This window comes from Zingiber officinale, chromosome 7A (genome assembly GCF_018446385.1).
Source record: "Zingiber officinale cultivar Zhangliang chromosome 7A, Zo_v1.1, whole genome shotgun sequence".
NCBI lineage: Eukaryota > Viridiplantae > Streptophyta > Magnoliopsida > Zingiberales > Zingiberaceae > Zingiber > Zingiber officinale.
The window spans coordinates 111,579,566-111,651,654 of NC_055998.1; the positions used below are offsets into that span (position 1 = coordinate 111,579,566).

The following is a 72,089-nucleotide window of genomic DNA, read 5'->3' on the forward strand; positions in this document are numbered from 1 at the left end:
TAGATGGAATAGATTATGTTAGCTTAGGATGTTTTCTTTAATTCTGTTGCAATGGCAGTTTAGGTTAGATTAGGGTTTCATTCACTTGCATTGTCTTTCGTTTCTAGATTTAACAGTCAACCCAAACCTCCCATTTTCATATAGAAAAATCAAAAGCATAAACATTCCATCCTAAGTTTATCATCTTACTGCTACATTTGTTGGGAGATAATCAAAGTCATCTCTATACTACATTAGTGTAAAGTGGATTCAGTTAGTTAATTTTTTTGATATTCATTTCAAGACAAAATTGAGTTTATCAAGAGTTTTTTCCTGTTCAGGTTGATTTTTTCATTGACCAAGGATTTCAAAATAGCATCCATTATACAAAATAAAAGAATACCTTAGTTAACAATAACGAAAGGATTAAATCGTCAAAACTTACCAAAAGAACTGGATAATTTCTTTTGAATGAGGCTTAAATCAAACAAGTATAAGAAGCCTTCATGTAGCCATTTATGAATTCTAAAATATTGATGGTTTAATTTAGGAAGGTAAGAAACATACATAGAATTTTGCTTAAAGTTTCCAAGCTTGGGAAGAGGAGGAAAAGAGGATTGCATTCGGTAGACCAAGTCACAGGATCAGGTATTTCCATGAAGAAAAAAAAAAGAGATTTTCAACCTTTGTTCAAGGATGACATGTCCTCAAAGAAGATCGCCTTTGGCCAAGACTGGAAAAGAAAAGCCCCAGGTTCTGATATCTTGGGATAAGAAAACAGATAAAGATTGCGGGGAATGGGAGGGATATCAAACAGACAAAATAACATGAACATCCTGCACATAAATAGGAAGGCATTCGGTGCAAATTATTGTAAGGGGGTATGGAAGTATTGACTTACTTCCGATAAAAAGGAATGAACGGGAAAACGAAGCTCAACTGCTAACTGGTCAAAAAAGAAAGTGATGTGGTTAGGAGGAGGAGGATGAGGACGAGCGTCTAGAGAAGGAAGGACGATGTGATAGTTATTAGGGATGACATATCTAGAATAAAGGAAACTTCTGTCAGAGTCATCAAACTTTGAACCGGTGAAGGTATACAAAGGAGCGAAGGATTCTTGAGCCATAACAAAGTGTAAGAATAAGTGTAGAAGGAAGGACTTACTGAATCGCTTAGGTCATGAGAGTAGAACAAATGGGGGAAGAAAGTTCGCCAGAAAAGAAACCAAAGAAGATGAAGTACAAAGTGTGGAGAGTGTCGACTTTTAGGCGTTTTTTAAAGGGCAGTTCAATTGTGGTTGTTTGATCAAAACGACATGCGTTGGGAGGACCGTTGATTTGCAAGGAATGTGTGTCATTGAGTCACATGAAATAGTGTGCGCCATAGGCAATTTTGAGAATGAGGAGTGGTGTCATGTGGCATCCGCCCATAAATAAGCATTTATGATTGACAGGGCAATCAAATCATTTTGCTACCAAAATACCTCCCCACATACCCTTGGTATTTTCCCCTTTTGAATGGGCAATTACCAACATGTAGTTTTGAAAAAATTGGTAAGTGTTGGGAGGCACGAACAAGAGCATGAATAGTTGGATAAACCTAATATAAAGGGTGAGCAGGTGAAAACAGGACTTAGGTTTAGTTAGTTGGCTATGCTTCCTTCCACTAGACTTGAAAGGGAGGCTAGTGATACAAGTTATAATAAGTGAATTCAGGAAGTGATTTGGTGGTCGAGGTTAAGGTGACCTGACAGTCAAAATTAAGGTAATGTGATAATTAAAGTCAACATAGGAGTGTATTTCTTATCTAGTTTTGTAGCCCACTTAGTATCGGGGTTTTTGGATCTAGCTTGAGTGATCTACGCTCGGCCGTATGAAATATTGATCGAACCTAATGCACTTAGCTTCATAAATCTATATGCGCCCGCCCGGATGAAATACTGGCTAGACCCAATGTATGTAGCTTCATAAATCTACATGCGCCGGGCCAGATGAATGACCGGCTGGACCTAATGCACTTAGCTTCATAAATCTACATGCGCTAAGCTGGATGAAAGACCGGTCGAACCTAATGCACTTAGTTTCATAAATCTACATGCACTCGGTTGGATGAAAGATCGGTCGGACCTAATGCACTTAGCTTCATAAATCTGCATGCGCCCGACGGGATGAAAGGCTGGTTGGACCTAATGCACTTAGCTTCATAAATCTACATGTGTCGGGCCAGATGAAAGACCGGCCGGAACTAAAACACTTAGCTTCATAAATCTACATGCCCTCGGCCGGATGAAAGACCGGCTAGACCTAAAGCACTTAGTCTCATAAATTTATATGCGCCCGGCCAAATGAAAGACCGACCGGGCTTAAGTCAGTTAACTTCGTAAAGGCCTTCACGTATGGCCAGTCATAAAGTCGGTTGGGGTTAAGAGACATAGTTGCATATCTACTTCCAAATGAATCTTTAGTGCACATAGTTTTATTGAAGGGTTACTTAAACGGATTTCTAACATGTTTAATGTGTCATACGAATTTTTGACTGAACTTATGACAACATTCAATGCATGATAAAGCAGCTTAATACAAGAGCAGGTATAAAGGCAGTCAGCTTTGTTAACCGACCTAGATATATTTAGTAGATAAGCACCCGACAATATTTTAACAACCTGTCAGGATTATCGGAGAATATTCCATTGGGAACTTCTTCAGAGGTTATCCTGTTTCCCATTAGGTGACTATTTATGACAGTATATCCCTATAATGACTCTGTCAAAGGCCTAAGTCATAAATGACAAAAGAAGTACATCTGTGGGTAAATAAAAGATTCCTCATATACTTAATAGACAACAAACTAACAAACTCCGATGCACAATGCTACCTCATACTTACGAAAGTTATGATAGGTGGTATATAAAGAGAGGTTCCTCTCCGTGGGCAAGGTATGCAATTTTACATCATTTGAACCCTATTCTCGTGCAACTACTTTCTCTTCATTTAGGACCGTACTAACTTGAGCGTTGAAGGATCTTGCTAGGGATCCTCTTCCCTGGTTTTTTGTCGCTAACCCTCTATCGGATCTCGACGTGTGTGCAAGATTGCAAGAAGGTCTCTCCAAGAAGGGAAAAGTCTTACTCCTGTAAACCATTCGACCATTGTCACCAGCACGCTATCTCTCTAGCTTTCAGACAGGATCATGATAGATCTTGCTTGGTTCACTTACTCTCGACAGCCATCTCAAAACTGACGAGCGTTGCTAACGCGTGCAACATTCACTTGCGGAATTGGAAGCGAGGAAAAGGAATCAACAAAGAAGATTAGAGTAAGAAAAAAATGGTTGAACCTGAGATGACTGGTCCGGTTTCACGAAAATTTTTCATCGATAACTAGGATAAATCGGAAGGTTAAAATAAGGTGGTATGTATATATGGCTACTAATAGCCAATTAAGTGTCACAAGGTAATGTGATTGCCTATATGTCAGGCCTTGATCAAGAGTGTAAGTTTGAAATGGTGAGAGCATGGAATTGATTGGGAGCGGTTCAATCAAGTAGTGGAGAATTGAGCAAGTTGATAGAGTTACAACAGAGTGATGAGGAGGTGTACAGTGAAAGGGGGTGACCACGGCTAGGGAAAGATCGTCTATGATTTTTCCTATAGGGAAATTGAGTGATTGAAGAGTGTTGCCATGGAGGCTTCTGGAGGGAGAGGAGAAGCCAAATTGGTGGTAAAGAGAGTGGTCAACGACTCAAGCGTTTAACAAAATGGGATGGATGTGGGAAGAGAATTAAATTTTAAATTCTAAATTTAAAAATCTTAAATAATTAATTATAATATTTATTAAATTAAACAAAATAATTAATTTTAATATTTATTACATTAAACAAAATAGTATACCATAATCTATCCGCTTAATTTATATAATTGCCAAGTATACCTTAAAAAATAGCTTTTATAAAAATCTTAAAAATAAACGACTTATAACATTCTTGTTTGTTTATTTAATAACCATCTTGTATACAAAAAAAAAATTTTTTTATGCACGCAAGAGGCTTAGGGGGTGTATTCAATGTTAGACTTTTAATTACTTTGAATGACTTTTGTGTATTTTAAAAGTTCAGGTGTATTCAATCTAGATTTTTAAAAATTTTATAGAAATCTAGTGGTATATAAATTAGATTTTTATAGAGTTTTAAAAAGTACTCATGTGATATTCAAACTTGATTTTTTAAAACTCTATGAAAATCTTTTGGTATCCAAAGTTTCAATAGATTTTCATGGATTATTTAAGAATTCCTTAGATATAAATTTTAACCAATAAGAGTTCTCCAAACACTTGGTACAACTTTAAAAATAAAACAAAAAGTCTTCTCCTCACCCTTAAGATTTCTATAAACTTCAAAACTTCTTAATTTTTTACGAATAAATCATTTATCTTCCCGCTTCTCGATTTTGATTATTTCATTGATCTTAAAGACCGATTTAATCATCCGTTCTCCATCAACCCACAACCTGTACCAACCAACTTGATAATTCATAAGCTTAAATATTTCGTTTTGCGTTTCTCTTTTTTTTTTTTTCTGTTTACGCGCGTGTTTCTTTCTGGGTTAATATATTAATTTGAATTAACTCTTTGAATTCATTTATTCTTTTTTATCTTTTCCCCTCGTACTCTCTTCTCTCGCAAACCCTTTATCCTATGTTGTTTGATATTTTTCCATACCTTTATAGTTGATTCATGATATATTAAAAACTATAATATATTCTATTTTTTCTCAAATTACTACTAAAGAACACTTCTTTCTACTAGTAAAATACAAGAGTACATAAAAGAACTTCTACCATGTCAATCGCAGCGTCATCAGGAATAACATGACATCTGCATCCATATGTGAGAGCAATTGTGGCGAGGCTAATTACAGTCAACTCCGGTCCTTCGACTCAGAAGCCCCTAGGAGAAATAATAAAGTGAGATCCCAAATAAATTTATAATAATATATAATTTATCTACAATGACTTCTTCTAGCATTTCTATTTGTAAAATCTTCTATAATATTATCAGTTTCAAGATTTTCCAAGGTGTCTTTCTCAATACATAAAATTGTCAATACATTTAATCTTTCTTAGACATTGACGATCTCATATATGTTTTTAATAATTTTAATTTTGAAAAATTCTTTTCAGTTGATGTTACCGTAACAGGCATAATCAACAAAATTCTATAAGCAATTGCAACATTTGGATAATAATCTATACTTTGAACAAATTCAAGAATATTAATTGCAGACATTATCATGTAAAGTCATCTGTAATATTTTTAATTCAATAAATAAATCATCTAACTCAACATCTGATGAGTTGTCATGAATTAGAGTAGATTTTAAATTGACACAATATTTTCTCAATTCATTATCATCCAAAGTTCTTAATGTTTTTAAATCATATAAAAAAATCAAATATGTTTTCAAAGATTTTCATTTGCTCGAATCTAGATTTTAAGGAAGCAATTGTCATGTCCACAATAATAATAAAATAATCAATTCTAAAAGATTCTTTTAGTGATAGTGAAATTTCATCATCTTCTCTTTCATTAAATTGTCTTTTCCTAAAAATACGACACTTTGTTACAAATATTGGCACTATATTCATATATAATGCAAGACTCTTAGCAATAGTCAAATTTGCAGCAAAATCATCATTCTTATACTTTTTAAAAAAAATGAGATTACACATTCTAATTGTTTCATGGCACAGTCAATGCACATAGATTTTGATTGTAATTTCTTACTCACCATGTTTATAGAAAATAAAATATCATACTAAATGACTATACCAAGTAAAAATTCAAAATTTTCGATTGAATTAGCTAAACTTTCAGCTTCACTTATTGGCTTTGCATCATTACAAATATTATTTAATTCAAGTAAACTACTCTCACTTTCACAATTTGAAATCTAATAGCTTGAACACTTTTAATACAACTTTCCCAATGAGTATTCGACAAAGATTTGACGGTTAATCCCTTCACATTATAAGTAAAAATTTTCTTCTCTTAGGAGAACTTGAAAATAATGTATATATATGTTGCACTACTTCAAAAAAAAAACAGCTTTAACACAAGAATGTGTCATATCACTAAGAGTTAGATTAAGACTATGACAAGCACATGATATATACAACGCTCTTAGATTTATTTCAAGTAACCTCTTTTGAACTCCTTGGTGTTTTCCTTTTATATTGAACCATTATCATAACCTTGACGTCTATTATTTTCAATACTAAGATCAAGTGATTTTAACACATTTTGTAATGATCCGGATATAGGGAATGGCATGGGATTAATTAAGGAGAAGGAAGAGGGCTTTTTTGTCATTTTGGCCTTTAGGTTTTGTGGGCTTAAAAGAGCACGAACCGTGCTCTTGAGAAGGGATTTTTGTTCGAGAGGGAGGGGGAAGGATCCGCCGCCAGAGAGAGAGAGGAGGAGCGTTCCTCTATCGCCGCCACCCGCAGTCAGCACTGCCTTCGGCCTCCTCGCCGGCTGACGCTGCCAAGGGACTGGACTTCCGCCTCTCCTTCTCCTCCCTCTCCCGCGGCCACAGCCGCCGCCGGCAGCCACCGCTGCCCTCTCCCGCGGCCACAGCCGCCGCCGGCAGCCACCGCTGCCCTCTCCCGCGGCCACAGCCGCCGCCGGCAGCCACCGCTGCCCTCTCCCGCGGCCATAGCCGCAATAGCCCCCTCATGCGTCTACTGCCGTTGTCTTTAGTAGATATCGTCACCTTCCAGGTAGCCATAGCTTGGTACTATTTGGGTAATTCCGACCATCGCGCCGAGGTATTTTACTTTTTGTATCATTATCATCATTGTGGGTTATTGGGCTTATCCGGCCTGCATGCTGAGCTCCGGCCTGCGAGTTGTTGTGGTATTCCGGCCTACGTGCCATCTTTTGGATCCATGCCGCACTGGATTCCGAGTTATCGCCTGCGGATTCGGCTGCCCGACCGACTTGCATTCATCCACCTCACCAGAACCAGCTCACCGCTCCATCCGAGGGCGCCCCCCCGGGCCAGGGTACGTTCTCGTACCTTTTCTGCGTTCAGTTAATTATGCTGTCATTAGTATTCGGTTGCTCATATGTCTGTGGAATTCGCCTCGAGCACCGAGGTACCAGAGACCGGGGGAACTCGGTCGCTGGATACAGGTACAGTTGACCGGAGGAGGACTTCAGACGACTTGGTCAACGCAGCAGACAGATCATCAACCGAGTCATGGGGATGCGGTCAACCTTCCAGACACGTCACACCGGCAGGTTCGTTTTCTCAGCTTCCAGACAGGAACATGTAATTTGTTAAAAAGTCTTAAACCATATGTATCATCTACTTTAGAAACTCTAAAAAGTACTCCTCTATATTCACTTTATTACCTAACATATTAACACATCATACTATAAAAGTCATTTGTTCTTGATGACTTATATCTGGAATACAATCAAGAATTATTGAAAAATATTTTACTTCTTTAATTTTATTAATGATAACAATTTTAACATTATTAGCTAAAATAGAAATCAACTCATTCTGAATTTTATGACCCAGGTAATGATAATAAATTTCATTACTTTAAATACGTCTAATATGATCTTGCATCATATAATCAAATTCAGCAATCATTTCAATCAACCCCAAAAACTTTCTATTATTGTCTTGATAAAGTTTTTCATTAGATTCTTGAAAGTCAAACAACGTTTAGAAAGACATTTTATAGTTACTAATATTCTTGTTATAACTTGTCTCCAACGCTCTTTTTCTTTGGAAATTTCTCGTTGTAGGTCTTTATCAATTGTTAGATTTTTATCTAATCACATTTTTAATTCATTCCAAGTGTTCATATTAGTTATATGTTCAATACTATTTTCATGTTCTTTAAGTCATTCACTAAGATGTTTCCAATCTCTAAATCTATCATTTGCTAATGAACTTCTATTGTTTTCAGATTTAAACAACTTGCAACAAAAGTGTAGCGCTCAGAAATTTTACCACTAACTCATATGTGGTTAGTAGTGGTATTATGAATTTTATTCCATTATCATATTATTGATTTATTTAAATTGTTTAAGGACGAGTTCTTTTACAATTTTATTTTTTTATGATACGAGGCCCGAAAGGAGAGCATGTGAACACCAAGGTAAACCTTAGGAAAATTTTAAATGTAGTGGGGGTAAAATAAAAAAAAAATTAAAATTTATTTCACAAATTAACACTTGCAAGGGGGATTAGGAAAATTTGTAAAATTTAATAGCACTTTTAATGATAACGTAACAACTTAGTTTTCTGCTTTATAAATCTAACCAATTGGCTAATTCACTGATGGACACAAAAGGGGAATAAGAAGCCAACCCTAGAACCCTTGGCCCCCCCCCCCCCCCCCAAGTTTGTTTTCCCCATTCAATTTCAAACTGCTAGTTCAGAGATTCAATGGTGTTTGTGTGTTCCCCAGTCTCTTTTGCCGCCTCGTGACGTCGTGGTTGTAAGTTATCCAAATAAAGGCAAGTACAAAGTTGCCTCTATGTACCATTCATCCATAGGTATTGCATGTTATGATTTACTCGTTTTCCCTTCATTTCAAACATAATAGAATGTTAAAGTTGATGTTTCATGATATTCTTTTCATGTTAAGGCAACCTAGGGTCCCTCAAATACGGTGGATTGCTGGTTTGCTGCCTGTGTATGACCAGTGAGTTTGTTTGAGTTGTACCTACTACTTTCTTGGGTCTGCATGGTTAGGATCAAGTCTAGGTGATAGACATTCGAGTTAGGATCATGTGGGTTCAAACGGGGAGTGATTTGGCTTAGAAATGAATAAGTTATGAATTTTATGGTGAGTGTGCACGGGTTTGCTGCCTACGTACGACCAGTGAATTTGTTTGAGTCGTACCTACTACTTTCTTGGGTCTGCATGGTTAGGATGAAGTCCAGATGATAGCCCTTCGAGTTAGGATCATGTGGGTTCAAACGGGGTGCAATTGGTCTTAGAGATGAATAAGATAGGAATTTTATAGTGAGCGTGCACGGGTTTGCGGCCTGTGTACAACCAATGAGTTTGTTTGAGTCGTACCTATTACTTTATTGGGTCTACACGGTTAGGATCAAGTCCAGGTGATAGTCCTTCGATTTAGGATCGTGTGGGTTCAAATGAGGAGCGATTTGGCTTAGAAATGAATAAGTTATGAACTTTACGGTGAGACCGCTAAAATTACGTCTTGTCAGGCCAGAATTGGGCAAGTTGAGTTTTTGGGTTCCCAGGCGCAGCCGATTGACTTGGAATGATTGTTTTGATTTTAAGCATATTTATGATGTTCCAGTAGTTACTTTGAAAATTTAGTTTGAGGCAAGAAAAGAGTTTTGAGATTTGAGGCGAGGAAAAATATTTTTGATAAGGAGACTTGAATGTAGTGTTCTTTGATGAATATGGGGCCGAGAGTTGTCTCGTTTGTCCATATCAAACGGACGCGTAGTGGACCTCAAATAAGCGTCGAGATGCCCTACACTTGATAGGTATGGATTCCAGATGAGTACTGGGATGTCATATCAGCATGGTACTATGGTTTGACAGAGCTTGATTAAGCGACATGAGGTTGAGTATTAAAAAAATAAAAAAAATCTGGAAGTTGATTTAGTTGAGAAAGTTTATTTATGCCTTTTGGTTTATTAACATTTACTTGAGTTCGTTTAGTTTAAATTACATGTGTTTGTACATTTAGTACTAGATATTTACAAAATTTTGTACTTATTGGGTCTTTAGACTCACTACAGTTGATTGCTGTAGGAGAGCACGAGCTAGAGGCGGAGGGGTAGGATTCCTGAGCGGACTGTATTACAGTAAGGCACTCGACCTATTGCCCCTTATGTTTTCGCATGATTTTCTTTTGGAGTGTTGAGGGAGGTTAAAATAAAAATAAATGTTTTCTTTTCTGGCATATGGTTATCGCATTAATTTGAGTTTTGACTGTTTCTTCATTAGGTTCCGATATTTATAAACTAAATAAATTATTTTATAAAATGTTTCCGGGTTCCGACATTTATTTATGATGTGATGAAAATTAATATTTTATTTTCGTCCAAATCACTGTTCACGCAAACAGTGATGTGAACATTAACGACTTTAAAAAAACCCATCTATTCATTTAAAACTTTAGGGTTTTACAAAAAGCAATAAACTTTCTCCACATATTTATTGTAAACCAACCACTTTTGGTCCTTTATTTCTCCATTACTTAAATGTCTAGACTAATGAGCATAAGAAAAATACTAGAAGTGTCGTCCAAAAGATATACAATATTCATTTCTCTTATAGGCCATTTTTTAACTAAAATATCACGTGTACTGTTACCAAGATTATCCAAATTTCTTGGATCATATATATCAAGTGAAGAAATAAATTGTTCATCAATGACAATATTCTCATTATCTATCCTATTTAAAATATTTTCATGCTTACTCAAATTTTCCCTTTCTTCATTAACATCGTGAATCTCATTACACTCATCTACATCATTCACAATCATAGTTGAATTTTGTGCATTTTTATGAGAACTTTTAATAAAGAATTTATTAATATATAACATCTCTTTGTAATTGAGTCAATTGTTCTAGTTATTTGCTTTTTTTTTTCTTTTTCTCACATCTAGAAAGATGTTTTTTAGGCAACATATTGTAATGTACAAAACCACAACAATTACGAAAGCAAATAGATAATTCAAATTATTTCACTAGTAAAGGAATAATAACACCTGGAATATGATAGTTTTTAATATTAAGTTAAGCACCTTATCAAATAACACCTATTAAAAGAAAATTAAATCATTATCAAATTAAAACTAATTAGTAAAATTATTGTACTTAAAAAAACAACAATACTAATTATAATAATACAAGTTCAAGCGCATAAGTTCATGCAAAAATAATGACTAGTGACTCGTCAATTGTCTGATCCTTGTAAAGTCTAACTCATGCTTATATTATATACAACAAAATCATGGCTAATATAACAAGCTATAATCCTATATCCAAACAAATGCAATTGGTTGAAGCACAATGGATACTTCCTAAATTCTCATTTTTTTTCTCCTTTTTTCTTTTGCACCATATCTATGATGAAAAGAACAATTTGTATGACTAAAAAATGATCTTGTAAACCTAAACTTATTATCATTGAATCTACATAGAAACTACAAGTCTACAATAGCAGCTATCGCAGAAGGAAGTGGACAGAAAATGAATTTGAGGTGCTCACTCGGTTTTAAATTAGAGACATCAACAAGAGAGATTAATAATTGGTCATAGGCCAAGGAGAAATAGCACACACATCCTATAGAAATTTGTAATTTGATAAGCAAGTACCCATTTATTAAGAAATAACAATTCTTCAAGTGAGTAAAGAAAAATAGCACCTTAGCTTAGCTAGCAAGAAACCACTGAGGCTCACACTGCCACACACCAGTCACCAGACACCATTGAACGAATAAAATTCTCCTCTAAAAAATCAAATCTAATAAAAATTTGAGAGTAATTTTTCACAACGATAATAGACAACCAAAGCTCATAATTCACAATAAAAATTTTAATATAATGACTCAATGGACTATATTTATCATCTCTGTGGATAAAAAAGTTATATCTTGGTTCTTGGAAATTCCACAGAACACAAATAACGGTAAAAAAATTTTGAGAAGGGACAGAGATGCAAATAAAGAAGAAGAGATGCGACCGAAATAGCCGTTGAAAAGTAATGAAGACTTAGGTGAGCCATGAGCAAAAGCAGAAGAAGAGATGCGACAGGGACAGAAAATTTCAAATAGAAAAGGAGGAGAAGACATATCGCATATTTTTGAGTCATTCTCTTTCTCGTAGGCGCAGGTGCAGGCGGCGTCGTGGCGGCCACCGCAGCGAGTTTTTCATCGAGAGCCCCAAGGCCATTGCCCTCCTCCAGGCCCGGGCTTGATTGCAGTACTACCAGCTCTTCCTTCTGTCACAACACCACCTTGCATAAGTTCCTTGGATTCTAGTGCCTGCCTGAGATCTACTCCACGAGGTGTGTGAATTGTAGAGCATGTAGTTTGCCAAAAATGTAAGTATACGGTCCAGAGTATAGACTTATGCAATGCGGTTGATTAATGGAGTGGAATGGAACAAACAAAAAATATCCCTTAATTTGGTTCATAGAATAGAAGAAACTTGGAATAATTATTCATACGTTTAGTTTGTATATAGGCAATACACTAGCAATAGCTCCAACAGACTAAAATATGTCGTATAGTTTGTTTTAGTTAGTCTGCTTCATTCCATTTAGACTCTCTGGCTCACCGATTTGATTGTCTGGTCCGAACAACTTGCCATCCCTTCTAGCCGTTTGGAAGGATCAGGTTACCTGGCTCTTCCAACCTATCTATCTGTCTAGTATGCTTGGCATTATCAATCCATAGAGCTTACTAGACCCACTAAAGTTGCTCGGCCTAGTTCATCCTACTAGATCTAATTTGCTTAACTCATCCAATCCAACCTAATTATACAACCTGTCTGATCCTACTACGACCTATCTCACACATCGAATATGTATTTTTTTTTAGTATTTAATGCAGTAAATATAGAAGAGGAAAAAAATTCCTTACAATAAAATAAGGAATATAAGAATTTGATATTCCAAGTTCATGCTCATAATCGAAGATTGAGCTCCTCCTATAGTCCTATTCAATAAGAATTCATAAGGACTAGAAAAACTATTCTAACAAATCAAATACACATTGTAATAAGATAAATCTGAATCAATTCCTACCAGTAAAATACATGCTCAGAAAATAATAAATATGTTCAATAATAAGAAAAAAAATAAGTTTGAATGTGAGTAATGTTTATCATATTGATAATAATAAAATTTATTTATTTTTCTGTAAATTCATAAATTTTCTATAAAAATCTTATAAAAAAATATGAATTTTTTTCATAATTAAGTAAGATTCTAAAAAAATTAATAAAAATTTATTAATTCTATAAAAAAAATCTATCATAAAAAAAAAACCAATCTTTCTCTTAATTGAATACACCCATCTAATTCCGTCCTTTGAAAATTCAACGCAACATCTGGAATATTACAATTAGACATTCCGATCACGAAAGCTCTCTTCTCCCTCCGATCGTCGTTTGATTTACACCGATCCAAACCATCTTCTTCTTCCTCCTCTTGATCTCTTCTGATTTGGAGTAATGCACATCAGTGGTCGCCCCTCTCGCGAGTTCTTCCGTCTTCTCCCTGCCGTCTCTCCATCGAAGCAGACCTAGGGTTTGGAGCAGTGGCACGTGTCGTGCCGAGTTATTGAAACGACGGTAAACATCTTGTTTCTGACTCTCCTTCCTTTTTTTGTAGCTTCAAATTATTTGGATCCCTCAACATCTTCGCTGTTGCAATTTTGTGTGTTGAAGGAGATGTTTGGATTCCTCAATCTCTTCTTTTTATTTCTGTTTTTGGTCGTGTTTGATGTGTGGTATTGCCTGGTTTAGGGTTTGGAAGTTGAGCGGGGATTGTTTGACATAGACTAGTTAAGATCTGACTTGTAAGCGGGAAGACCAAGACTTCTGGAGTAATTTTGACTTAGATTTATTTTTGAGGGAGACTTTTCTCCATTTGTTTCTATGAATCATGGTATTATATGCCCGTACATTTCTGCTTGGGCTGAAATTTGGTTGTGTTTCATCCCTGATTTTATAACAGGGGTTTCAAGTCAATAAATACTATAATCGCTGAGATTCTATATTTGATATGAGCATTTGGTTGCTTGTGGCTCTACATCTGTCAAACTTAATTTATTAGTGTTGGTTTATAGATACATGAGCTGTTAGTAGTTTGACTTTCAAGGAGTTGTTGCTGGTTGCAAGATAGGTTCTTATCGTTATGTCTTTCAAATCATGATCTTTTTGTGTGTCGTAATCTATTGCCAACTTGCACGATAATGTTAGATTTCTTGGTGTTGCTTCCTCTACTGGTTGTTATATTCATTTAGATGATTTTGAAAAGTGTTTATGTTATCATCATTATGAAACCGTGTTTCCCCAACAATTCAACACTTTATACAAGGTTATATATATCACTAGAATTTTAGAAAATCTTTACATCCTCCATAAATTAAAAGTGCTTAATATGTTAAAATTTGGTCGTCATTTTATTAGAGAGAAGTGCAATATAATGAGACCATACCTCTCTTGTTAGTTCTAATAGTTATAACATTTGCTATCAAAATTGTTAAGAGGACTTAGAATTTTTACAATATATTCAAGTCAATTTGAGGCCAAGTCTTAATTTTGCTCACTTGTAAATGTGTAAGGAGACTACCTAGAGCTTCAAGTGGAAAATAATTCTCTCATAATTTTGACAATTTTATAACAAAATTAGGTGTCAAAAAAATTGGTATACTTATTTCTTTTTCATTTATCTAACCACCTTTTGTCCTACCAACATTTGTTTTCTTGTCATCACAATGCCTCTTAGCCGTTCTTTATGACTAGGTTTTTCAAAAAATAAATTCATTAATATTTTTAGATGTTCTAATCAAGAACATGCTTTTCTTGTTTAAGATCAAAGAACCTAAGATTAATTATGTAAAATATTCAAGGGTCTGATCATGATGTTTTAAATTTGAATAACTCTCTTAAAATTTTGACAATTTTATAACAAAATTAGGTGCCAAAAAAACTTGGTATACTTATTTCATTTTCATTTATCTAACCACCGTTTGTCCTACCAACATTTGTTTACTTGTCATCACAATGCCTCTTAGCTGTTCTTTATGACTAGGTTTTTCAAAAAATAAATTCTTTAATATTTTTAGATGTTCTAATCAAGAACATGCTTTTCTTGTTTAAGATCAAAGGACCTAAGATTAGTTATGTAAAATATTCAAGGGTTTGATCATGATGCTTTAAATTTGATGGTATATATTACATAAGTATAGGAGACTTTCATAGGTAGAATATTCTCTTTTCATTCGATGTGGTATTAGAGCCCTAAAGAGAAATTGTAACTCTATCTTTCTTCATTAGGGTTTACTGCTGTCTTGGAACTCCACAAAGACCTCTTGGAGTCTATAATAGACATTTGCCTTGAGGTGGAAGCATTCCAATACAATCTTGCCATTGATCTCATCTATTTCTTTTTCTCAATTTAAGGTGGTGGAGAAGAAGCTTGCTTAGTTCTAGTTCTCCATCAACTTCCTATCAGCACTGTCCAAACATGATTGGTTCTCAATAGAACTGAAGTATCTCAAGAACCATAGTCATAATTTTATTATTAGGAGATACGATTTTAAACCATCAACTTCCTATCAGCATTGTCCAAACATGATCGGTTCTCAATAGAACTGAAGTATCTCAATTACCATAGTCATAATTTTTTTATTAGGAGATATGATTTTAAAGGCATTTCTTACTACCAGGTAGTATGGCTTTTGCAGTAAGTTAAGTTATGCAAAGCTTAAATATAGTAGAAAACAATGTTAATAACCTTGTAATCTATTAAAAGATTTGAAGGAAAACATCATCTTCATTAGAAACATAGGCATCTATAGGGCAATGACAAACAATTTATGAGATGAGATGGATCAGGTATTACTAGTAATCAACCAATAAATATTCATTATGACAAAGGTGTCTTTTCAGATTGCGACTGATCCTGTGTTCCATGAACAAATTGAGGTTGACAGTAAGTTAAACACATTGGTGGGATGAATTGGCTGAAAATCAATGGGAATAAAGTAGAGAGAAATTTATTTTATATGAGATTACAAAAGTATTCAAAAATTTAAGAAGGATGCATAAAGTATCATCAAGAACCAAATTATTAATAATAGATAAATAATAAATGATAGAATCGATAATATTAAATCAAGAGCACACATTTTAATAATATCATAACTTAGTTATTTGTATTAGTATACATTTACTGAATAATATTGTAATAGTAGTATTTTTTTTAATAAAATCAAATAATTGATTAATATTCAGTTCTAGGGTTCAATTGAATTATGAATTACAACTGAATCAAACTTTATTCGAAACAAAGAAACATGATAAGCTATTTTGGATCTAGAGAGGTTATATTGTTCTCTCTTGACCCGTAATTAGTTTTGATCGATGAGCAATAGATGGGAGTGACAATTGACAGTTAATGAATTATAGCAAAATTGAACGACTGATATTCTTTTCGTGGTAAATCTCTAAAGTGACAAGGCTAAAAGATTTAAGATGGGATTCAAGTGAGCAACAGGGACTCATTCTTTGCCTCCTAAGCAAATTCACAAGGATTCAAGCAAGGATTGACAAGAAGTAGACTACATCTACTAATGCTTCCAAAATAATCCAATTGTGGACAATTTTAGCCAATTCAATCTATTTACACTCTTGATTTGATCAATTTTCAATTTATTTCATTCATTTTATTGTCTAACTCATTTCAAGCCAATTTGTTGAATCTCTATTTTTTAAATCTTGTTTGTCATTCTTTTTGAGACATCTGATAATCTCAAAAAGGAGCATTGACATTCCGATATGGTCGGTTTATGACAACCATGGAGTATAAGGACACTCTTTGTCATTCTGATAACCTAAGCATGGAAGCAAACATGATTACAACTAATAAAATTATCATTCTGATATCCTAACTACTATGAATTGAACTACTATTGCTCACAGCATCATAATATAGAGTTCTAGGCTCATCTGAAAATTTTCCAATTAAAAGGTAATTGCAGCGCCAAATAAATAGAGCTTCTGCCTTGTTGCAATTGCAAATAGCTGAGTTTGAGTTTATAATATCAAATAATTTTCATTTATGTCTTCTTCTAGTTCTGAATAGTTAATTTTAGACCTTAGATCTTAAACTTTAGACCATAGCTTGAACATTAGACTTTAGTTTGAACATTATACGTTAGCTTTAGAGTACTTTGGGGGAAATTAGTAAGATACATGAGAAAAGATATACTTTTTTCTTAATTAATAATGAATTAATTGAAGTTGAAGGATAGATTTCAGATTGCTAATTTTTGTTCACAACCAGCTGCAGAAAATTCTCATATCAATATAAATTATCAACATGAAATAAAGAGAAGAAATCATTTCCCTTGAACTTAACAAGGGCAAAAATTAAATCTGAAATTCACTGAGTTGAGTTGTCGGCTGAAAAAGGAGGCAAGTGATGAAATCTGCTTGCTAGAGCTAGAGGAGAGATCCTAAGGTTTCTCACCTAATTGGGATGCTAACATGAAATGCACCATGTCCGTTGGTTCGAAGATATGGTGTCGGCTTCAAGAGTGACAGAATGCGAGTGAACAGTGAGGGATGAGTAGAGATACTTTTGGAGGGATCCACCAACGTCGGAAGAGGAGTGAATGTCTTTGTTTTTCAAAGCAACCACTACGTGATCGATTGTAATCAGGTGCGATCAAAATGGGGATCATTAGAGATAGACAGAGATGAGAAGGTATCAGTTGGGTTCATCCAGATAGAGAAGAGATAGGTATATATAACTTTGTTGACTCAATTAACCTATAAAACACGATGATTGAATACTCTCTCATTGGCTCAATCTCAAACTAACTCAAATCCAATTTCAAAATCAGTCTTTAATCACAAATTTTGACATAAAAAATCCTAATTACTTTCATTAGTTAGTTGTGATTAGAGGTTGATTTTAGAGTTGGGTTTGAATTAGTTTCGAGTTTGAGTTAGAGAGGTAGTGTTGATTTGGTCCTATTTTATAGGTTAGTCGGGCCAATGGATCTATATATAGCTATCTTTTTTCTATCTGGACAAAACTCACCCCAATATCTTCTCGTCTTCGTCCCCCATTGGTGATCCCCATTCCTATCGCATTCAATTACGTTTGGTTGCGCGGTGGTTGCTTTGGAAAATGGAGGTGTTCACTTCTCTTCTAGCGATGGTGGATCCATCCGGAAGTATATGTACTGATCCCTCTCTTTCACTTGTGTTTTTCATTCTTGAGGCTGACTAGTGTATTCTACATTGGCATCCCAATTAGTTGAGAAACCTCCGACAAGTGAATCCATTTTGAATATAGTTATTGCCTCTTTTTTCGATTGACAGTTGCGCTCGATCGCAGTCCGATTGATTTCTGCCCCTGTTAAGTTCAAGGGAAGTGATTTCTTCTCTTTATTTCATGTTAATGGTTTATTGATATGAGAGTTTTTTGCAGCTTGTTGTGGGCAAAAATTAGCGGTCTGAATCCGGTCTTCCTTTATTAATGAAAAAAAATTATCTCATTTCTCATATATTTAACTAATTTCCCCTAAAGTACTCTAATTTTCAAAAACTTCAATTTACTATTTAAATTAATTAAATCAACAAATAATCCATCTGAAGCGATTATCATGAGATCCCTATGGTATTGACATAATGTTCTATGGGCAAAACAAGAAGGAAAAAATTGAAATGCCTTGTTTCATTTTTTTTATTTTTCAATAATTATATTCGACCAATTCCGGCATTGTATTACTAGGATTTTTTTTCTTAATAATCTTATACACTGAGAAGAAGCCATAATTTGGGTTAACAATTATGGTGATGGCTTATTTTGTCTACCGCCATTTCCTTTCTCAGTTGACCGTGGCAAGAGTGTTGCACCCATTGCGGATTGCCGAGACGCCTCCCGTTTACTTATTTCTGTTCCTTTAGAGATGATCTGGAGATCATATCGGCAGTTGGAGCTCACATTTCTTCTTATCTATGCTGTAGCTTTTTATGTATTTGTGATTCACCGATCAGTCCATTTCTCCAATTGTAATTTCTTTTCTCATTGTATTTTTTGTATTGATTTTACTTCATTTAGTTGTAAATTACTTTTTTTGTCCTGATCACTTAGTTCTTTAATAGATTACCGTGGCGAACTCTCAGGTCTCTACCATGGATGGATACATGATCATCTGAATGTGCGTACTTATATTCCTTTTTAGTATCTTCTAATAAGCACCTATTTGTTTTAAAATTAGATCACCAAACTAAATGACAACAAATGTCTGTCGCAGTTTCTATCTCTATCTTCTACTTTCATTAATTTCCCTAAAGATTGAAGTGGTCCAATTTGTTCTACATGTCACTTTCCTGAGGGAGTGACACATTGACATTGATTATTTAGTTGTACAGCGGCACTTAAGGATCAATAACAGTTATTAATTTTTTTTATCCTGTTCAAAAAGTTTCTTATCACCATTGTAATGGCTTACATGCCTTTGATTTAAGGTTTCTTTATCTACTAATTTTTAGATAGGTTTATGTCAAAAACGAAGGGCACACAGAGTGTATAGGATCCTCCTATCTCTCTTATGCAAAATAATCTTGGAAAAAGATCTTTTAGTTGAACAAAGTCAATCATGTGAACTGAAACAATGAAACTAATGTTTTAGTGGTGTTGTTGTAGCACTTCTTTGTAATAAGTGAGCTGTGGTGGTATAGTCTCCCTTGCTAATCATCAATGAAAGAAACTATCCTTGACTTCCAGAATAGTAATAATTTCATCTGATTCTATCACTGTTATTATGACCTTACATACAGCTTGAAGGTAGGACAATGTTCATCAGTTCATGTAGCTGAGTTAATTTGGATTTATGTCGGACATTCATAAGGATTATTTAATTTACTAATCTAACTTGATAAGTATGCCTTAGTATTCAAGATATCTAATGTTTAGGTGACAACTAACTATGTGAGCCACATAACCACACCAAATTTGAGTTTATGATAACTAAAAATGGCTAAGCATATTTTACTATTTAAACGGCAGTTTAAATATCATCGATGCTGGGAGCTTTGGCTTCTCTAATTATTGAAAAAGGATATTCATGTATTCATCTTTCATTTTTTCCTCTTTGTTTATAGTTATTTATCTATACCTTTCTCAGTTGTTGCTCTTCATGTGCCACAACTTGTATGGATGGAATAATATCTTGAATATTTATTATGCCCTTTCATCTTCAGGATTTATCTGATGCACAATGGAGAAATTTCCGCAGAAATTTGCCTATTCTTTCTGTTGTTTTGGCATTTTTTACAATCATAGCAAATATCTTAAGGTATTGGGCAGACCTAAAAGGGAGAGGAATGTCTTTTGTATGGATATTGACATCATTGAGTTATTTAGCTTATTTACATGGAGCCTGGTACAATTCTAACACTTGAGTCTCTAAATGTTTTCAAATTTCTGCATAGTAACTGATTGTTTTTGGTATTATTGCAGTGTTGTTTATATTCTTTCAATTGCCTCCCTAAACTTTTGCTTGGCGAAGGTTTGTTTATTTTCCTAGGTTTGCTTATCACTTTCTGTTTTTGGATTTTTCCTTATTATTGTCCTGGAGATGGTGTTTACTGATTAGATTCCTGAGGATTATGTTGATTGGTTGATGAATGTGGTTTGTTCATTTTCCTAGGTTTGCTTATAATTTTCTGTTGATTGCAACCTTTTTACAGTTCTGGTGAATGGCTTGTACAAGCTGAGAGGACAATAATTTTATTTAGTTGCTGGATTGTTGGATACGGTCTTGATTCCTATGCGAGGAGATTTCAGCCTAAATAATCATTTTATTTACTTATATGAAACAAATAACTATCAGTGGCATAGTTAACTATTGTAGATGGTTAAACTATGCTACCTTGACTGTAGGGACAATGATTTTGATATCCTGATGGTTTTCAGGATTACAATTGATACAGAATCTTTTGGTGCAGGCTCGATCTTGTAGAATCTCCTGTTCCTTAATCCAGTATCAATCAGATTGGTAGGATTTGAATAAGACCAAGGTTTAAAATTTCGACCCATGCCGAGGTTTCGGTCCGAGACCGGAACGATACGGTTTCGGTATCGTATCGTGCCGTGCCGATACGATTTCGGTAATTTTATTTAAACATTAAATCAGTAAAAAATATAAAATAATTAAAATATATATATAAGAATATAAATTTGATTTAAAAGAATTTTTATAAAAAATTTTAATTTTTTTTAGAATTTTAAAGAATTTTTAAAATTTTTAAAAATTTTAAAATAATAAAAACAATTTCAGAATATTATTTAAGAAAATTGATTATTTTTTAAAAAATTTTAAATATAATTTTTATATTTTATTGGGATAATTTAATTAGGGTTTAAAAAAGCCCCTTTAAAATATCACAATTAAATAGGAATTGTTTAATTTGTTTAAATTGTAATTTTGCACAGTGATTCCCTGCCCCGCGACCCAGCGCCCGCGCCTCGCCCGCGACGCCACCGACGCCCCGTGGACGCCTCCAACGGCGCCGGAGGTGTCCGGCGACACCTCCAACGCGTTTCTAGCGACACGCGTCTCTAGAAATGTCGTGTCGCGACTCCTCCGACGTCCGCGACGTGCTTCAGGTGCTGCGAAGCTTCCGGCGACACTAGAAGCTTCTAGCGACGCTGTACCTCATGGTGCGACGATTTCTAGTGCACGCACGACTCCTGGCGCGTGACGCACGACGCGACGAAATTGTCGCTCGTCCGGTGCCGGTTTCGGTGCACGGGCGGAACGGTAAGTTTGGCCCGTTCCGCCCGGCACGAAACGAAATTTTGAACTATGAATAAGACAATTACACAGTTGTAAATTATAAATTTTAAAATAAAGTCAGAAAATGATAAAATTAGGATACCTCTAAATATATTTAATGTCGTATCTACTAACTTTTTACAAATGTTAAACAAATTAAAAACATACTCAATTGATTGTGCTATATTGTTAACTGCAAGCTGCAAGGTTATGTTATTCATATTATATAATTGACTAGTAAAGATGAATTTATTTTAGTTTTTGCATTTTTTTTTGGTAAATGAAATTTATATTACATATAATATCAATTTTTTATATCGTTGAGTAGCTCTTATATTATAGTAATGTACCCCTAAAGCTTAAAAAGGAAATTTTACAAGTTAGACATGCCATGTTATTTGAAATTGAATGTTGGTATATGAAGCGAGCACATTAGTAAAAAATGAAAGTTGTAGAGATGAGGATGTTAAGGTGAATGTGTGGACATATAAGGATGAATAAGATAAGAAATGAGAATGCTAGAGAGAATGCCGGGGTCACATCTATTGAGGGAAAATTCTGAGACTCATTAAAAATAATGATGAACCAGGTAACACCGAACTTGGGGCGACCGACCTGGCCCTATGGAAGTTTTCCACCGGCTACCAACTTGGTGCGACCGACCTGGCCCATAGAAGTTTTCCACCTGCCAAGGTAAATTGTAAAGCATTCGTGGCGAATGGCTCAGAAGCCCAGTATCTCATTGTTGCGGCCTCATTTGGAGGAAAAATCTCTACAAATGCACCATAGCTAAGACCCATTTAAGATGTTATGGACATGTGAGTTAGATGTCCAATAAATGCCCAATTAGACGATGCGAGAACACGACAAAAATACACATTAATAGTGGAAGAGAGAGAGAAAGAATGATTTGGTTCGCAACGATAAAACAATATGTCTTATATGTGATGATAAAGTTTTAAATATAATGATGATATAATAGAGGCTTGAATCCAATGGCGTGGTGTAGGAGGATCCATATAGTTGATTTCATGTAGTGGGCTAAAAGCTTGGTTATTATTGTTATCACTGAGAATATCTTGTATTAAAATATTCTTCTCATAACTATATTTGAAATGGATTTACTACTTTGTTTTTTTTCTTTTAACCAAGAAACCCATTTTATTCATCATTAATTATGGTTGTCCTAACTATTTAAGGTTTGTGTATGTATATATTATATATAAATTGTTGAAATTTTTATTAGCTATTTTTAATGCAGTTTTTTTTTTTCCATATTTCTTATTCTACAGTCTTAACTCTTGAGTTATTATTTCTTATTACTTTCAAATATTTATATTGTCTAATTCTTTTACATGCGTTGATATTTGTATATTACATTCGTGTTCTATTAATATTATACCATTGTATTCGTAACTTAATGCGTGGCATTGCTAACAGGAATTGTCACGAACGTAATATGTGTATCTTAAATTCTATAATAACATGTTAACATGTTTATAGATAGAATTATCAAAATACAAGTCTCATTTAAATCATTTGAAAAAAATTCAAAACTTAAAATCGACTTCCCTTTGAGGGTTTGAGTTTCATGTTATGCTTTGAGTTTCAAGTTTGGAATCTCAATTTTGAGAATTTGAGTTTTGATTTGATCTTGAGTTTTCTATTTTGAGAATTTAAGTGTAGGTCTATAAATCTTAATCAAAATTGAGTTTCTGACAATTTGGGTTGGATTCATAGTCATGGAACATGATAATATTTTATCTTGCTATCTCTGTAGTCCATACATCTTTTTTTTGATAACGATTGATGAAGTGCTGATATTAACCAACTATATTATTGGATAAGGACTTTGACAATGTTGCAAGTTTTATTTGAGACATCTGAAATCTATGCAGAACTTTTCCTTTCATTTTGTAGTTTTTTGCTAAATCCAAGTATTACTTGGGAATCCTTTGGCTACTAAACTTGTCCATTCTCATCCTAAATCGTGTCTTTGATGGCTACTCCTTTTCATTGTTTGGGTAAGTTGTTGATTTACTTATTAATTTAAAACAGTTCCTTATGTAAACACAGAGCCTTTTTTTCTACCTTGTCATGTTACTTGTAATATCTTGTACCTGGTCGATGTACGCAGGCAACAATTAGCCTTTTTGGACAACTACAGAGGTATATTTAGGTGGCATATCTGCTTTAATCTAGGTAAATTCAAAAAACATTTGTGAGCTGGAGTTTACATTCTGTTAACCATAGTATTACTAATATGTGTTAGTGATTTTGTTTATTATTTGGCAAGAATGACATTTTTGTTTCTAGTTCTGGTGTGAAATGCAATTAATGCTATTTATTCTTTAATTTCTTTTTTCAATTTGTAATTAGCTAGATAGAAAATACATTTTCATGGCTAACCATTTGGGACAAGGTACAATTTTTTTATGTAATCTAGTTTCACCCAGCACCTAGTAGCAACCAGTCAATACAAAAAAGTGTACTATTTTAAGATTTTAAATGTGGTCATGAAATAAATGCTACTTCTCTTAATTTGCTGAATAACTAAAAGCTTGCTTCAAAGTAAATGTTTTTTTGATTGTGCATTTTTTCTCAGTTATACTACGGATAATCAGCTATGGATGCGACTATCATTGGTCGTACAAGAATCCTCAATTTGATCAAGAGGTAGAATGTCAGCCACTCACTTTTAGAATCTGTTAGTATGATGACGTGGCTACTTGTATGCAATGTAATTCTGTTTCTTTTGTCATTTTTTGGGTCCATAAAACTACTTGTTTTTAAGAATATTGTCTATTTGTATCTTTATCTGTGGCCGTGCTTTGTTAGTCATATATGTTTTCTTGTAGGTCATGCACGTTTTCTTTCTTATTAGCTAAAACAATAACGAACTGTTGGTGATGTGAAAATGAAAAGTTTTTTTAGATTTGAATTTTGATCTTGGATTTGAATGACAATTATATGTGTTGTTAAAGCCCATCATTTTCATTTGGCTAATCATATATGTTTTGTCAGTCTTTGCAAGGGATGTGGGAAAAAAAGTGAAACCGAAAATTTGAATATATCAATAAATAAGTTTTTTTACTTGAAGGAAGAATATAAATGTTGTTTTTCTGAGCTTCGACTTCTCCCCTTATAAACAAGAATCTTTTGTATATTTTAGTTGACCAGAACTGTGGTGTTTTTTCAACAATATTTTTTTTAGAAAGTCTGTGTATTGTATGTTACACATCATAGGGTCTGTTCGTCAACTATGGATATTGTGTGACACGTCTCCTTGTCTCTTACGTTACACTTCTATGTACCATCTGTGACATTCAATTGTGCTTTGGGATCAGTATTCTTTTCATGATTGTATCTGACTTGTACTGATCAGTTCATGATTTACATGGGAATGTTAAAGATTGCTTGCAAGTTGCATATTTTGCTTGATTTGGTATGACTCATTCAGTAAGCAAACAATCTGTTAAAGTCTAAGGCAACATGGGAACACTATAGATCAATCACAAATGTATTATTGTGTTGTCTTTATTTTTAGTTTGATTTATTCAATTGAGTCAAGAAACTGTCCAGAAAACTCTTGCTTTTCCATACCAAAAATGTCCATTATTCAAACTATCAGAAAAAATACTTAACCTAAATAATGCTTTTCCCAAGCTGCCTCTCCTACTTGATTTTCTTCCTCTATAAAAAATTGGTTATGATACTTACGTTGTTAACTGTTGATCAACTGATCTTAATTAGTTTCAGTATCTCTTGGATACAGAAACATAGTCGCCGTTGCAATATATGCTCTACTGGCCAGGCATGCTATTTTTCCTTGCAGGTAATTATATTACCATGCAATAATAACAAATGCTATTCAAAATAAATTATGATTATAAGTCTTTGACACAGCAGGATAATTTCTTTGAATTATATTTTGGAAATGTCTCATGGCAAGAAAGTAGAGCTAGTAGATTCATATAACCTAATGGTTCATTAAATATAACGAGTATGATTCCTTAAAATAACTTCTTTCAATCAGTACATGATGCTTCTTAATGTTTTCTATATTCTTTTCGAAATTCTTTTTCTACATCATTCATGTATCATATGTTGTTCTTGTTCTTGGAGTATAGTTTCTATAATAAGATGATCTGATTCATTACCCTTGTGGATTTTGGTTTTGATGATGCATATGGATGCTTTGCCAAGTGTTTTGATTTAGTCTGCTGCTGTAGAAACTTTATGCACTTAGTCTCTTGGTTGGTGGTGGTTTGAGCTCACTATCTTTACATTTGGCAGGAGAGAAGCATCCAGTCAAACAAGTATTCATATAGTATGTACTTATGCTATTTGATGTACACACCGCTATATATTGCTGGACCAATTGTAAGCTTCAATGCCTTCTCTGCGCAGGTTAGTGCTATTTTTGAAACTATGCAACTTCCAATTGAACAATATCGGTAATTCTCTTTTTGGTACATTTGCTAGTGCTTTATTGGCGAACTTTACCTACACTTTTCGTGGAAGCGAATTGATAATATAACTCGTTGACAGATGTGGTTTCAGATTGTATTTTTGTCATGCCCCGAGGGTGTAATTCTCGCACACCGGGAGGTACGCCACTCGGCGACAATATAATAAAAAAAACATAAGCAACTTTGCTTATGTGTATAACATAAGGACCATATAACAGGAGAATTACAAAATTCATCAAATTTATATGTATAACATTTGCTTCGTAGATAACAAAACTATATGGATAATACAACATATGAAGTAAAACAAAAATACAACAAAACAAAAGTCAAACAAACCAGGAATCAACAGAGGTCGAGATCTCTAAGCAACTTTATGTAAAGCTAAAACCAATTGTATATACTATCAAAAGAGTGCCAATGCCTGAGGCCAAGGAAAGCAGACATGAAACACAAATGACTAAGTGAGTAATCTGAAAAGATGTGCATGAATTTAATTTTGTTTAAGAAGTCAAGGAAGTAGAGTATATTATAATTTCTTATTACAACTTTAAGTTCTTAGAATTCTTCATTTATACATCAATGTATATTTATAGTCGTGTAGCAGTTTTATATTAAAATTTAGACTCTCAACTTTATCCTCCTTTGTTGTTATCAATTAAGATAACTATTCAATTTTTACTATTTAATCAGCAGATATATTGATTGTCAATGGTATACTATTAATATCGAAAAATATCACAAATTATACGAGTATCAGCATCTCTCTTTATATATATATATTGCCCCCGGGACAATGGTGTAGTAGTTAGATCCTTCAAGTAGTTAACCAGATATCTAAGGGTTGAATTTCAGATGTGGCGCATAGCAGGGATTTTCATCCTGTGGAATGACAACTCTAAGAATGCTGACAATGGGACTTGGTGGCCGGTGGGAAATTGTCGTAGTGCTTGGACGGTCACCTCCAATATTAGTCGATTCAAAGAGTTGAATACTTGGATTAAAAAAAAAATAAAATAGAGCCGATAGTATAATAATGTCATACGTCTAAAAGCCCTTGTTGTTAAACTACAACAATAAAAATACCATCGCGCAAGTAAAACAGTATGAAGTATGAACAGTATGAAAGGTCAAGCAAATCTGAAGATAGGTATCAATTAAAGAATAATTCAAAATATCTATTTTAATTTTCAAAACAACCTTTCCTATATTAATTATTTTAAACCCTCATTTTACTATTTTAAACCCTCATTTTACTATTTTAAATATCATTTTAATCCCTTTTTGAAAACAATTGTACAAGTATATATATATATATATATATATATATATATATATATATATATATATATATATATATATATATATAATTCATTTATCTATTATTCATGCACAAGGAAATGTATAACAAGTCAAAGGATAGAATTTTCCCATTTTTATATACAGCAAAAGCTTCGAGTGTTGGTTGATCAACGCAAGGTTTAAAATCTTGACCCGTGCCGAGGTTTCGGTTCCGGATCGGAACGATACAGTTTCGGTATCGTATCGTGCCGTGCTGATACTGTTTCGGTATTTTTTTATTTATATATAGTAATTTTATTTATATATAGTAATTATTAGATAAATATATTTATTGTGTATAATTTAAAAATAAGTTGTATATTAATTTTATATAAATTCTTAATTATTGAACAACTTAATATAGTTAAAAAAAATAATTAAATATAGTTTTCTTTAAAAAAAGTTGATCTATAAATAACTTGAATTAAAATTGATACATCATAATATGTTATCTTATTAATACCAAAAGGAGTGGCGTGAATCAGATGGAAGCATTGGTTCTTGCGACATTCTGCTTAGGTCAACTCCATAGTTCTCTAATGACCAGATTAAATAAGCATCCCATGACATGCAATATTGATATTGATTTCTCCACATGTTCATCAGCGTGTCTCGATTCATCACTAGATGTTGGATTTGAACTGGCACCACTGAAATCGGAACGGGTATAGGCACAGGATAAGGATAAGGATAAGCATACATCCCTGAGCTCTAGTACGATGGATCGCCATATGATGCATCAGAGTTATAATAAGAAGGTTGCGAGTATGATGAACTTCGACTAGAATCAATCTCAGCTAAACTCTCCCGCATATCTTGATAATTATGAGCTTTCTTTTGTTTGTCATCCTTATATCGACGTTGATATTGAATAGTACTACCTCTAGCTCCATGATCATCATCTTGACTTGCATGTGTGTAATCTATCTCACATGTCCATAGCTCTGGTGCTAGAGTAGGGGGGACATAATTTTTACCACTAGATGCATCACCACTGTCATCACTTCCATGAGTACTTGCACTGCTATCAACATCACTATCCTCATTTCGAACTTTTCGTCGGACTACAGTGTCAGAAGGTGATGATGTTTCATCATTGTTATCATGTTCTTGCTCATCAATTGCATCGAGTGGATTTTCTTTAATTCTAAATTGACCACTTCCCATAAAAGTAGGAGGTTTGCCTTTTTCTTTCATTTTAGTAAAAATTGCAGGAGCTTTGCCTTTGCCTTTATCTATGGACTTTGGTTGGGTTTGTGATGTTTGAGAATGCTTAGACTGAGATCCAGAAAATCGAAATTTTTGATCAAAAGCTTCATCATCTTATTCCTCGCAGATATCTCCTCTAGCTTGTATTTTTTCAATTTGTTGAGTAAGAAATTGAGATGGTCGTGGTGGGTTTCTTGCTTCATCAAGTAACGGATTCTCAGCCTCAACAACGCTCCACCAATCCATCATTGGATCATTCTCAGTTTGCATAAATCCAATATCAAATGAGTCTACATCACCAGACTCCTGTTCTTCATTCTCTTCTGTTATTGCTCTTAGTTGAAGACACATATTATAATGAATGTAGACCATCTTCTCCAAGCGATGATAAGAAAGACGATTTCATACTTTTGTATGAATGAGGGAGAAAGTTAGACCAATTTCTTTCACAACCGCTTGAAGACGTTGTCTGTGAGAGAATTCGTATTGCAATCTTTTTCAAATTTGGAGCTGATACTCCATATTGTAACCACCACTCAGCTGTAAGATAAATAAGAACACAAAACAACAACCAAGTCTTTTCCCACTAGGTGGGGTTGACTGTATGAATCCTTTTACGCCATTAAGCCCTATCTCCTATTATATTATCATCTATATTTAAATAAATTTTATCTTGTTTTATTGTTGCTAACCAAGTCTTTTTTGGTCGTCCTCTTCCTCGTTTGATATGCATGTTTATCATGGTTTCACATCGCCTAATTGGAGCATTTATTGGTCGTCTAAGTACATGTCCGTACCATCTTAAACGTGTCTCTCGGAGTTTGTCCTCAATAGATGCAACTCCGACTTTTTCTCTAATGCTCTCATTCCTTATTTTGTCCATCTTCGTATGTCCACACATCCACCTTAACATCTTCATCTCTGCAACTCTTATCTTATGCTCATGTGCTCGAGTCATAGCCCAACATTCAGCTCCATATAACATAGCAGGTCTAACTGCGGTTTTATAGAACTTACCTTTAAGTTTAAGAGATACTTTACGGTCACATAAAACACCCGACGCTCCCCTCCATTTCACCCATCCTGCTTGTATTCTATGTAAGACATCTCTCTCAATCCCTCCATCATTTTGTAAAAATGATCCTAAATATTTAAATCTCTCGGTTCCGGGCAACTCGTCCTCTCCTATCTTAACAATTGTTTCATTACTTCTAATATTGCTAAACTTAAATTCCATATATTCTGTCTTTAATCTACTAAGCTTAAAACCTTTCCCTTCTAGTGTTTCCCTCCAAAATTCTAGCTTAGCATTTACTCCTTCACGTGTCTCATCTACCAAAATAATATCATCTGCAAACAACATGCACCACGGTACTGTGTCTTGAATGTGCGCAGTGAGTTCGTCCATAATTAGTGTAAAAAGATAGGGACTTAGGGCTGATCCTTGATGTAACCCTATCTTTATTGGAAATGCTTCAGTTACTCCGCCTGAAATCTTTACTCTGGTCGTTACATCCTCATACATATCCTTAATTAGTTCAATATATGTTACGCTAACACCTCTATTTTTTAAAATTCTCCATATTATTTCTCTTGGGACTTTATCATAAGTTTTTTCTAAGTCAATGAATACCATGTGTAGATCTTATTTTTGCTCCCGATATTTTTCAATTAATTGTCTAAGAAGATGTATAGCTTCTATTGGCATGAACCCAAATTGATTTTCTGTCACTGTGGTCTCCTTCCTTAATATTTTTTCTATTACTTTTTTCCAAAGTTTCATAGTATGACTCATTAGTTTAATACCCCTATAGTTTGCACAATTTTGTATGTCTCCCTTGTTCTTATATAAGAGAACTAGAGTACTTATCCTCCATTGATCAGACATTCTTTTTGTTTTCAATATCATGTTAAATAATTTTGTAAGCCATTCAATACCTTGTTTCCCTAAGCACTTCCATACCTCTATCGGAATATCATCTGGTCCAACGACTTTTCCATTGTGCATCTCATTTAAAGTTTATTTTACTTCTGAAGTTTGAATTCTACGATAAAAATTAAAATTTCTATGCTCATTTGACGTAATTAAATTACCTAAGTTAAGTTGGTCACCTAAACCTTCATTAAAAAGTTGATGAAAATACCTTTTCCATCGCTCTTTTATTTCTCCATCATTTACTAATACCCTATTACATTCATCTTTAATACATTTTATTTGGCTAAGATCTCTTGTTTTCCTTTCTCTCACTTTAGCTATTCTATAAATGTCTCTTTCCCTTTCTTTTGTATCCAATTTTTGATATAAGCGTTCAAAAGTTTCATTTTTTGCTTCACTCACTACTTTCTTAGTTTCTTTCTTGGCTATTGTATATTTTTTTAAGTTTTCCTCGTTCTTACAAATATATAATTTCTTATAGGCTATTCGTTTTTCCTTCACTTTCTCTTGTACTTTCTCATTCCACCACCCAGATTCTTTACTTAGTGGTACATGTCCCTTTGACTCACCTAGTACACTCTTAGCTACTATTTTCAACTTTGATACCATCTTATCTCATGTTGTATTAGAGTCATCGTATATTTCACCTAATGCTTGTACTTCTACCTTCTCCTTAAATATATTTTGTTTCCCATCCTTTAACTTCCACCACTTAATTCTAGGAATTGTATATATTTTCTTTCTATTGATACTATGTTTGAGGTGTATATCCAATACTACTACCCTATGTTAGGTAGTTAGGCTTTCTCCAGAGATGACTTTGCAATCTTTACAAATCTTTATATCCTTCTTCCTAACCATAAGAAAGTCAATTTGCGATTTATTATTCCCACTTTTGAATGTGACTAAGTGTTCTTCTCTTTTCTAAAAAAATGTATTAGCTAATATAAGGTCAGATGTTATCGCAAAATCTAATATAGTTTTCCCTTCCTCATTCCTCGTTCCAAACCCATAACTTCCATGTACTCTCTCATATTCCTCATTTTTCACTCCGACATGCCCATTTAGATCACCTCCTATTAAAATCATTTCATTTGGTGGAATATTTTGTAATATTTCATCTAAGTCCTCCCAAAACTTTAATTTGGTAGCTTCATCTAATCCTACTTGTGGTGCATATACGCTAATTATGTTCATAGTTTCTTTCTCCACTATTATCTTAAGGGCTATAATTCTATCCCCTTTTCTAACTACTCCTACAATTTCATCATTTAACAAACTATCTACAATGATACCCACTCCATTTCTTGCTTTACTCTTTCCAGTGTACCATAACTTAAAACCCGAGTTCTCTATCATCTTTGCCTTCTCGCCTATTTATTTTGTCTCTTGTACACACAAAATATTAATTTTTCTCCTAATCATCATATCTACTACCTCCATTGATTTACCAGTGAGAGTTCCTATATTCCATGTTCCAAATCTTAGATTATTAGTTTTCCTATCATATTTGTTCTTATCTAACCTATGGTGTGAGAACTTTTGCCTATTTAACACTACACCCAAGTTCTCATGGAGATGTAGCGGTCCTTGCTGAGACGTTACAGTCGGATCCTATAACGCGAACTCTTGCATATTTATCACCACACCCGAGTTCTGGAGATGTAGCGGTCCTTGCCGAGATGTTACAGTCGGACCCTGCAACGCGTTCCTTCCGGGGAACAACCTAGCATTAGCACAATAGTTTAATGGATTCATTCATTGAATATTTACCATAGTTTGACGTTGGCTGGCAACCTAACGCAACCCCTCTCCTTTATCCAGGCTTGGGACCGGCCATGACCGGTCATCATGGGCGGAGTTAACAATAATTAGTAATAATTTTTACTATATTTACCTGCATCCATTTTATATCTGCATGAAACTGCAATAGGATCGCTAAAAGAACCATATGCCTCTCGAAATAATCGACTTTCATTAATAGTCTCAGCAATTGATTCTGTGTTTGTATGTAGTCTTGATATTACATGTCTGAGGGCCACTAATAAATCATCATTTGTGCCAAGATTATAACGATATTGATATGCCGGATTGAGATAATAGCCTATAATAATTAAACATATATAATTATTAATAACAATATTAAAAATTCGTTATCATTAAAAAATACGTACCGGCCAAATGAATAGGTTTTCCCATTTGATCATCCCATCTTGTAGTGATTATATCAGTGTAATGTTGATACTTGGTCGGTGATTGTAGACGCCTCTTAATTTCCTCTTTTGCTTCATGAATTAGGCGGTAAACGTTGCCCATTTGTGGCTTCTTGTCCATATCAATTTACGTAGAACAACGTACAATGGTTTTACTGCTATAAGAATATCTGCGATATAGCCCCAAAATCTGATAGACATAATAATTTTTTGCACCTCCTTACCTTCAGTCGTGTTAGAATATCGAGAGGCTTCCTAATCCTCAGAAGAGAACATGACCTTTAATCCGACTTTTTTCTGATTCAACGATTTTAACAGTAGAAAGTGAGTGACAAATCTAGTCGCTCCTGGTCGCAGAATCTCCCCATCAATAAATTTCCTCATTGATCCATGAACCCAATGATGATTATAGATGAATTTTGTTAAAGATTGACCTTTTTTCACTACCTTCTTCACTATATCGAGCTTACCGATATCTGCCATCATCAAATCGATACAGTGTGCTGCGCATGGTGTCCAAAATAATGTTTGATACCTTTGCTCCAATATCTCTCTAGCCCTTTTAAAGTTGGCACCATTATCTGTAATCACCTGTACTATGTACTATATGTTCTGCACCTATCTCGTGAACTACACTATCCATCAAACGAAATATGTAGGGTGCATCATGATAGTCTGTAGTTGCATCAATAGATTTATGAAATATCACCTTTCTATTGCAGTATAGTAGAAAGTTGATGATGCTGATCCGTGTAGGTCCTGTCCAGCCATCACACATCAACGTAACCCCATATAAGCTCCATTGTTTCTTGTATGATAGGATCCAAGTCTTGATCTCCTCCACTTGTTCATCTAAATATGGACCGGCAATTTCATATGTAGTCGGAGGTTGAATACCAGGACCAGATTTTTGGATGTTGGACACCATGCTACGATAGTATGTGTTGTTTGCTGCATTAGGGGGAATATGATTAAAATGGAAAAATTTAGCAATACTTTTACCGATTGATTTCTTCTTCTGTTTTAAATATACATCATCAATCCTAGTCTGTTTGCTAGTTTGGTCTGGAAATGCTAGTGGATCAATATCAGCAATATCAACTACACGTCTTCGTCCCATAGAAGAAAAAAAACGATCAATACCACCTTGTGTTGAAGGAATACGAACACTTGCACTCATTCCTAATGTTGTTGCAGTAGTTGAGCCACTTCCACTGGCATTAGCTGAGCCACTTTTATGTCGCATATTTTGCTCATAGTTATATTGAGTTCGAGAGACACTAAGAGCTGCTAAAAAATCTTCGTCATTTGGAATTTCATCACAATCTCCAAATTCATCGTAAATTGGTTCTTTAGAGCTTCGACTATTAACAAGTTCACGTTATCATTGTTGTTTATACTTTAATATTTTTTGCCATCAAGTTCCTCTTTCATTGCACGACGAATTTTTTGAGAACTTTTGAAAAATTAGAAATATCCAGATATCCACCGGTAAGATGTTGTTTTAGGCGTGTAGTCCTACCACCGCATCCAATCATATCGTAATGCAAACATTGCCAATGGAATCGATTTTCTAATCGTCGTGCGTGCCTCCAAGCTGGATCATGAGATTATTGTTTGGTGTCATTACCTAAGCATTATAAAAAATTAAGAATAATACAGTAATGCACATTTCCAAGTAATGGTCATCATTTTATAACGTTAAGAATATATTTATCATTGTAAATTTACAAATTAAATATATAAATTATAACAATCTACTTTTTAAAATTTAAAACAATCTCCTAAAATATTAATTCACCTTTCTAAATTTAGAATGATCAAAATTGCACAAAATTATAAGTGTTTTATTAGGAATCATAAACATGACAGCATACCTTTATCAAGATTTTAAAAATAAAAGACTTGTAATATTTCTAAACATATTACAAAAGTACAAAAGTTAATATTTATGGATCCAAATTTTAAATTAATTCTAAGATAAAAAAATATTATCTATAATAAATATATAAATTAACATAAAGATGTTACTTTATATATAATAATTATACAAATTAATTATTATTTTAAAAATATAAAATAATAAAAATATAAAAATATAAATTTAATTTATTAATTTTTTTTAGAATTTTTATTTTTTTAGAATATTAGAATATAAATGATAAATCTGAATTATTATTATTATTTTTTTTAAAAAATTAAATTAAATTTTAAATAAAAAATAGTATAATATATATCTGAATTTTTATATATTTTTTTAAATTTTAAACAGATTTATTATAATTTTTTTAAAATTTTTAAATACAATTTAAAACATTAAAAATTATTTTTTCATAATATTAATTAAAATTTTGATTTTTAAATATATTTTTTATATATTTTAATTTTTATTGAGAAAATTTAATTAGGATATATAAAAGCCTGTTTGGAATATCATCCCTACCTTAGGAATTGTTATAAATTTAAATTAGAATTTATTTTCTTAAATGCCCGCAACGCCCGCACGCACGCATCGCGATCACGCCGCGGGGAGTGATCACGTTGCTACCGAGCGACGGATCGCAGGGGTCCGGCGGCGCTGGACGCCTTCGGCGGCGCCAGAGGCGTCCGACGACTCCTTCGGCGCCGCCGAACCCCTGCGATGCATACACGATGGGACGAATTGGAGAAATCTTACCTCTGCCGTTGCTCGCCTCGCCGCGCCGCGTCGCGCCTCGCCGTGCCTCGCCGTGCCTCGCCTCGCCTCGCTGTGCTGCTAATCGATCCCGCTGGTACGTTTTATAGGGTTTTGCACGCGATAGAAGGAATCGAATCGATTCCTTCTGTAATCGATCGCGCGACAGAAGGAATCGATTCGATTCCTTCTGTCGCGCGATTTATCGATCTCGAGTGTCGCTTGTGCTAGCGCGCTTCAACGCGCGTATCACGCGCCGAAAGCACAGCTCCACGCTCGCCCGTGTCATGTGCCGAAATCACTGATGGTCGGGTGCCGATTTCGGCTGGGCGACGGAACGGTAAAAACCGTCCGTGCCGCCCTACACGAAACGACACCTTAATCCTTGGATCAACGTGTTCCACTCAACCCCGTATCTACAAATATAAAATAAAAAAAAACTCAAATAATCAAAATGCTATCCAATAAGAATAATGACATACAACAAATAACAACCAAACCTTATCCCACAAGGTGGGGTTGGCTATATGAATTCTTTTACGCCATTGAACTCTATCTCCAATTATATCATCATCTATATTTAAATAATGTTTATCTTGATTTATCCTTGCTGACCAAGTCTTTTTTGATCTTCCTTTTCCTCGTTTGATTGCGTGTTTGTCATAGTTTTACATCGCCTAACTGGAACATTTATTGGTCGTCTAAGTACATGCCTGTACCATCTTAAACGTATCTCTCGGAGTTTTTCCTTAATAGATGTAACTCCGGCTTTTTCTCTAATGCTCTCATTTCTAATAAGAATAATGACATAAAATCTGAATATTATCTACTGCTCGAAGTTGAAGGATCATTTTTTATCTTGCTTCCTCATAATATTCCTCATTCCTAAATTGATAACAATAAAAAATATCTTGCAACTTCTTTTGAAGCTACGCCTATTGCTGAAAAATAGGAAGAAGCAAGAACAGGAGTTGTTGTTGGCTGAATCTTATGCTGGAAAGAGGAAAAGAAGTTGTTGTTTGAAACCTAAGAGAGGATGAAAGGAGTGATGATTTACTGTCGCTGGACGCCTTCGGCGGCGCCAGAGGCGTCCGACGACTCCTTCGGCGTCGCCGGACCCCTGCGATGCATACACGATGGGACGAATAGGGGAAATCTTACCTCTGCCGTTGCTCGCCTCGCCGCGCCTCGCCGCACCTCGCCTCGCCTCGCTGTGTTGCTAATCGATCTTGTTGGTACGTTTTATAGGGTTTTGCGCGCGATAGAAGGAATCGAATCGATTCCTTTTGTAATCGATCGCGCGAGAGAAGGAATCGATTCGATTCCTTTTGTCGCGTGATTTATCGATCTCGAGTGTCGCTTGTACTGGCGCGCTTCAACGCGCGTATCACGCGCCGAAAGCACAGCTCCACGCTCGCCCGTGTCATGTGCCGAAATCACTGATGGTCGGGTGTCGGTTTTGGCTGGGCGACGGAACGGTAAAAACCGTCCATGCCGCCCGGCACGAAACGATACCTTAATCCTTGGATCAACGTGTTCCACTCAACCCCGTATCTACAAATATAAAACAAAAAAAAACTCAAATAATCAAAATGCTATCCAATAAGAATAATGACATACAAAAAATAACAACCAAACCTTATCCCACAAGGTGAGGTTGGCTATATGAATTCTTTTACGCCATTGAGCTCTATCTCCAACTATATCATCATCTATATTTAAATAATGTTTATCTTGATTTATCCTTGCTGATCAAGTCTTTTTTGATCTTCCTTTTCCTCGTTTGATTGCGTGTTTGTCATAGTTTTACATCGCCTAACTGGAACATTTATTGGTCGTCTAAGTACATGCCTGTACCATCTTAAACGTGTCTCTCGGAGTTTTTCCTTAATAGATGTAACTCCAACTTTTTCTCTAATGCTCCCATTTCCAATAAGAATAATGACATAAAATCTGAATATTATCTACTGCTCGAAGTTGAAGGATCATTTTTTATCTTGCTTCCTCATAATATTCCTCATTCCTAAATTGATAACAATAAAAAATATCTTGCAACTTCTTTTGAAGCTACGCCTATTGCTGAAAAATAGGAAGAAGCAAGAACAGGAGTTGTTGTTGGCTGAATCTTATGCTGGAAAGAGGAAAAGAAGTTGTTGTTTGAAACCTAAGAGAGGATGAAAGGAGTGATGATTTACTGCCGTTGGCTGAAAGAACAGGACATACAAAATGATGAAACTGCTGAAACGTTGAAAGAAAAGGAAGGAGAACCATTTTGCCTTTCACCGGTGGCCTTGGCTAGCTCCAGCGGGGGCTACGGTGGCTGTGGTTGGTTGGAACAACAACGGACGAAGGGGCGAGGAGGTCTGCTGCTCTTGTCATTGTGAGAGGACAGCAGCTGCTGCTGTGTTTCTTGCTGGAGAAGAGAAAGGAGAAGAAAAGAGAGCTCCTATGCTTGAGAAGGGGAGATGGTTGCTGTTGCAGGTTTGCTGTCGTTAGAGAAGGGAAAGAGAAGAAGAAATAAGGAAAAAGAGGAAAAAGAGAGAGAAGGGATGAGGCGGTATGGCGGTGAGGCATGGCTTCTGCTTATGTGGAGAGAAAAAGTGGAGAGAAAAGAGGAAAGATAAGGTTTCCTAAAAAATACCCTAATTTGTTTAAACCGACTGAACCGGTGTAAGTTATTAAATTTGGTTCGGTCATAACTTGGTCTAGTCAAATCCAAATCAATCTCTGTTTAAACCAACATAACTCTTATTGCCGCCACGCCTATCTATTGGATTTAGTTCGAATCCAATCTGATTTTAATTTAATGCCCTCACTTCATGTTCAACGATCTAGTTTGTCTGATTATTATTATTATGTATTTTATTTTTAAAATTCAATAAATTTCTATGTTTTCATTGAGATCCTTTTCTATTTCTTCAAACATCAAGTATATAAACCCCACATTCAATCTCAGTGTTCACGATCTATAAAAGTTTTAGCTAATATTGCCACAAAACTAGTTTCTTTTTTGGTTGATGTCATTTTAACTATTGACAAGTCGAGGTACTAAACTTGTGTAGAGGCTGATACAACCTCTTATGAGGTAATTGATCTGGTTTTGAAACCTTTACAACTCCACTCCCTGTGCAACTAACTATTATCCGAGCCTCTTTTTAAATAATAAAATAATCTATTGATCGATCATCAGATTTTGCATGACTATCGTTTATGACGTATGAGCCTTTTGTACAAGTCAAAATGTTTTTTTTAGTATGCTCAAGATTGTGTTGGTTTCATTTTGTGTTATCTTATGCTTGGTTTGGCTTGCCTTATTGCTTTATTATATTGTATGCATATTCGATTCAAAACTAAAGTTGTACTGTTGATGTGCTTTCCAACAAAAGCATACACGATTATCTTCATTTATCTAATTTTTCTTGGTATTTATCATTGTAGATGGATATGTCACAGAAGAACTACTCGCTTGGCCAAATAACTTGGTATGGCATAAAATGGATTCTTGCCCTTTTCCTTATGGAAGCAATGACACATCATCTATATTACAATGCTTTTGCAGTTAGGTTAGTAATTGTTAAATCCAAATAGGATTGTTTTGTTTTCATTTCCCTCTTTAAATGCAAATTAGATTCTTTATTTACATTTCCCTCTAACTATTTTTATTTTCCCTTTCTTTTTTATTCAGTGGATCTTGGAGGCATTTATCCCCATTGGACATCCTTATCATAGGTTATGGGGTAGGATATCTTCCTATTACTTGTTTTTTTTTTTTCATTATTAAGTTTATGTGCCTAAGATAATATTTATATAGCATGAAGTTTCCTTGTGTGCTTTTATGGGGTAGTATTAAGTTTATCTTCCTATTATTTGTACAATGGCAGTACAAAGGCTGAGCCTGAAAAAAGAAAACATTGGAAGATGTTCCAATCTGTTGATCCAAATGGTTCAGAGTGGCTAGGCTACTGGAAAAACATATATTTTGGAGAAATGAAAAAGATTTCATGCCTTGTAGCTTCTGAAAGTTTACCATCCATCATTCATGAAATTATAAGGATCTAAGATTAACAGATTTAAGAATGTTGTACTAATTAGTAATGACGCGGGGTAGGATAGACTATCCTGCTGAATGACGAGAAGGGGGTTTGAGAAGACAAGAAGAGATAACATGCTGTTCTCCAAATCTTACCGGAAAACAAGAAAATTTTATTTAATATTTGATGATTAATCCTCGAACAGCTAAACATACGTTTATATAAACTCTACACTCTAAACCCAAATAAAAGAAAGAAATCCTTATATATAGACTACAATTCCTATTTTGTAAAGAAACGAAAGAAATTCTAAAAGAAAAAAAAAATTATAATAGACTCACAATCCTAAAATATCTAAATGGACTCAAATAAAAAAAAAATATAAAAGATAGAAATGATCAAAAATATTAAAATACAAAAAATACTTTAAATACCAAAAAGGTAAAAATTATAAAAAATAATAATAAAAACCTATGGATCCTCTGGCATCAAATCGGCAAAATCATCAAACACTACACCTAGGTTCGCAACCTTGAATGTTGAAAAATCAGATGAGAGGATATCTATCACGCCTCCGAGGTATACTTGTCTAACCAAACGGATAGACTCCCTTATGACAATGCTAGATAAACATGCTAACTAGTCCACACAACTATATAAGCATAACCACGCAAGATAATAATATCCAACTAATAACTATAAAGATATACGAAAACCACTCAACCACTCAAACACAACTGAATAGACTGCATGCCGGCACGGCTTAAACCTAACAAGTACCATAATCAGAATAAAGTACCCAACATAAGCAAAATCCACACACAAGACAATTATTACATGAACGTGTCCGAAAAATCAAAGTGCAAGCAAAATGTAAAACGAATAATGTGGAAAACTCTTGACGTGACATGGGATTTGCAGATGTGATCTCCAAGCGACTCCATATATCTTCTATCGGGTAAGGAAAACATACATGGGGTAGTGAGTCCAAATGACTCATCGGGTAATAAGAGATGGATAGTGTATGAGCCAAGTGTAAGGAGACACAAAGGTATACAATATCTAAAGTAATACTCACCAATAGATAATAATCATAAGAATGAATTATTACATATATCAACCTGCTTAGCCGTGTATTATACAATGAGACATGATAAGTAATGATCAACATGAGTACTGTACAACATACGTATGTAGAAGTGCAAATAATAGAAATATATAAACAAACATGAGAGTAATCACTCTATCACAGGAAATACAAATGACTAAGACATCTAGCTGTCTAGCTATAGAAGGTATAGAAGGCGGGAGGATGCTCTACCATGGATGACCTTGTGGGCAATTCGAAATGTTAGGTCCTTGTCTGCGGGAGAATGCTCGACCATGAATGACCTCGTGGGCAGATAGGATGTAGCTATCTAGGTACGTATGATAAGTAAGGATCAACATGTATAACATATACATACTAATAACATGCATGTCTGACATTGCAATAAATATAATAGCAAATACAACATATCTCACATGCATATGCAACATACATCATGTATATGCAAAGTCACTCCTACACACCATTCTAGCTACCATGACATCTATGTGGTCGAGTGGGCAGGACTATGACAACTGTACCATCTCCAGTTACCACATCTGAGTGAGCGGTTTAATAGGATGCAAACGTAGCTATCTAGCTACATATCAAGAGGTCATTGTCTGTGCGCAACCCCACTATCACTACCCTGAATGGCTGAGTGGGTACGACATGACACGCTGCACGCAACTCTAGCTACGACTATCCCTGAGTGGACGAGTGGGCAGATAATATGACCGACGACTCTTTCAACCAAAAAGGGAGACTGTTGACAACATGCATATAATGCAATGAGGTGTAAGATGTAATTAATCATAACTAGCCATCTCCATGCAACAGTGACGCAAATATATCCGGAAGTATAAACTGTAAACAATGCATGTGTCTACCAAACAACATGAATAGTCAAAGAGAAAACATCTATAGTACATACCATACACGTGTGCACAAGTATAGAATATGAATAGATAGATAAAATACCTATTGTACACACCGTACACGTGTGTACATCTATGAAATATGAATAGCCAAAGACAATACCTATAGTACACACCATATACGTGTATACATCTATGAAATATCGATAGCCAAAGATGAGACTGTATGGATATTAAGTAGATCATCTCTAAGGTCAAACACATGAGTATCAAACTCAAGCTTTATAGGAATAGAGTCAAGGTAATAAATTGCCTATCTAACCATACTCATGCACTAAGGTCAATATACTAAGGAAGTTAAGGAATGAAAATACTGCCTTTATCGGTGTCTTGTATTGAATGCCCTCCAATCTGGGCTCCTGTCTCGAAACCTGCAACAAATAGCACAATCAAAACCTAGATCTGCCCTAGATCGGGTAACGAAAACAAATCCTAAATCACTTTTAACCCTCTATAAGTTCTGATTGTTTCATATTAATTAACTATGAATCTCAACTAATCTCATTCTAATTTGAGAAACTCTGTATCAAACTCCGATTACCAAGTAATGAACCTAATTAATCATCTATTAGTTTAATCCAATTACTAATTGCTTAATCCACTCATCACTTGATATATATTATTTACTCTACATTAATCAATCTTTCAATCCATATATTAATTGTAACAATTCATCAGTCACATCTACAGCCCAATCACCAACAAAATTGTGTATTCTATGCCATCATTTTGTTTCTCACCTGCTCCCCATGTTGCCCCATTCAATCTGAAAACTTGTTCTGAGTTTAGCATCCCTTGATCATTATATGCTTGAAGAACTCGATCTGCAACCACATGAGTTACAAACTTAATAAAACAAAAACCATCAGACTTCCCAGTTATGTCTATTGCAGATTAATTTAACAGAAATTACCTTTCCGGTTTGTACAAGGCAACCGTAGATGTAGCTCTCATCCATGCAGTGTTGCAAGTCACTGATCCCAAGCGTGCGTGTCTCATCAGCTGAAGCCAATTGTGGGGCCAAAGCCTGGGCCGGTAGAGGAGCTGGCACCGCTTGGTATTGCATTTGAGGAGGTGAAAACGGAGCCGAGGCTAGCCCTGCGGCTGCTGTTGTTCCATGGAGGCGGTGCCATGGGAGGGGGCTGATGTGGGGCTGTCGGAAGGGGAGAGGGAAGCGATGTCACAACCATGGCGAGGGGAAGAGGGTGGCATTTGGCTTCGGTTGCTCGCGAGCAAAAGGCGGTGCTCAGGCCGGACCTATGGTAGGGAGGACTCTCGGCACCGACAATGGGCCATGCTTATTGCAGTTGACACGGCGTAAGCGATGGCGACTGGATCAGGAGAGGGGGTGGCGGCGATGGAAGCTAGGGCACAGGAGGAGGTGAGGCGGCGATGAAGAAATCGAGAAGGGGTCGGGACGAAATAGTGAGGGGATGAGAAAAACTTAGGGTGCGTTTGATTTGCGTGTTTTTCATTTTCTGCGTTTTCTAGAAAATAGAAAACGACTTTTAGACATTCTCTATTTTTCTAGAAAATGCTATTTATTTTTTAGAAAACAGACATGGAAAACACAAACAAAACATCATTTTTCAGAAACGCGCGTTTTCCAGAAAATAAAAATGGAAAATGTACAAACCAAACACACACTTAGATTTTGATATTTATATATCTAGGTTAATTAATTATAATTCTTAGGTTGATTAAATCAATCAACTCTCACTTAAGTTATATTCGAATAAGGTTTTCTCTAACTCTAATAGATTCATCCCCTTAAACATGCCATATGAATTCGGTTTAAATCTCAAAAAATTCCTAACATTTTTAAAAAATTCTATAAGATAATTTCTTAATTAACACTTATTATTTAATTATTATTTAAGTGTCATATATAATAATCTCTCTTTCCAATTGTCCAGAGAAGCTAAAAGGATCGCCAGAAACTCAATGACACAAAGCTTTTCTTTATACATATCTTCAATCATAATTAGTGTATCTTGTGTGTATGGAACACATCTCTTGACACAAGCACAACATCACTGAAATCTCTTAACACAAGCACAACATAACTGACATCATGGCTGATGGATAGTTGGCTCAAAATGTCTCTTGTAATAAATAATCTATCACACAAGGTTTAAAATCTCTACCAATGCCGAGTTTTGGTCAAAGACCGGAACAATACGGTTTCAATATCGCGTTGTGCCGATATTGTTTCAGTATTTTTTTTATTTATATATAATAATTATTGGATAAACATGTTTGTTGTGTATAATTTAAAAATAAATCATATATTGATTTTATATAAATTCTCAATTATTTTAAAATTTAATATGGTTTAAAACAATTAAATATAGTTTTCATGAAACAAAATTGATCTAGGCAGATCAAATATAGACATTTTAAGACAAATATAGACATTTTAAGACAAAAACATATGTTTCATATGTTTAGGAAACAAGAATCCTAAAAGTGCGAAAACCTAAATATGTTAATATTCATGGATCTAAATTTCAAATTAATTCTAAGATAAAAAAATATTATCTATAATAAATATATAAATTAACACAAAGATACTAATTATATAAATTAACTATTTCTTTATTTAATTAATTATTAATTTCAATAATATATTTTTTAGATAGTAAAAAAATTTTGAACATCAATTAAATGGTAAAATAGTAAAAAAATTTATCAGAATATAAAACTGGTTATTATAATTTTTTAGAATTTTTTTTACATAAAATTAGATTATAAATCTGATTTATTAAAAAAAAATAGAGTTTGTAAATAAAATTTAAAATAGTAAAAAACAAAATTTCAGAATATTAATTAATAAAAAAAATTATTTTTTTAATTTTAAATATATTTTAGTAGGGTAATTTAATTAGAATTCATAAAAGTCTCTTTGAAATATCATATGGGAATTGTTTAAATTAAATAAATAAAAAATTTTAATTTATTTCTGGACTAGGGCATCTCAGGGTGTTCGATGGCGCGAAGGTGTCACACGATGGCTCCGGCGACGCCTCTGACGGCACTTGCGATGCGGTTTGGGATGACGCGTTGAAGCCTCGTCGAAGCATAGGTGTCCGGGACGCCTTTGGCCATTTGCGAAGAAATCATACTTGCCTGGACAGTAGTCGCCGCTCGTGTTGCTGCTAGCGACACCTTTGCCTTGCCGCTGCCCGTCGTCGCCTCGCCGTTGCCCGCTGTCGCGTCACCGCTACCCATCGTCGCATCGCCCCTGCCAACCGTCACCGTCGCTGTCGCCATCGCCTCGCCATTGCCCTCCATCGTCTCGCCGTTGCTCACCGCTGCCTCCCCGACTTTATATAGGTATTTTTTAATTAGTCTATCGCGTTTTCAATTCCTTCTCGCGCATGTTGTCGCGCGACAGGCGCTCGATTTTGTCTGTCACACGTGAGGCACGTGATGACGCACGAAATTATTGCGTGCGGGTGCCGGTTTCGCATGGAACAGTAAAATCCGTCAGTGTCGGGCGGCACAGAATGAGATTTTAAACTCTGCTATCACATCTAGGGCTAAATCACCAACCAAAATGGAATGATCTGGCCCAGTTTTGGGATGCCTTTCTCCAAACCCAAAGGAGGCCCAGTTCAGCTCAAAAATCTATTCTTCAGGCATCCCTGTTATCTTGTTGAAGATGATTTTTTACTGACACAACCTCCCTGGTGTGGGAGAAGCAGCTGTCGAGATAGTTCTCGTCAACCCAGTACTGGAGGTCGCCAATCCACAGGCTGCGGACCTCCTCGAGGGTGGTTGGCTGGTGGTAGCCATGGGAGACGGTGGCAGCCTTGGGTGCAGCGGCCGCAACCCATCCTTGTTGGTGATGCCGCTGTTGCTGTTGAGAAGAATCCATTGCATCCTGAAAGGGAAGAAAGCTCGAAAACCGTTCGAGGCGCTTGGAGTTGATGCGATCAAAGGAGCCATCATAGAACTCTAGATCACCACAAAAAAGAGGTCCTCAGGCAGGTCACAGACGGAAAAGGAGGGTTGATGTTGTTCATCTTCTTCCTCATGTCAAAGAGATCAAACGGAGCCTGCTTAGGCATGAAGAGGATCGCTTTGAACTCCTGTCCCTTGACGGAGAAGTGCTTTACAGCGAGGTGGTCCTCCCAGTTGTTAGTTAGGTTTTTGTAGAAAGAGGCATATTCTTCCATCTCTGTGATGTGTTCTACAAATTTCTTCATCAGTTTGTCTTTGACCCTTGGTACGTCTCCATCCCATGCAGACCTTGGTAGGGATGCCGTGAATGCAGTCAATGTTTCAGTCACATCTCTGTTTGGCAAAAACCTTTCAAAGTTGTCTTCAGTTCTGTTGAGAAGCTTTACTCCTCGAGGTTGTGATATGTCTCTGATCTTTTCTTTCAGTTTCACCTCCGTTGGCTTGACCGCCGGGGTAGTAGTCTTGATTATAGGTGCCTGTGGTTTTATTATCTGTTGTGTCACCGGAGTGGTTTTTGGAACCTGTCTCTCAGCAATACCAAGCATCTTTGCGGTCGCTTCCTTGAAACCATTGATGAGCCCCTTTGCAGTTTCTTTAAACTCTCTTTGTGATGTCAGCACCTTGTTTAGTGTTGTCTGGTGGATGCCGATTACGTTTCTGACCTCTATCAGGTTATGTTCTCCTCTAAGCTCCCATCCAAGTGCAACATAACTAAGATGTGATATAGGTCCAGCTGAGGGTTCACAGCCACGGCAGCGACAAGGGCTTTTTGTAGAGCATGGGATACCGGATAGTTATTTCTTGTTGACCATTCAGTGACAAGCTCTTGTAGGCCTGCTTCATTTAAAGACCTAAATTGGCTTATGCTGTCCAGTTCAGCTGTCCTTCCTACTCCCATGGCTTTTTGACATTTGTGATTTGGAGCCGGATGGGTTCATTAGCATCTCTTCGACTGCTCTTGCAATCTCTATGTGCGATAGTCTTCCTGCTGCAGCAGCCTATCCTGCCTCTGCTTGTAAAACTGCTCCTTCAGTTACCTCATCTTCCTCATATTGGAACTCAGCCTGCACTAAACTGTTGCAAATTGGTTAGCTGGAATATCCATATAGAAGATATCCTGAGATCTGTCGCCATACATGGTGGCAGTCTTTCCCTTCTCTAGATCTGACATAACTTGATTGATTGAGATATTGTTCTCTTCTTTTAGAAACCTTTCTTTGTTGGTCTCGTACCTTTCAACTTTACTATGCTCCAAATCTAGCTCAACTTTCCTCAAATCTATTCCTTTTTTTTAGCCAAAACCTTTTCTCTTGAACGAGCAGCGCCAAAGGGGCTTGGGCGAGTTTTCGGGTTCGCTTGGTGGTGGTGGTGCATCAGCACCCCTCTTCTTGGGCGGATCCAACAGCCAAAGCTTGAATATTTCGAAGGGAGAGACTTCTTTAAGGTAGCCCAATTATCCACCGCGTCGACCATTGATGAATTTCCATCGCCAAAACCATATGATTCTCGGCGACCACCACCCTGCTGAGGAACAAACACCTTCCTTCCAACTTCTCGACTATCAACCTTGTCAGCTCTTGATGGCGGGTCCAAATCTCTATCTGGAGGTAGGCCCTCCCTTATCAAAACCACTATAACGAAAAGGAAGTGTAACCAAAAAGAAGAAAGTGATCTTTTATCTTTTTCATCGTCGTCTCCCAATCCTTGATCTTCGTTTTGCCCTGTCTGTCTTGTGAGTCCTGTAAGTGCTCCCATCACGCCGATGGGAGGTAGGCCCTCCCTTATCGAAACCACTATAACGAAAAGGAAGTGTAACCAAAAAGAAGAAAGTGATCTTTTATCTTTTTCATCATCGTCTCCCAATCCTTGATCTTCGTTTTGCCCTGTCTGTCTTGTGAGTCCTGTAAGTGCTCCCATCGCGCCGATGCTCGACCCTTGAGTTTGATGACAATCAACTTCACCTTCATCTGATCCGAAACTTACTTGTAGTCGAAGAATCACTCCATTTTATTGATCCAATCAACAAAATTCTTTGTTTGTTTGTGATGTACCAGAAATTTAGGTAGATCAACTTGAAATTTGAGGTCTCCATGTCGATCCTCTTGATCGTTGTGCCGCTACATGCTAGGTTAAATATGCGACTTTCCTCTGTAAATCCTCACTCCTCAATTGTCTTTCATGGTGCTCGGTTTCCTCAATCGGAACCTGTCTATTGTGGCAACCGCGACTATGACCATGACGACTTTCCATTGGATCTAATACTCAACTTTCTCTATCAGAACTTGCCAACTATGATACCAGTTGATGCCGGGCAGGATAATGATTATCCTATGGGCTGATGAGAAGGGGGTTTTGAGGAAAAGGCAAGAAGAGATCATTGTTGTATCTTTCTGATTTTTTTTTTATTTAAAATTCGAGGATTAATACTCAAATAGCTATATGGATGTTTATATGGATTTTAGACCTAAATCCAAATAAAGGAAAGACATCCTTATATATAGACTACAATTTCTATCGGGTAAAAAAGTAAAGAAATTCTAAAAGAAAGGAAAAAATTATTAATAGACTCACAATCCTAAAATTTCTAAACGGACTCAAATCTAAAAAAATACAAAAGATAGAAATTATCAAAAATATCTTAAATACCAAAAAAGCGAAACTTGATAATAATAATAATAATAATAATAATAATGGATCCTCTTGCATCAGTAAATAACTAATTGCATCTGTGAACTCATACTATATAGAGAAAAGACTTGAAGCACAACCATTGCAATGATATCATTTCTCAAAAGACGCTTGTCGAATACTGTGTTAACTTCCATTTAATGGAAGAAAAAATAATTTTGGCTAGAGATCCTATTTTACATTGGATTTGATTTCTTCAATTATCTCTTGAATCTTTGAACTACATTGTCATCTAACACTCTCAAGATATCACTTTTGGTACAAAAGTGTCTTGCATTATGAAAGCTAAAGAGTTGATATTAGGTTTTTATATGATTTAAGGTGCTTAAATCAAGCGTTCTCATTTACCAATAAGATATGCAAATAGTTGCTCAAATAAGACAATTTTATATTTTTTATTCATTAAGCTGCAGTCTTGGTTTGTTGTTTCATTTTCTAAATATCATGTCTTGTGCAAAGAATTGGATTTTCTATGGTAATAAAACATTATGCCATTCAGTTTATTGTTTCTGGTACTCTTAAATCTACCAATTTATGCAAATTCATCTCATAAATCCTTGCATTATATCAGGTCTCTCATTTGTCCACTTCGATCTGCTTTGTTTTTAGTTTTGTTATCCATATGCTGACTATTTGTGGTTATCTTCTTTTTTGTTGACAGGTTGTAAACTTTATGTGGCTGAAATTCTTTCTGATTTGGCGTTATTTTAGGTTTTGGTCACTGGTATTCTTCTGAATTGAAGAGATATTTTCCTAATGTATTTTCTTCTCTGTATATATTTTCTTCTCTGTATACTAATATCACTGTTAACAATAACTTACGAGTAAATTTGTTAATAACTCACTGGCTTCAAACGTTGTGCTAGTCAAGACTCCAATCATTAAGGTTAATAATTGAAGACCCAAGTAAATATGTTAGATTATCACAATTTAGAATATTACTGCAAACTATAATGAATGGTGCGTAGGTATGTTTCATCCATCAACTCATTGTCTTCAATAGATTCTAGAATTCTTACTAAGTGAATATTTCATGATTATTCTATGAACTTCAGATATCCCACAGATTCAGCTTCAGTAATTGGATACCCATGTAAATATCTTAAGTGTATCATATAAACATTATTTTAGGCAATCAAGAATTGTCTCAAGTGAAATTTCATCCATCCATCCATTCTTTATTTTTTTTGAAACAATATAGAGTTCTGCCATCTAAAAGCTTACGGGGGACCCTTCTTTTTACCCGACTCTGCTAGTGCTAAATAATTGGCTGAAAGTAACATTGAAACATCAAAATACTTCTCTTTGATATATAGACACACTATGTAGGATCGGTGCACATGGGAGGGGTAGGGGTGAATTACGTGTGTTTAAGAACTTTGTTCTTTTTCATTTTTTAAGACTAAGTATGAGTGCAAAGTATGCAACGGAAAGATAAAAAATGAAAACACACAAAGACAAGGTCGATTATTTGGTTCGGAGCCTTCGGTGACTCCTACTCCAAGACCATGGCCTTCTGGACCGTATCGTTGGGCAATCCACTAAAGACCTCTTTCGGAGCCTGTCGGAAGAGTGAATCGAGTACAGGAACACAAAACAAGGACAATCCTTAGTTATAAATTAAATAGCTCTAAGTAAATTGTTACCAATCATAAAGTATGTTGATGTGAGATGCTCGTGTGTTGGTGTCGGTCTACCGGCAGCAGTCGGATGTCTCGGAGCAGTAGCGCAACAGTAGAGGGTAGTTGTAACAGCAGAAGAGTTGTTGTAGCTCGTATTCAAGTTGTGTACTTTCTGCTGGTCGAATAGTCCTTTTAAGTAGTGTTGAGGGTGCCTCCAACCTCATCCGAGGTGCCCTCAATTGCAAATGTGATCCCCTTCGGACTCGATAAGCTCTGCATACTGTGGTTCCTATTCGTGCGAGGGCGCCTTCCAGGCACTCCGAGGGGCCTTTGCATAGCTCCGAGGCACCTCCAGCACTCCAGGGTGCCTCCCCGTCGTGAGAACTTTATCCTCAAAGTTCATCTGCGTGAGGGCGCCTCCTCTAAATCCAATGCGCCTTCGTGTAGCTTTGAGATGCCTCCTCAACCCTCTGAGGCACCTTGGACATTATTCATTCGAAGCTTTACTTTGTTTTTGCTTCTGCAAAAACCCATTAGTCTAACAGAAAGGTATTTAATCTGCAAAACAGAGTTAGCATAATTTAATACAATTATTAATTAGATCTTGTCCTCTAGACCAGGATGTCTCAACTTAAACTTCAAAATGGATCTAAGCCGGACTAGCACCTAAAGTCCCTCACTGGAACTCACCCTCACCGGATCACTCTCCTCCTGTGACTTACCTCACTTACCATGCAGAATTGCTCTCCTTTAACCCATCAGGTCTTCCTGTCTGTTGTCAGGTCTGCAGATCCAATTGGACTTTGGCCAGCTGTCAGGTTTGTGATTTCCTGCCATATTTCGGGTCACTCCTTGACCTATATGGACTTTCCACCAGCTATCAGATTCAACAGACCTAGTTGGATTTCAGCCCCGTATATGGTCTTCCAGAGCTGTCAAGTCCTGCACACTTGGTAATAAAGTTAGATAACACAACATCTAAATTTAATTCATTTGTTATTCATCAAAATCTAAATTTGACCATTAGTGCTAACTGCACCAACACACTATTCTGTAGCTGTAGACAATTCTTCTGGTAATGTAATGTTCCTATTGTTATATCACTGTTTCTTTAATCTAGTTGTTGGACTTGGGAATTTGAGATTGCATTCTTCCTAAAGTTCCAACATAAATTCTCATTTATAGATGGCAGGCATTGAGACTCCTGAGAATATGCCTAGGTGTCTCAACAATTGTTATGACTTGGAAACCTTTTGGAAAAGCTGGCACTCGTCTTACAACAAATGGATCGTCAGGTTTGCATACATTTTCTCATTTTCAATTTTTTTTTTCAGATAATTGGGAAAAACATTTCATGCAACTATGTAAACATGGTTGGCAGATACATGTATATTCCTCTGGGTGGTTCTCATCGGAAGCTACTCAATGTGTGGGTTATTTTCACATTTGTAGCATTATGGCATGATCTAGAATGGTAATGTTCTCTTATATCTAAATTTAGAAATCCATTCAATTGATTTTGTGAGCTTTTACTTTAGACAAAGCCTAATGTTCTTGTTGTCTCTGATAGGAAGCTTCTTTCGTGGGCATGGTTGACTTGTCTATTTTTCGTTCCTGAAATAGTGATCAAATCTTACATCTCCAGTGTCCATGTAAAAATTGCTGCCTCATCTTGGTTTCTTTTGAAAAGTCAAACTGTCATGCTTAGAAGCTATTTGGACTAGCACTATGAAATAGTATGCCATACATATGCTCAGGCATAATATCACCAATTAGTAGTAACAACTTATATGATTGTAATAACTGTTGGTCACAAGATGTGCGTGCTTGTAGTAGCTCGTCCCCAAGTTGGAATTGATTAACACATTTTTGAAATACTTATCATCACACTATTCAGGTACAAAGTGTTCTTGGGGTGTGTATTAAACGAGAATTAAAGGCTATTGGAGGAGCGGTCACAATTTCATGCCTAATGGTATATTTTATCCTTTTTCTTAGATAACTAACTTTATTATGCTTTCCATTCAGGTGAAGCTTGAAACTCTAGCTCAACATCAGAAGGTTTCATAGCACAATTTCTCTTTTGATGCTATACTTGCAACACAACTCATTTTAAGGGAAACCAGTTAAATCTTGTGAATTATGAGTTTGATATGTGGTTATTTGATAGTTGCTTAGTTTTATTAGTTCTTTTAACACGCTTGGTATCTAGTGAAGTTGCAATATACCCTTTGTTCCTATTGTGGTCGGCAATCTAAGTGAAGCTTTTACAGTATCAGAACTATTCAATTTTCATGATGTTTTTTCACACTTTTCTAAGTGAATCACTTAAAATGCCCCTTATATGCGACTGTATGTAAGTTAAATTTGTGAAGTTGGCAGGGTCACCTGAGAACTGAGATACATCTCGATAATAGATTCCTTGTTGGTGACTTTCTTTTTCTAAAACTGACATTTTAAACTTCTTTTTATTTATGGTGTTACCTTATCTTCTGATTATGTTGCTCTCAGAATTCCTCATTTTTTGGTGTGCATTTATTCCATTTTATCATTATGAACCTTGCTCCATAATGTAAGTGCTGGGTATTGTTTCTTTGACTTGTGCAGGTGGCAAATCTTGCTGGTTTTGTTATAGGACCATCTGGGATCAGTTGGTTGGTTTCTCGGTTGCTTCATAGCGACGGTACTCTTGGATCCTTATTTCTTTCTTCCTCCATGATCACTTAGGTTGAATGGTTATCATTACATTGTGCCATGCATTTCAGGCTTACCACTCTTGGCCGGTACATTCACAACATTTTATGTGGGAACCAAGGTTGCGTAACCATTTCGTAAATGTTTTCATTCTATTGGACATCACTAACCTTTCTAACTTGACTGAAAATGCAGCTAATGTTTCATATACGGGATGCTAAGCAAAATCACCAGCTAAAGGAACAGTGAGAGTGTTTTTCTTGCGATGATGATTCTCATCAGAGAGGCCTATGAATTTTCTATGTAAATTAATTTTTTTGGAAATTATTATTATTTCTCAGTACTTATTTTCAAAAAAGTTCATAGATTTGCAAGCAATGAATAAGCCTTCTCTCCTAAAATTATTACGCTAATCATATTGTCTGATGATCTAGTTCTTGGGTTTTCGATGATGCTTGATAAAATACAAAGTGAGTTGCAGCCGTTGAAGATTTAAAAATCAAGAGTTCAATTTTTTTTCTTGATCATTTGCTTTCCTATGCAGCAAAATATTAAGCCCCTGGCGCGTTCTCTATAACCACTATCCGACCGGAAGTTAAATCTGAAACTTCCAGATTTGTCTACATGATCGCTTCTTCAATCTGCTCAGACGTGCATCTTTGATCCTTCTTCAGCGGAGGGTTTGTGCAAGAACAGGTATCGATGATGTGCAGCTACGATTTCAGGATGCTGCATTTCCTGGTCTGAGCTGCCCTTCTGTAATGAAACAGATCCCAACTCATTTACTGCCCGAGCTCCCCTGTTGTAATGAAACGAGACCTCGACTGAGATCCTCACAGACGTCTACAGATATCCAATATTCCTCAGAAACCACCCCATTATCAAGAACGCTGAAGTAGAATGTGCCAGGAACGCTCGCTCTTAGCTTGCTCTCGAGACTAAGTCACCTCTAAGAGTTCAAACTTGAAACATAGGGTTCATACCAAAATGATCCTTTAGCCTTTCACCGGTAGAAAAGCTGATACTAACAAGGAAAATGATCGTATATATGCAGTGGAAAACCATCGAATATTGTCAGATAGTTGATAAAATGTTTATTACAATAAATATCAATTCCTAGTGGGTAAAAAATGTAAAGGATTTCTGTGCTAGGATAAATGCCCTTTATAATTTAACCCCTTCCCGAATATATGAAGTCATCTTATAGTAAATGTTACGATGACAACTACACCTTTTAATTAAAAAAAACACTTTGGGTGCGTTTGGTTCGGGGTTATTCTTGATAATCTTGGTTATCCATCCAAGGTTATCAACAAAAACCTTGTTTGATTTAGGTATTTGATGATTCCCGAGTAATGTTCCATGCCTGACACGTCAGCAAAAGGGTCATGCAGTCCGGAATCGGAAAACCTCAGAAAACTAAGGGTGCGTTTGGTTTACACCGTTTTCATTTTCATTTTTTGGAAAACGTGCGTTTTCTAGAAAACAGAAAACGACTTTTTGTCATTCTCTGTTTTTCTAGAAAACGATAGCCAAATTTTTAGAAAACGTGCGCGGAAAACGCAAACCAAACACCGTTTTTCAGAAAACGCGCGTTTTCCAGAAAATGAAAATGAAAAACGCGCGTACCAAACGCCCCCTAAGGTTTTTCTTGATTCCGGAGTTAACGAATTTTTTTTACCAAAAATATCCTCCGATAAGAAAAAATATGGAAAAAAGAGAAAAAATGAAAAAAAAAAATAAAAAAATGTTTAAAAATTTTAAAAAAAAATTAAAAAAATTAAATTTTAAAAAATAAAAAAAATTATTTTTTTTAAAAATTTAAATTTTTTTAAAAAAATTTTAAAAATAAAAAAATATATACTTTATCGTTGTTTTGAATAATAGGTTTTATAAGATCATAGTGTTAAAATAAATACTATAATAAAATAATATTGTTATATATTTTGTTGCCCATTAAAATTTAATTATACAGGGAAATTAAAATTTTTGATAGTTAATGATTATATAATTTGTATTTATGTTATTTAATTTAGGAGTGTTAAAAAATTAGATAGATAACAAATAAAATTGATAATATTTATTGAAAGAAGATGAATATAGAAAAATAAATCCAGACGAAATACTTAATTTTAACAGTCAAAAAACCAATGCTAATACAGCCTTGTTTAAAAAGAGAAAAAAATCTTCAGTGAAATGTAACTGTACGAGATAGTTTGTACAGTAGAACTGATATAAATAAATAAATAAATAAATAAATAACTAGTAATAGGAGACTATAATACAATTAAGGATTGAAAAGTATGATAGAGAGATAGACTCTTGTGAAAAAAAAAATCATTATAAAACTAAATAGAGATATAGATATGCAACAGAAATTAAAATGAAAGATAATATCATTTATGATTTTTTATCCTATTTTTGAATGGACAATCCATTATAATTTCTCTTTTTCAAAAATTTTCGGACAATGAGAAAAGCTCATACTGATGTGAGGATAGTGACAAATTTACTAAAACTCTATTAAATGAAGTATGATAAAGTAAAGATACTGACAACATTGAAATGTAGAATTATGACGTTCGTCATTGGAGCTTTGGCATATTAGCACTTTGTACTAACAGAGCAGTATAAATGGATTAGAGAAAATTAACTACTCAGTCTCAACCTCGTAACTTCTTTTATAAACTTTTCATTGGATTGATTAAACCACTTTTCGATTGACCGATCTCTAGAAACTACTTGAGTTCGTGTCCAAGTTCACGATCTTCCCAGATCGTATTTTTTGTGAATATATCTTAGTTGACTGACCCTCTTGATCAGTCGACCGATCCTCCTGATCAATCGACTAAACATTAGAATTTCCTTTCTTGCTAGATCCGATCTTATCCGATTAGTGCTTACCATATGTATTTGGCCGACCAAATCAATATTCAGCCGACTAAACTTTTGAGTTTCCTTTGTTAATTGATCCGATCGTATCCGATCTCCGATTACTAATTTTGTTTAGTCGGTTGATCCTCATGATCAATTGACTGGACCTTTATTTCTTTTTTTTTTATAGGATTCGGATATAATATGTACCTATCTACTTGGATCGAACCCTTTGGTCGACTGAAGTCTTTGTTTATCTACAAAATAGAGTTAACACAATAAATATTTTAAACATAATAGTAATCCTGCAAAACGGAGTTAGAAACATATAAGTATGTATGCATTAATTTAACAATTAAGACTGTTTGATCTTGACTCATAAACTTCCGTTGATTTTTTCAGTCGGATCAACGCTTAAGATTGTTCTCAAAATGAGAATACGTCCTCACACCTTTTCAAAAGGACTTCTCTTCTCTATATTCTTACCTTATTTACTCTCCAAACCTCCGCTCTGATTGACCTGTTTGGACTTCTTTATCTTGGTGTTCGATCGACCTGATTCACTAAAACTTTCTTGAAACATTGAATTATCACAATAAATATAACATAGTAAAGTAAACTAGTGTTAGCGACATTCAAAATATGTTGGTCTAGTCGACCGTGTGTGGTTGATCGGAAACCTTGTTTCGGTCACACTTTCTTAGAGTTCACTCCTCCAAGACTTCGCACTTTCTTAGAGTTCACTCCTCTAGGATTTTCCCTTTATTTGAAGTTCACTTATCCAAGACTTCTTAATATCTAAAATTCACTCTCTTAGGATTGTTTTCGTGATGGAAGTTCACTACTTAGCACTTTTCACTACCTAGAGATGAATTGTTTTCTTACTTGGAGTTCACTCCTCCAAGACTTCTCATGATTGCTTTTAGGATTTTTTTTTTCTTTTTTGGAATTTACTCTTCCGAGACTTTTCACTACCCAAAGTTCACTCCGTCGTGATGTTTTTCTTGACAAGCTTCCTGTCATCCGTAAAGTACTTCAATTTTTCCTTTACTAATCATCCACTTAACTAGATCAATCTTCACCCGTCTCCATTAAATATATTGTCCAAAAAAATATCAAAATCTATTAGGTCGATTAGACAAACACAATATTTTGTTGACATATACAGATTATTTTTCCAAAGCTAGCATGTGTCAGTAAAACCATTACTCAATTTAATATCAATAGTCACAAGAAACATCTTTATAAATTAAAAATATGCAGTATACCATTCCCTCGGGATGGTCTAGTGACTAGCGCATGAGGTGCTGCCATCATAAGGTCTGAGATTCGAATCTAGATAAATGTCTCCCTCATGCACTAGTCACTATTCCAAGGCTAGTAACACCCTTGATTTATCTCCTTCACGTTGGTCCTGTGACGAATTGGTCGGGATGCCAGGATAGCATACTGGTTTATTAGCTCGATTGGTTAAAGCTTACTCCACCGACTAAACAAGTCTTGATTTAACCCGATTTGTCAGAGCTTCCACCAAAGAGGCATACTTCGATTCTCCACCAGTGTAAATGTTGTTTCGGATTTTATCTTAATAATTTAATGACGCATAACCTAAATTTTTACTATCTCATGGCTTCTTTTCACCGTCTCAATTCTCATTGATTCTTTATCATTCTCTCTATTTCTAAATTTTATTACACGTTTCGCCTTCGTATCCTTTTTATATCACAATGCATCAATCCATCTATTTCGGTTCTTTTGCATATTAATACAGCTACATCAATCCATCTGTATCTCATCGACTCTTAAAAAAATTACAGTCGCATCTATTAATTTCTATGTCTCATCAATTATCTTATCAGTTCTTCAGGTGATATATAAGACATGCTCACTATATAACTTGAGGTATGATGCCCCAGGGTGTAGCGCAGACTGTGAACATATGACATCTCTGGTGTAATAACCAAGGATCAATTTTTAGGAACGACCTGGGGTTTATCCTATCATGTACTTAACGCTTGTGTATATGTATTTATCTCACTCTATATATGTGAGACTGACATTAGGAAGACTATTAATATAGTAGATCTATTTTAAAAATATGATTAATAATCTAATTTCTATTTTTATTTTTGGATTAACATTTTTATTTTTATTTTCAATGCGTGGGCATGACTAGTAAAATTAATAATATTTTTTCAAAATACTAATAAAATTTAGCACAGTCAAATTCATTAATAATAGTTAATGAATTTTTAGGATGGTTCCAATTAAGTATTATTTGAATTAAAAAATTAATATTGGATCCTGTCCGGAATCTGAGTTAGAAGAAGGTTGGATGAGCTATTGATGGTGTTGATGGGGGGCGACTGGGACACCGTTTTCGTATGCGCCAACAAGAATGGACCCCCACGTGGTGCTAACGGACAACGATGACTGCACCGGTGGTACTTGAACTCTGCGCACACTCAGACAAGCACACAGGATGTTAGAGGCAAAAAACTAGGGAAAAAGTCTCCGGAGTTGACCCTCTGATGTTCAAGTCAGGTACTTTTCCTCCAGAAGAACAGTATACGAAGGAGAAAGAAAAGTAGAAGACAAGTGTGAATGTGCGAGAGAGCGTACCTGCGTAAAGGAGAGGACATCCCTTTTTATATGAGAGTGCGTACCTCTAGAGGCTGACCTATGTCAGAGAATATCAGGTGTCAGGACTTGTCGGGTGATGGAGGGCACGTGGTATCCTCCTGTGGACTGAAGGAAGGTTCCATTAGCAGATGACCGCGGACCATTGGAATATTCCCTAACACTTAACAGTTATTCTCTAACAGGTGGTTGCGATTCCCTAAACTTGTTGTCGTGTAGCACCTTTTGTCCCAACCTTCTGTCCCGATCGGGTATGAATAGGGCAACTCAGGATGATCTGTCGGGTATAATACCTGACCTTCACCTTGAGGGGTCGAGAGCTGTGGTGAAATGATCCAAGAGACGATCGGGAGTTGGCTGATCGGGAGTTAACTTGCTGAGAGAACCAAGCTTGGACATAATCGATTTGTGAGAACCCGACCTATTAGATCTGGGTCAGATATTACCACCCCGATTGTCTCCCATGTCTTAGACCCAGGTGTCTCAGATCTAGGATCCTGGTCTGTGAGAACCCGACCAGGAACGATGTTGTTGAAGTTATCACACGATCCTACTTCCTTTATGCTGATCGCCACTTCCCCTTGACTTCTGACTGTCACGTCTCCTTGACTTCTGACTGCTACGCCCCCTTAACCTATGACTGTCACGACTTTATCGGACCCCACCGTTATGCACCGTATCACAAGCCTCCCCCAAGTTTAGTCGAAGGAGGCTTAGGTCCGACTAACTAGACTCAAGCTCTAGTCTGCTTATTCCACCATGATGTCCTTAAATGCTACTCCTTTTCCCATTTCCTCGGATGTGTAACCTATTTAATTACTCAATCATCCTCGGGGGAAGGGCCTTACAAACACTTTGAAGCCGATTCTTCACATCTTCCTCTTTAAAAGGGGTTGACTCCCCTTACACCATTGTGCTTTTCTTGCTGACTTCTCCTGACCATGGAATCTATCTCTGAGTCTGATGAGTGTCATCCCTACGCTGGCAACTAACCCATCTGACTCAGTTACTTTCCCAGAAGAATACTGCTTTAGTCGAGATGAAGCAAGATAGGGATCTTCAGTCTTCCCTTCGTCGAGAAATTGAAGAACTTTGGTTAGCTGCCAAATCTCGGGCGTGGGCTGAAGTAGCATTAAAATAGAAGGCTTATTTAGATCTAGAGAGCTAGATCCAATTCCTGATCTATTTGAAAGAGAAACACACCGCTTCTGTAGCCCTTCTTCAAGAAGACAACCAGCTTAAAGATGATACCATTGCTTAGCAACGTCGAATTATTCAGTGCACCAAGGCGGAGTTGACCCGAGCACGATCTTACTTGGAGCAGGTAGGTCAAGCAGAACATCGTTGCTCAAGGTGCCGACCGGTTGCCGATATTGGCAAGGAACCCTGATTACTGAGATGTTCTTAATGTGGAAATGAGATTTTCGAGGGGTGTTCCCTGATTTTTCGAATTATTGTTAGAGTGTATACCAAAAGCCTAGCTTTTGTAAACATTTATTTGTTAAAGTAAAAGAATCACATTGGTCAATATCTGCATTTATTAAATGTAATTGTTCAATTAATTTATATAGTAGACAACATGGAGTGTGGTGTCACACTCAGAAGATCATGTTGTCGGTTCTCTATAAATTATAAACAGTTGCTCGCGACTAAGATAGAAAGGAACAAACTATCAGTATAGTCGTAGTGTAATTAAGTATTAGTTTATCTTGACTAATGAATTACACTAATACACTTTAAGTGTATTGAGTAGGATCATTTAGGTATGTTCTTTTTGTATTGACTTAGTAAAAGAACTAAACCTTAGTTATTATGGAAGTGTGTGCTCTTAATCCTAATATAATAACAAGCACATATATTTAATATTTATTTCTTTGATTTATCAAAGGGTGAGGTTTAGCTCGATAAATCAATATGCCCGATAAGTTGGGAAATGATATTACTTATAGTGTGTGTTGTTGATTATAAAAGGAATCTGTGTCCTAGTTATCTAGGTTGAGAATGTCCCCAAGAGGAGCTCATAAGGATTGCCATGTTAAACCCTGCAGGTGGACCTAGTCCGACATGACAATAAAGTTGAGTGGTACTACTCTTGGAGCTAGATATTAATTAAGTGAGTTGTCAGTAGCTTACTTAATTAGTGGGCATTCGTAATCTTAAACATAGGGAGACTAACACACTTATGATAAGAAGGAGCCCATAATGTAATTTGGAATTGGTGCGGTAGTGCGGTAATAACTCTTTAGTGGAATGAGTTATTATCGATGAACTTGAGTTGTGTGTTCGGGGCGAACACGGGATACTCAAGCTCATCGGAAGGCCAAAACCAATTTCTCCTCTAGGTCCCTGTCGTAGTCTCATTATAGCCTCAAGTCCATCCAAATGTAAAACTCTTCTTGGTGTCCAAGAAGGGGGTCGGACCATTGCTTAGTGACCAAGCAATGGTCGGCCACATCCTCTTGAAAGGGGTCGACCCTATAACTTGGTGACCAAGCTTGTAGGGGCCGGCCATAATAATTCAAAAAGGGAGGGTTGTTTTGAATTTTTAAAATCTTCTCTTTGTAGAAAACTATAAGTTTTAAAAGAGAGATTTTAATTTTTAAAACTTTCCTTATTTGAATTAGGACACATGTTTAAATAGAGAGTTTAAAAGATTTTAAAACTTTCCTTTTTTAACTATCCTCATGGTTTAGAAAAAAAAAGGAAAAGAAGTTTTAAAATTTAAATTTTCTATCACCATGTTAAAAAAGGAAATTTTATAAGAGAGTTTTTAAATTTTAAAACATGGTTTTAATTTTTAGAAACTTTCCTTTTTTAACTCATACTTTAGGAAAGAGAGCTTGTAAATTTTATAAGAGGATTTCTTCTTGTAAAATTTTAAAAAATTATTTTTCCTTTCCTTTTAATTGTGGTCGGCCACCTTGCTTGGTGCCCAAGCAAGGGCCGGCCAATAGGATTAAACCAAATTCAATCCTAAACCAAATAGGATTGATCTCAACCATTGATTGATGATTGATTCAATTAAGAGGAAAGAAAAGGAAAAATAAAAAGGGAAAAGGAAAAACTCTTGGATGATTTTATTTGTTGTAAAAGGTTTTTCCTTATTTGCCTTGGGCAAGTAATATAAAAGAAGGGGTGAGGGGGCTTCATGAGACACAACTCTTATTCTTTTGCTTGGGTGATCTCTTGGTCGCCGACCCTCTCCCTTCTTCCTTTCCTTTTGCTCTCTTCTCCTTGGTGGTGGTGGCGGCCGGATTTTAGAAGAAGAAGGAGGAAACTTTTGGGTGGTGTTCATCTTGGAGGATCGTCGTCCACACGACGTCCAAGGCGAGGCGAGGAATACGGCAGAAGATCTTGAGGTCATTAGCTTACAAAGAGAAGGTATAACTAGTATTTTTCTTCCGCATCATACTAGTTATTTTTCTTTGTATGAATTCTAAATACAAGAGGCAATTAGATCTAGTTTATCGAATTTATTTTTCGATTTTGTGTATTCTTCTTTTTCGAATTTGTGATTCGATTGTTCTTTTTGGTTAACCTAAAGTTATTTAAGGAAATAAATATTAGCTTTTCTTAAAAGGCTTTGCCTAGGTGGTGGTGGTTGCTCCCATATCCAAGAAGGCCATGTGCCTCGCCATGCAGTCCTGGAAGCCAATTTTGGAAATTAATATTTATGGAATTAATAATTTAGGTAGATTTGAATCAATAGTGTTAAGTTCCGCTTGCGATTCAAATCTAAACCATTAAGAACAGATAAGTTAAATTTGGAATCAATGATGTTAAGTTCCATCTGCGATTCCTGATTTAACTTCTAAAGAACACAATAGGTTATTTAAGGAAAGGTTCGACACTTGCACAAAATTTGTGTACAGTGGAATCGGTACGTTTTCCTAGGATTAACCAACAGGCGGAGCTGACCCGAGCACAATCTTACTTGGAGCTGGCAGGTCAAGCAGAACATCGTTGCTCAAGGTGCCGACCGGTTGCCGATATTGGCAAGGAACCCTGATTACTGAGATGTTCTTAATGTGGAAATGATATTTTCGAGGGGTGTTCCCTATATTTTATTAAATAAATACAAATTTGGTTGGACTTCAGTTTTTGTTTCTTTTTTCCTTTCTTCCCTGGCACTTCTTTACTTTATGCAGATCCCAAGGGAGGTTAGTGAAGGCTTCATGTGCTGATAACCTGCCCAGGGGTAAGTGTAGAAAGCTGACCCATGAGTTACTAAGTGCAGGAGTGTGCTTGTTTATAGCTAGTGCTAAGACGCGAGGGCGAGAGTCTGAAATCCCGCCTAAGAGGCTATTGGTCGTGAGAGCAAGCTCGCTTATAACTCGCGCTGGGGCGAGAGTCTGGAGGCGTGAGAGCATGTTCACTTATAACTCGTGCTGGGGCAAGAGTCTGGAATCCCGACCGAGAGGTTGTTGATCGTGAGAGCATGCTCACTTATAACTCGGACGGGGGCTAGAGTTTGGAATCCTAACCGAGAAGTCGTTGGTCGTGAGAACATTCTCACTTAACTCGCGTTGGGACGAGAGTCTGGAGCGTGAGAGCATGCTCACTTATAACTCGTGCTGGGGCGAGAGTTTGGAGGCGTAAGAGCATGCCCACTTATAACTCGCACGGGGGCGAGAGTTTGGAATCCCGACCGAGAGGTCGTTGATCGTGAGAACATGCTCCCTTATAACTTGCACTAGGGCGAGAGTCTGGAGATGCGAGATCATGCTCATTTATAACTCGTGCTGGGGTGAGAGTCTGGAGGCGTGAGAGTATGCTAATTTATAAGTCGCGTTGGGCGAGAGTCTGGAATCCGGATTGAGAGGTTGTTGGCCATGAGAGCATGCTCACTTATAACTCGCATCGAAGCGTGAGTTTGAAATCCCGACCGAGAGGTCGTTGGTCGTGAGAGCAAGCTCACTTATAACTCACACTGGGGCGGGAGTCTGGAATCCCGACTAAGAGGTTGTTGGTCTTGAGAGCAAGCTCACTTATAACTCACACTGGGGCGGGAGTCTGGAATCCCGACCGAGAGGTCGTTGGTCGTGAGAGCAAGCTCACTTATAACTCGCAATAGGGTGAGAGTCTGGAATCCCAACCGAGAAGTGATCTGGAGGCCTGACCAAGAAGCAATCTGGAGGTCTGACCAGGACTTGATATGGAGACCTGACTAGGAATGGATTTAGAGGTCTGACCAGGACTTGATTTGGAGGTCTGACCAGGAAGTGATTGAGAGACCTGACTAGGACTTCATATGAAGGTCTACCTAGAAATTGGCTCGGATGAGCAACATTTGTGGCTTGACGGGATTGTGCTTGGGGACTTAGCTTAATGCTCCTGCGACCACAAAGTGCAATACATAAGATTTTAGTAAAATTTAAACCTTACTCTGATTCGAGGAGGAGTAAAAGCATCTAATTTGGAGTGACAATTCCCACCATCTTCCTCTTCGTTTCCCAAGGTCGCCGCATGGAATTTTCAGTCCTTGAGGCATGGTCTTCATAAGGTAGGGTGTTCCTATTCGTATATCCCCCTCCATGATTTTCCTATCACTTCCATCATAAATGTTCTTTCATAGGGAGATGACAGTGTCTCACGAACTTAACTCATCATAATGTATGACGCACGCTTTTTGCATGCGACCCCAAATCGCTTCCGCTTCTCGATCTGACGGATGACATGTGCTATGCCATTTCAGTTGTCCGACTCGCTTCCCGATGCTTATAAGGGTTTTGATTTAAAAACCCTAAAGGTTGTCCGCCGTTGTTCCCTATCACGTCGACTTTCTTCGACCTTTTCTTTTCCTTCTTTCTTTTGCTTGCCCGCCTTCTTCTTCGTGCCTTGCCTTGCCTTTGCCTTCTATAAGTACTCTTCCTTCTCCATCTTCCACTCCTTTCAATTCCATAATGGCTGGCGAGATGGAAGTGCCCTAGTATGCGTACTTCCGCTCTGACTTAGATAGGAGTGACCTTAGGGCGATTCAGTCGAGTTTGCAACTTTCTGAAGCCTACAAGCTCTGTCCTCTAGGGCTTGATGACCATCCTTCCTCCTCTCCTGCTGGTTTTGTGACCTTTTTCAAGGATCAGCTCCTTGACGGTCTTCGCTTTCCTATCCATCCGTCTTTTCCTCTTTGAGCAGGTAGTTCGATGTTTCGTTGTCCCAATTCACCCCCAATGCCTTCCACGCCATGTGCGGAATGATGATTCTTTATCGCCTATATCAAATTCCCTTGACCTTGTAACTTTTCCACCATTTTTACACCTTCAAACGCTCGGAGCCGGGTGTTTTCATGGTGCAATCCAGGGTCAGGTACAAGTTTTTTTGAAGGGATGCCTTCTTCCAACAAGGGTTGGAAGTCTAGATTCTTTTATGTCCAATTGCTTGAGTCAGCATCCTGGCTAGTTGAGTGGTGCTATATTCTTCCATCTCCCTTTGAGCTACGCGACCACCAACATCAACCACACTGCCACACGACTTCCGTAAAGTTGGAGGGCGTGCAACTTCGGCTCTCCTTACTTTGCGAGAGAGTTTGTTGCACACTTTTGGGCTCAACCCTATTCGGACGCCATTGGGTGCTCATTTTGGTAAGATCCAATGTTCCCACTTCCCGGTCTTCGCTAACTGAGGTATCTTCCTTTTGTTTTCAAGAAGCTGCCATATTTCGTGCTTACACCCTCGACTCCTCTAAATTGCCCAACGATGTTCTGAAGAAGCTGGGCCAAGAGATTTTGGCGGGGCAGGAGGTTCCTCAGGCCCCTCAGGCCAACACCCCAGCAAAAGCTTCGTCGCAACAGTCTGGGGATCATGAGGCTCAGGAAACTGAATCCCTCCCCATTGAGATGGCTGCCAGCGAGAGGGCTCCCTCTCCAGCCCTCGAAAAGTGCTTGCGCCTCCAACGCAAGAGGAAGCGAGTTACCCCATCAGTCCAAACTTTTCCGTCGAGGCCTCCTCTCTCACAGGCCTCCTCTAAGGCCAAAACCCCCGCCCAGGTGGCCCCTTCTCCGGCAATAGAGGTTACGACCTCTTCTCCTATTCCCGTCTATGTCCCGGAGCATACCAGCCCCCGAGCAGGAGACCAACCTTGGGACTCCTCAACCCCCTCTCTTTCACCTTCTGCTCTAACTGCGACACCTGCTTCTTCCTCCCGCCCCAAGGCATGCCTGTTGGATCGAGATCGCGCTAGAGGGGGGGGGTGAATAACGCTCGTGGCTAAATCGTTCGATTATCGGAATCGTAAATCGTATGAGAAATTAATAGAGTAATAAGCAGCGGAATAACAGAGTAATAAGCAGCGGAATAAAAATAGTCAAACATAGAGACACAGGGAAGATTTACTTCGTTCGGAGCCTAAGGCGACTCCTACTCGAAGGCTCGCGATCCTTGATTGCTTCCGGTGGGCAACAACTATAAGCTCGATAACAATTACAAATTACAATGAAAGTATTGAAATAACTTTTTACCGACAACTTAAGAAAGAGGAAAATTGGAGCTCCGAGTCGTCGGAATGTCGCAACAGCACTTTGTGTTGGTGCGGGAAGCATCCGACGATTAAACCTTAGTTTTGATAATGGCAAAGGATTCAAAGTTAAGTTAGTGTGTGATCTAACATGTTTGAATGAGTGTTTCAGGAAAGTCCTAGCTGCGATTAGGCAGGTGAAAAACCCTAAGGGGTGGTAACCTTAGGTCCTAGGGGGCGGCAACCCTAGGTGGAGGAAAACCCTAAGGGGCGGTAACCTTAGGTCCTAGGGGGCGGTAACCCTAGGTGGAGAAAAACCCTAGGGGGCGGTAACCCTAGGTCCTAGGGGGTGGTAACCCTAGGCGGAAAGTCCAGTCGGTCTGGAGGACCGGACTGGCATCAGGTAATCTCTCCTGAGGGGAGTAGGTGAGGACGCGTTCCCCGTAGAGGGAACAGTAGGCGTCGGGTCGACCTAGGGTTTCCGGTTGGAAATTCGAAGTCAGACTCGGACAGTCCGAAGACTGTCAGCTCTCTTTCACTTATGAATTATCAGATTCTAACATTGTCTTGCAGGGTATGCAATTTCTCGGACTAACCTTGTTTTGCAGGAGAAGCGACTCCTGGAAAAAGGAGGTCCGGGCGCCCGGGATCAAGTTCTATCCCTACCGCGACTTCGCAACGTGGAGCATCCTGGTTGGTTGGCCACGTCACACTCTAGGCGCCCGGAAGGGATCCAGGCGCCCGGAACGTCATATAAAAAGAGGGTCGAGGGTGCAGCCAAAGAACAACACATTCTAAGCTTTCTTCTGTGAAGTGCTGCCAACGAGACGACCTTGAAGTGCTACTACTTGACGTCGACGACCCGAAGCTCAGACTCTTCGATCTTTTGTTGTCGATATTAGTTTACTTATTGCATTAATTGTAATTCAAATTGTAATCTTTCCGATATTATAGTTGTTGCCCATCGAAAGCGGTCAAGGACCGCGGGCCTTCGAGTAGGAGTCGCCATAGGCTCCGAAAGAAGTAAAACATCTGCGTCTGTTGTGTTTGCTTTTACTTTCCGCTGCGTTTCTACTCTGTGTTTTAAAATCGTTAAAATAGCCACGAGCGCTATTCACCCCCCCTCTAGCGCTTTCGATCCATCAATTGGTATCAGAGCGGGGTCATTTTGAATTGGTGCAACCACCATTCAAAATATTTTTTCGTGGTATTTTTTAGATTTTCGAAGTCGATTAGAATTTAGCCTCATAGCTATATTCTAATTCTTTTTCCCCAGAATTGGTTTTTCTCAGAATTGGTGCAACACCACCCGAGTTCGTGATCCATTTTTTTTCCTTCCGCACTACTAAGCCAGGACCAAGTCCTGGGACATTTTGTTGGTTGTTTTTCATTTTAGGTTAATCTGAAATGACCCTTCAAGAAGGCTACAGTACAGCCCGCCCTCCGCTATTCACCGGAGACGACTTCGGGTACTGGAAGGGTTGGATGGAGGCATATCTCCAGACTCACTTTGAAGTCTGGATGATTGTCAAAACCGGATTCCAACTTCCATCTGATACCGCCGGCAAACCACTACCGTACGAGGACTGGGATGCATCTTTTATCAAGAAGGTGGAAGCAAATGCCAAGGCAACCTGCACCCTCCAGTGTGGCCTATCAAAAGAAGAACTCAACCGCGTCAGTCCCTTCAATAGTGCCAAAGATTTGTGGGAGAAGCTAATTGAACTTCACGAAGGGACATCCGACACCAAGGTAAGTAAAAGAGACCTAATTTTTAATAAATTATTTAACATCAAATTGCAGGAAGGTGAAACAGCTGCCCAACTCCATGCCCGGATTCAAGATCTGCTCAATGGTCTTCATGCAATTGGACAGAAGGTAGATAACCGGGACATCATAAGGTATTCTCTAAACGCCTTTCCAAGGAACACCTTGTGGGCATCCATGGTAGATGCCTACAAGGTCTCCAAGGACTTATCTACCATTAAACTAGATGAACTTTTTGCAGAACTCGAACTTCACGAACAGACTAATGCACACCCGACCGAGAAAGGGTTGGCTTTGGTTGCAGGAATAGGGAGATCGCGTGAGTCAAAAATCAAGCGGAGAATCGAACCTGAGTCAGAAGAAGAACCAGATTCGGAAGACGACGATGAACTTACAACCGAGATAGTCAACTTAGTAAAGAAGCTCTGCAAAAAGAAGGGCTTCAACATAAAGGATCTCAGAAAGGCCATCCAGTCTAAAGAAGCCCAACCAAGCTCGAAGGTTAAATTCGAAGTGACCTGCTACGGGTACAATCAGAAGGGTCACATCAAGGCAAATTGCCCGAACCAGAAGGATCCAAAGAAACCCAAAAGAAAGAAGGCATTGAAGGCAACATGGGACGAGTCTTCTTCCGAGGAATCCGACGACGAAGAACTAGAACAGACGAACTTTCTCGCCTTGACAGCCCGGGACTACACCAACGGATCCGGAAGTGAGGACGAATCGAAAGCTGAGTCCGAGAGAAGCCACGGATCCGCATCCGTTTCCGAAGGACCGAACCTCTCTGTAAGTAAAAATCGTTTATATAGCTTAATTAATTATTTAATGCATAAAGTAGCTAAGTCCAAGATTCGAATCAAATCGCTTCTAAAGGAGGTAACACTCCTTAAAGAAACGCCTAACAACGGATCCTTAACTGATCAAGTTCAGACTGGAACCTCAACTCAAGTTCAAAAACTTGAGGAAGAGAATTCCAATCTGAAAAGTCAGGTAAAGGATTTGAAAACAACCCTAGAACGATTTTCCTTGGGATCCAAGAATCTTGACTTGATTCTTGGAACACAAAGGGCAATCTATAATCGAACTGGACTAGGATATAAAAAGAAATATAAATCTTACCTATCCTTAATAAACAAACCAAATAGTAAATCGGTCCAAGCTTGGGTTGCCAAGTTCAACCTGATCAATCAAGTAGGACTTGGACATTATTAGGTTCCTAAGGATCAAATACATTACCTTGATAGGCCATATCGAGGCTATGATCAAGGGGGAGCTAGCAGAAAAACAATTAAAATTAATAATTAAATTCAAAATTTAAAAATTGGAAATTAATTCAAACTTAAAATTCAAATTCGAAATTAATTATTAAAATTCAAAATTCGAAATTAATTTAAAACTCAAAATTCAAAATTCGAAATTAATTACTAAAATTAAAAATTCAAAATTCGAAATTAATTTAAAACTCAAAATTCTAAATTTGAAATTAATTACTAAAACTCAAAATTCAAAATTCGAAATTAATTCAAATTCAAAATTCAAAATTCAAAATTCGAAATTAATTTAAAACTTAAAATTCAAAATTCGAAATTAATTCAAAATTCAAAATTCGAAATTAATTATTAAAATTCAAAATTCAAAATTCGAAATTAATTACTAAAACTCAAAATTCAAAATTCGAAATTAATTCAAATTCAAAATTCAAAATTCGAAATTAATTCAAATTCAAAATTCAAAATTCGAAATTAATTTAAAACTTAAAATTCAAAATTCGAAATTAATTCAAAATTCAAAATTCAAAATTTGAAATTCGAAATTAATTATTAAAATTCAAAATTCAAAATTCAAAATTAATTATTCAAAATTCAAAATTCGAAATTAATTATTCAAAATTCTAAATTCGAAATTAATTATTAAAATTCAAAATTCTAAATTCGAAATTAATTCAAAAATTCAATTTAAATCAAATAAAAATTTAGAAGGAGGATCCAGAATAGCTGGCACCCCTAAACTTAATCTACCCGAAATGGTTAAACAAGAGTAGACTACCCGGCAGGGTAATTAAGGGTAGAAAAAATGGGCTAGGTTTAACTTGACCCACGGTACTGGTGAAGTTTTGGATGATAGTAAGTTAGGGAAGCTTGGGCATCGCATGTCTAGGAAGATATGGCTTCGACCTGGTGCATTTGGCCAAGTAGAACTGACCGAAGCTACCCTTAAATGGATCCTAACTAGTTAGACCAAGGTTTAGTATTAAGTTCAATGGGTAGGACTATTTGGGAAACCTCGAAGGCATGGTTACTTTAATGAGCTCCTTGTGACTCACCATAGCCGAGAAGTTTATCCAAAGAATGCTTACTTGTTTAACCCAAAGCTAAACCCGAATCTAACATAAAGTTAAACTAAGCCCTAAAAATTGAACTAATTCATCTCACAAAATAATAGGATCCCTTGATTGAAAACATAGATCGGGTGAGATGACTAAACAAACTAAATTTTACTTAAGTTAAGTTAAACATTTTTCATTAACTTAAACATTTTTTAAAATGTTACTTAAATTAACTTAAACATTTTCAATTCCAAATTAACTTAAACATTTTTAACATCAAATTAACTTAAACGTGTTTAAGTTAATAAATTAACTTTAAAAAAAAAAAAATGAACAAACAGGGGTCAAAAACCAGGGGCGGGCGCCCCTGGTATTCGGACCCAGGGCGCCCGCAGAGAACCCGGGCGCCCCGACTCACACGATCCCGGGCGCTCGGAACAGGTCCGGGCGCCCGGACTCCCTTATAAATAGGGGGCAGGGGGCGCCCCCTACCCTTGCACCTCCAAGTCTTCCTTAAGCTTTTTAGCTTCACTGCGAAGACTTTCAAAATTAAAATTTTCCGCGGTTGATACAAAGTCGCGACTCAACCGAGGTCGTCAGTTCTAAAATTTCTTACAATGGCTCCTCGGTAAAATTTCTATCCCTTCTTAAATCTTATTCCAAAACTTATAATGCTTGTTTATTTTTAGTATAATATTCGCTTGGAATTTAGGAAGCGTTCTAAATCTGGTGCTGGGCCCTCTACACCTAGCATTGACCCTAGGTTTCCCACCGACGAACTTAGACTTAAGTTTGAGTCAACGATTTACATGGCCATTAGAACCAAATGTATAGATAGAGCGTTCTTTCTACGCTCTTGTGTTCCAGCCGTCGAGGCTATAAACCACTATAGGTTGCGGAACCTTGTTGAGTGTACCAGCCCGATAAACATAAGTTTGTGTGCCGAATTCTACAACAACCTAGTAAAAATAGACGACTTTACCTATACCACTAGGGTAGCTGGGACGGATATCTCACTATCCCCCACTACCATTCGTGAGTTTCTAGGTTTACGAGAGTCACCCTGCACCTTTTTGTGCTATCCTCCCAGGGAGCTACCTTTTGAAAATCCCTACTCACATATTACCCTTGATACAATCTATTCATATTTTTTTGAGGACCAGCGTGATCCCACTGTGACCCAGTTTAGGTCAGTTACCCTTAGAGTCCAGGACTATGCCCTTTATAGAGTCCTAGTGTGTTGCATTCTACCGCTAACCACCCGCGACGTTGCGGTAATGCGTCCATTCCACTCCTTTCTTCTTTATGCCCTGTGTCATAGGTTAGACATAGACTTCAGCCTACACATCTTTTCCATTATTATCTACGCGGTTGGATACGAGACCAGCGGACGGATACATATGCTCTACTGTCACATTCTGACAGCTTACATGTCCTCCTTGCACATTGATGTCACCAGAGGTGACACCCGCTGTTAGGATCGATGGTCGCGGCTAGAGAGGGGGGGGTGTGAATAGCCGACCCCAAATCTTCGCGTTTCTTCCTACGATTAGGGTTAGTGCAGCGGAAATAACTAAATAGAAACGCAAAAGGAGAAGCAAACCTCAACACGAAGATGTAACGAGGTTCGGAGATGATACTCCTACTCCTCGGCGTGTCCGTAAGGTGGACGAAGCCTATCAATCCGTCGGTGGATGAGTCCCCGGATAACCGGCTAATAAATACTCCTTGTGGGTGGAGAAACCTCGCCACAAACTTTGCAACAGCAATACAGGAGTAGAAAGCAGCAAGAAGCAAAGTACAATACAAATGTATGAAACACCTTCGCTTACTTGCCTTCTCTTCGACTGGATGAAGCAGCAGCTTCAAGCGACGCCTACAACAGCAGGAACCCAGCCGAAAGGAAGCTCACGCGAAGCTTCAAGCAGAATCGAGCTCAGCAAACTCAAATCACAGCAGTAGAACTTGCAGCAGCAAGAAGAAGAAGAGCAAGAAGAAGTCCCTGCACTGTAGAAGCCCTCAGCCTCTTATACCTGTATCCACCTGCGAAGAAGAGAAGACAGAAGACTAGCCGTTATGAGCCAACGGCTAGTGCCAGACCGATCAGGCATCACCCTGATCGGTCTGGGGCTGATCTGATCGGTCATGGGGACCGATCAGGCTCTATGCTGATCGGTCCCCAAACCGATCAGCACACTTCACAGAGAGTTGCCCAACTCTCTGTGCGTGCCCTGATCGGTCCCGGGGACTGATCAGGCTTCATGCTGATCGGTCCCCAGACCGATCAGTAAGCTCACAGAGGCACTGATCGCTTTCTGATCGGTCTCCAGACCGATCAAGAAACCACAGTATCACTGGATCGGTCACCAGACCGATCCAGGTCTTGGTTTTTGCCCAAACCAAGTCCAAACCAATATCCGGTCAACCTTAACCTATTGGTACATCATGCTTAGCATCCGGTCACTCCCTTGACCTGTTAAGACTCCCCACCAAGTGTCCGGTCAATCCCTTTGACCCACTTGGACTTTTCTCTTCGTGTCAAGTATCCGGTCACTCCCTTTACCTACTTGACCTTCTCAA

At 36.8% G+C, this 72,089-nt stretch overlaps 1 protein-coding gene across 5 annotated transcripts; it reads left to right on the top strand.

The window, feature by feature from the left end:
- Nucleotides 1-13,067: 13,067 nt before the first annotated feature.
- LOC122002009 (membrane-bound O-acyltransferase gup1-like) lies at nucleotides 13,068-52,875 on the top strand. Of its 5 annotated transcripts, XM_042557023.1 has the most exons (20): nucleotides 13,070-13,347; nucleotides 18,628-18,807; nucleotides 18,901-18,956; nucleotides 20,002-20,183; nucleotides 20,261-20,309; nucleotides 23,499-23,602; nucleotides 23,716-23,780; nucleotides 24,184-24,254; nucleotides 25,354-25,413; nucleotides 25,875-25,988; nucleotides 38,862-38,986; nucleotides 39,109-39,160; nucleotides 48,795-48,857; nucleotides 50,941-51,050; nucleotides 51,137-51,229; nucleotides 51,326-51,407; nucleotides 51,653-51,730; nucleotides 52,363-52,438; nucleotides 52,521-52,570; nucleotides 52,645-52,875. In XM_042557023.1, exons 2-20 carry the CDS (start codon nucleotides 18,705-18,707, stop codon nucleotides 52,696-52,698), a joined length of 1,587 nt encoding a protein of 528 aa, XP_042412957.1. In that variant the 5' UTR covers nucleotides 13,070-13,347; nucleotides 18,628-18,704; the 3' UTR covers nucleotides 52,699-52,875. The 5 variants fall into 5 exon arrangements, 4 of the variants coding, with proteins under 4 accessions (XP_042412960.1, XP_042412957.1, XP_042412958.1 ...); XM_042557024.1 differs by lacking the exon at nucleotides 25,354-25,413; XM_042557025.1 differs by lacking the exon at nucleotides 18,628-18,807 and having other exon boundaries at nucleotides 13,071-13,347.
- Nucleotides 52,876-72,089: the final 19,214 nt, after the last annotated feature.

Coding starts and splice junctions, on each gene's coding strand:
- LOC122002009 (XM_042557023.1), top strand. CDS start 18,705: ATGATCTGGAGATCATATCGGCAGTTGGAGCTCACATTTCTTCTTATC. Junction 20,310..23,498: donor TAAACTTTTGCTTGGCGAAG/GTTTGTTTATTT, acceptor TTCATTTTGTAG/TTTTTTGCTAAATCCAAGTA. Junction 48,858..50,940: donor ATTTTAGGTTTTGGTCACTG/GTATTCTTCTGA, acceptor TCTCATTTATAG/ATGGCAGGCATTGAGACTCC.